Consider the following 72,089-nt stretch of genomic DNA (forward strand, 5'->3'; position numbering starts at 1 on the left):
CATATTTTCTAGTATAAATAGGGACCTTCGTTCCACATATTTCTCATGCGAGTGTCCGCCCTTCTCTTCTCCCTTTGCATTCTAAGACCGTGCTCTAAGCTTTCGACGCCTACGTGCTTGATCAATCGACCACGTAAGCGTAGATCATTCTGAGTACCAGTCACGTTGCATGACCGACCAATTTGACCAACTACACCTCAATTAATCAATCAGTTTAATCTAAATCCTCTTACGAGGGCATTTTCTTCATACATTCGAGTCTAGCAATCACTAAAACATTAACTTAGTTAATCTCGTTTCGTCAAACATGTAAGTCTGAGGGTGTAAATCCCATCTTTTATTATAGTATTTTATTTTCGTACCAATTAATGTAAGATTTACGTCAAAAGTATGCTTAAAACCGATTCCTAAAACCCTTTTATTAGACTGTTTTTACCGATTAACAGTTAGCAGACGTCGAGAAGAAACGTAGCAACTGCTGCGCCTCTTCGAAGAGTCGTGGCATCTGCTGCGCCTCTTCCAGAGGCTGCCGCAGTTCCTACTTTTCTTCTTCTTCCTCGCCTCTCTGTTAATTCGTTCCCTTTTCCTTTGTTTTCTTATTTTCTTCCCTTTTCTTCGTACATATTACCTTTAATACGTATTCATAATAAATATTACATTTTAATTCCGACCTAAATCCCTTATAATCAATATTTGCGGGTTTTCGTCATTAAATCAAACCTGGATTTTGGAGATTCGATTTGTTCATATAAAGTCTCTGGAATTAGACTTTTATATATGCTTCGATCAGTTTATCACGTCTTTCAATTCGTTTCTGTCTTAATAGTTTAACCTAATTAATTAGTTCTAACTCGTTTGTAATTAGTTTTAATCCGTATTAATTCGTTCTAATTCGTTTTTATTCGTTTTATCGCCTTCATGACAAATTCATATGTAAATAATACGCTAAATCACTTTCATCCGAGTCAAATATCCATAATCAATCATTAAATACACCAACGAGCATTAACGAATAGTAGTTCTGACTTCACAGCCAGAACTCACCTCAGGAACAAACGCAGTGACCACTGCGCCTCTTCCAAGGGACGCAGCATTGCTGCGCCTATTCCGGGTTGATTTCTGTCTCTGAACTTCCGTTCTTGCTTTGACCTAATTCTTTAATTACGTATTAATCGACTATTAGCCGTAGTATCACCATTAATTTGTCCATATTTTATAACCTAGTTTATTTTCCCTTATTTTTCTCAAATTATCCGTCTTAAATATATTTTTGACGTAAATCATTAAACCATTGTAATTGTTGTAATTTTAATTATCGCATTTTATTTTATATGATTTATTCACTTGTTTTCACATGTAATTAATTCTAAACCCTACTTGGACATAATTGAATGCTAAATTACATGTTCACCGACAGAGTCTATTTCACATGCTAGGATTAATCTTTGGATGTTGCATTGCATGCATATAATCGACAGCATATCGAGTACAAACAATTTCCCTAATAATTAGTAGAGGCCACTATCGAGGCGGGCGGGATTAGGTGTTCAGTAAAAGGACTTCCTAATACGTACCCTCACCCTTACTCCAGATCTCTGTGAACATCCGTGTTCATTGGCATCCACGAGAGTCATTCTAGATATAGAATGGTAAGAGTAACGAGTTCTTAGTGTTCATGTCACTACTTTGTGTCTTGACATGACGCGAGGCATTCGAACGGTTTCCAATTTTCCACAATAAATTGGTGGTGACTCCACAAATGCAAACGCTTGTTTTCCAAGCACCCCCGTGTCCACACCAATCTGTGGACATAGGCCACCTACCGGTGTGTGGACACGGGCCACCTACCAGTCTGTAGACATGGGCCACCTGTACGCCTAGCCAATCTCTGGACATGCAGCGGTCGGAAAGCCATGTTTGGAGGCGTAGAAAATGCCTTCGATCAGATCGCTTTAGATCGGACGGTTTCGTCTCGGCAAAGGTCTCGAAACGATGCAGAGATGTTCGGAGTCACCACCAAGCAATTATGGGATGCTTGGAAACGGTTCGAATCCACTTTATACCTCGGTCAATCAAGGCAAAACGGGGCTTGACATAGGTACTAAAGATAAGGACTCGTCCCCCTTTAGCATCATATCGCTAGAATGACTCTCTTACGCCCTGGATAAGGCCATCCACTATCCAAAGGTTCTGAGTAAGGAGTGAGGGTACGTATTGGGAAGCACTTTAATCGGACACCTAGTCCTGCCCGCTTTAGCGGCCTCTACTGATCGATCGTGGTTGCTAGTGTAAACGTTCATAAAACGGTTAAATGCATGAATGTGCATCCATTAGTTTAACCTAACATGTGAGAGTTTGCTAAGTCGGTTGTTTATCCAAATATCAGGAAAATGATGTCAAGTTGGAATTAATAGTCGATTTGCATGCAAAATGAAAATTTAACATCCATTTACCAAATTCGGATTATGATGCTTAACATGATCTAATTGTTTGAAAAACGGTGTCAAATGACAAAGTGTAAAAACGTAAACTTGTCAATCTGATCCGTCATTTTACGGGTTAACCGTAATTGGGATCGACTTAGACAAGTGTTGAAAATATTGAATCAAATTAGTGCCAGGCAGCCCATTAGGGCGCGAGCCATACGGCGAAGCAACAAGGCTTGTTCAGATTTGAAATACAGGAAATAGGAGATTCCTTAGGGCGCGAGCCATAGGGAAGTCCAAGGGACCTCTCCTGATTCATTAAATGGTTATGAAAAACCGCTTTAAAAGGTCGTTAAAAAACGCCTTTGTTGAATGGTCATCAAGACCGCTTTTGTGTTTAATGATTTGAAAGCTTGAAAAGTATAGTTTACAAATAAAAAGGTAAAAGGTGTATGCTTAACCGTTTCGTCATCGTACTCGAATTAAATCGACATGGCATATATATTAGCCAAGGATGACATACGATATGGTCAAGACAAAGATGAAAATAAAATGAAATAAAGGTGAAAGGAAAATGTTTGATCTGAACTAAATATGTTAAGTTCATTTATTTATAATTAGTCAAGTTTGTCATCGTACTCGGATTAAACCGACATGGTATAAGGAACCAAGGATGACTATGAATTATGACTAATATGTTTGCAAGTGTAAATAAATGAGAAAAAAGGTAAATAAAAGAAAAGAGTGTTAGAATACCCTTTAAAATGTAATTAACCAATAATATCACCAAGTCACGGATTAAACCGTCATGGTATAAGGAACCAAGGGTGATTACAATTTATGGTTAAAACGTTTGTCCTAAAAATGAACTGAAATATTTGAAATGGTAAAAACCGATTGTAAATAAGAAATGAAACAAAGAGGAAAGACGAGAACAAACACGTTTGGATTCTAACCAGAGTCCCCATAAGAGGGGCGAGGTTGGTAGTTGTGACTACCAGCCTCTGTCTCCAGTCAAAATCCGGTTTTGGCACATCTAACCTATATTTGAATCGTGTTATGCATTGTACATGCTTATAAACTCATAAAAATAGTAATGACATGAAATAAGTGAGTTGTTTACACCCTCAAACTTACATGTTATGATGTTTGCGAGGTAGACGACTTTAGAGACGGTTTTCTCATTATGCGACTACTCAGAATCAAAGAAGTTTAAAAGAGTGCCTTAAAAAAGTATTGTTTTGAAAATGTGTTGAAAATATGTTGTTGAAAAACATGTTGATTAATGTGTTGAGTTGGTCGAATGGGTCGATCGAACTCACGGCGACGCTACCAAACAAATGTTTAAGGCTTGTGTTTTCAATCAGTAGGTCGAAAACACGTGTTGATTTGTGACTTAGGAAATCGAGGTCTAGAAGTTTACGGGAGATGTGAGGGGACGGATTCTCGCGTATAGATTATGTTGTGTGAAGGTGGGTTTTTATAGAGAAATGTGGGATGGTAGGTCGGTTGAGTTTGCTTGGAGGTTAAGGAGGGGGCCTAAAGAGGCGCGAGCCACCTAGTGATACAACGGGGTGTCTTGTCCTTTTCAATTTGGACGTGGCCTTTGTTATAACCAATGTTTTGATGGTTTTGATTTGTGGTTTTATCTGATTTCTTAGCCATGTGAGCTTACTCTTAGGTGTTATTTGGGGTAGGTATTTTGTGTGCTTGACTCGGGTTTGACCCGTATTGAGTCAGAATTTGAATTTTGAGTCGGTTTTTGGCTCGGTGTCGGTTTTGAATCTAATTAGTGTCATTTTAATGCAAATGGCATGATAACGCCATTCATGGTATTATTTTCGACATTTGAGACTCGGGTTGACTCACATTGACTCGGGTTGTGGGTTTCTGAGTCAGTTTTGGGTCCGAAGATGGTTTTAACTCTAAATAGTGTTGTTTTAATGCAAATGAAGTTAGAAAACCAATTTTGAAATCTCATATCCGAGTAATGCATTAAGCCGTCTCATGAATAGCCAATCCACGCACGCATGTCAAGATCATGTTGTAGTCCGATCATCATCGGGTGTTTTTTGGAAGATGCAGATACTGGGTATCTACACATTGTTGTTGCTCTTACTCCCTGGTTGTTCCATGACCCAGCTGGCCTATTACTCGTTAAACTATGGCTCTGAGTTTGCGAATAGTTCCCTTGATAAGATCGTGGGAAGCCTTTTTCTCCTCCAGCACTCTTACACTCAAACCGTTTGTGGCCTACCCCACCACAGTTAAAGCATTGCAAGGTAGAGTTGTCGCTCATACTCCGACCACCTCTTCCCCATACACGAGATCCCCCAGTAAAGTTAGACCCTCCCCAATAAGCTCTAGCCTGGTTGTGGTTACCATGCTTGTAGCTCGATTGATTGCCACTCTCACTCTCAGTTATCCTCTTCTCGCTTCCCTTTTTGTTGGCCTCCTTGGCCATGTCAACCAACCTCACTGCATGCCTGCTCTCTTAAAGACTTCTTTTAGGTCCGAAATCACCCCAACTGGTAGCTTCTCCATAATCTTCAGTGACATCCCTCTCTCAAAACGGAGAGCCAGACTCCGTTGACGCAACTGCATGTCCTCCGCATAGCGCGACAGTTCATTGAACCTGTGATAGTATTCAGTCACGGACATGCTATCAGTCATAGCAAAAGTATCAAACTCGGCCCTTAACTTCCTACGGATACGCTCTGGAACGAAGTGGTCCCTCATCGCCCTCTTCAACTCTGCCCAAGGAATTGCAGGTTTGCCCAAATTCCAATAATATCCTCGTGCAGCCTCCCTCTCACCATGCCACTATACCCCGGTCTCATCTCTCAATAGAACGCGGCTTGTTCCACCTTCATATCCGCTGGACAGTGAAAAAATTCCAACACACTCTCCATCTCCCGGTGCCAGGTGTCGAGAAGTTTAGGCTCGCATGTGCCCTCATAGGTGGTAAGGTTAAAGCGGAAAATAGTGGTGCTCAATCGGGATGCATCCACCGTTGTCTCCTTCCCTTTCCCCAAATTCTTAAGAGCCTTAGTGAGCGCCTCTTACTGCTCGATCATCCTAGCTATTTCATCGAGGCTCGTCTCAGAAGCCTTGATATAATATAACAATCCGACCCACCACCGTCGTAACACAACCCCAATAAGATAAGATGTGTACCTTTAGGCCCATTATTTGTCCTCACTTAAGCCCGAAAGCGCAAGGCCTTGTTACTAGGTGGTGGGTGGAATCCCTTATAAACATATCACAAACTCCCCAATTTCTCGATCTGGGACAACTTTACTCTCAAACTCTTGGGGTGTTACATATAAGTAGCAGAACTCTTTGGCGGATTTTTTTAGCTTCAATAACCAAGACAAACATAAGCACATAGCCTACGGCTCAAAACAAATATCACATCTGCCAAAGAGTTACTCGATCGAGTACACGGAGGTACTCAGTCAAGTATACTGACTACTCGGCCGAGTGCTCCGACTCCAGTAGCTGATCTAAAATGCACATAATGCATACCCGGTCGACTACCCCATGTACTCGGTTGAGTACTACCTCTACTCGACCCAATGGTCATATTCCAATAGTTACTGCCAAGTTCACAAATACCCTCACTCGGTCGAGTACCCGCTAAACTCGACCGAATAATGCTAAAACGACTCCCAACATATTACAAACAAGATTATAAGTACGCAACCAATAGCCTATTCACATATTCCTATAACCAAATACGATAAGAATGTAAACAATCAAAAAACGCAACATGCCTTGCCATCTCACATCAATTATTCTACTTCATGTTCATCCAATTCATGCCATACAATCTCCAACCACAACATCACATCCACTCTTTTCACACATATATAAACAAAAACATGTATCGTTTCCCCGAAGACATACCTTGTAGTGACCGACTCTAAATTACAAGGGCCTTATTGCGGTTTTAAGACGTCTCCCAAACTTTTGCGGTAGCTCCGAACAACTCCTACACGGGTTCATTTTATTTAGACACCCTATGTTCATTCTGTTCATTAGTTTTAGGTTCCAAAATCGTCGCTCTGATACCACTTTGTAACACCCCCATCTGCCAAAGTGCCTTACCAAGGCCTACCTTAGAGAACAGGAGTGTTACCATCTCGGTTGCCCGAGGTAGTACATATAAAAGATACCATAATAAAACGTTTATGAATATAAAATAAAGTTTAACAAGGTTACAAGTTTCAAAACCAAAATAAAGTACAACCCAACTAAACAAGTGAAAGTCTATACAACAGCTCCTACACGGGTTCATTTTGTTTAGACACCCTATGTTCATTTTGTTCATTAGTTTTAGGTTCCAAAATCGTCGCTCTAATACCACTTTGTAACACCCTCATCTGCCAAAGTGTCTTATCAAGGCCTACCTTAGCAAACGGGGGTGCTACCATCTCGGTTGCCCGAAGTAGTACATATCAAAGATACCATAATGAAACGTTTATGAATATAAAGTAAAGTTTAACAAGGTTACAAGTTCCAAAACCAAAAATAAAGTACAACCCAACTAAAACAAGTGAAAGTCTAAACAACAGCGGAAGCTAAAATGTGATAGTCTCGCAGATGTCCCGTCCAATCCTGCAACAAGCTCAAACATCAATACCTGCTAGATGTCTGCTCACCATCCCCAATGGATCATCGCAGGTTTTACAACAACAGAAATAGGATCAGTCAATTGTACAACAACACATGCTCAAACAACAACAAATACCAACAATCTCAATCCTGTAACAGTACAACTCCAACCTCAAAGTATCATTATTTGAGCCGTAGCCCATATCTCCCAGATAACCAATCACAACAGGTTATCCACACCACTAGTGGGAGACCACTGCCTTGCTACCTAAGCTCCGTTCATCGCAACGAGCGATCCCAGATCATTAATGTGCACATTCCCCATATAACGGGAGCGACAAACGGCGAACATGGGGGTGAAGACCATGTCCCGACAATGGCTTCACAATCATTACCACAAAACCAATAACCAATCTCCACAATAATATAAAAACAACAATCAATCACACAATACATGAAATCAACCGTACAAAGACTGAGTAGAGAAACCCTACCTTATTCGCAATTCCGCAATCAATCACACAACAAGGCTAGAATTGTTCTTCTACAAAATATCTACCTAACGATAATAAGCAAGCAATTACTAACTATAATCATCATTACTAATCATTCTCAATAATTACCCAATTAGGGTTTATTACCAAAAGACTTAACGCAAAAGAGTAGAAATCTAGGACTTACAAACTGGTAGGCACGCGAACTACGAAAATCCGAACACCGAATGATAGATCCTCGCTTGGTAGTTGATTAGGGTGATTAAGAAGTGAATTGGGTTGTAAAAATGATTATGAAATGTTAATGGCGACGAAAATGATAAATATATACTCCTTAATCATTCTAATCAAAACCGCGGAAATGAACTCGTTAGATCAGGTACTCGGGTACTCGGCCGAGTACACCCTACTCGACCGAGTTCCTCACTACTCAGCCGAGTGCACCCAAAACAGTAACATGTCTAAAAGCACTCGACGACTTACTGGATGAGTACCGCCTACTCGACCGAGTGTACAATGACCAGAATTATGTGGTGAAGAGTCTATCACACCCGAAATACTCGAGAGGGGGGGGGGGTGAATTGAGTATTTAAAAATTATGCCTACTTTTTATTTTATATCAAGGTAATTAATTACTTAAAGTTTATTGATTAAACTTTAACTAATTAATTAATTGATTATGAACGTAATGAAATGACTGAAACGAAAGATGCAAAGACACACGATATTTGAAGTGGTTCAGCTTCACACGTCGAAGCCTACGTCCACTATTCTCGATTAATAATTTTAGTACCTTACTCCGGATTACAAAATTATCAACCCAACTCGTATAGTTAACTCTAACTATAACTCAATTTGAATATCACTAGATATTTGATTTGACTATCTTAAGTTACTAAGAAAGCACTTGATTGTTCTTCTAAGTGTTCACACAATTGAACGAGTAAGAAACAATATGAAGTACTATTATCTTATGACGTAACCTTTAAGAAAGATAAGCAATTTGAAGAGCACGACTTTTCGTAAATATTTTCTAAAACAAAACAATAAAACAATTAAGAATTAAACTCGAATATGTTTTGCAAAGTTTGTTGTATTTCGAAAAGCTTGGATAAATGAAGAATGATCAATTGTATTTATAGTAGAAGTGGGTACTAGGGTTTGCACGAAACCCTAGGATGCCGTGAGATAGGCGGCAAGGGTATAAGAGATAAATTTTTATCTCTTTCCTAATTTTAATCCAAGATATTATAGTTTAAGTAAATAAGATAAAAGTAAATCTTATTTAACAAGTAAAACTATATCTTTAAGATGTTAGGATAAGTAAACAAATCAAATCATATATTATAAAGATAGGGAAATATCTTATATAAATATAAGCTAGATTTGATTAGATAGATTACTCAAACACAACCACCTCACACGCCCCAATGGTTTGCAGCTCACGGCAGAAACCCTAGGCCCGTGTCCAATCTTGGATAAAACCTATCTCCTTGGATTAGGGTTAGATTAGATAGACTAGCAAACCCTAGGTAGCATGACGACCCACAAGTCGTTTTACTAACCAATAGGAACATGCAAGTTACCAATTATAATAACCCATAATTCAACTCTACTATATACACAAAAGATTTCGAAATATGTTTAAAAGAATTTTATCCTTTGAAAAATGATTTTAAAACGATTAAAATCGTACCTTTAAAATGCTACCTAAAGTTATAGTAGAAACAACTATAACTTTAAGTTTGGTTAGTAAAGTTATAGGTGAAATAGCTATAACTTTACTTCCCAATACTCTTATCTTAAGATACCGTCATTAGATGAAGACCTATACTAACTAATCTTCCTGGAGATCTTCACTAAAGGATCTTCTCTTTATCTTGACCAAAAGCTCTTCATCTTGAGCTTTGTTAAAGACTTGATCTAGCCTTTTGCTTGAATGATCATCATACTTGAAACTTGTTACAATTGCTTATGATGCCTTAAGAACTTCCAATGTTATAGCTCAAGCTGCTATAACATGACTTGAATGACGTTTCACAAATCTTCAATGTTATAGCTAAGAGAGCTATAACATTACTTGCTAAACTTGTAAACCTAAGTTAATCTAACAAAGACTAAACAAACAATTACAAGCAAGAGTATATAAAATAAAGCACACACTTGTCATTATCAAAACTTAATCATATATCTATATGGTCCAACAAATTCCCCCTTTTTGATGATGACAAGTCTCTTAAGATTTGTGACTAAGTGTAAGTTCCCCCTCAACATAATACTATAAAAAGTCATAGACAGTTGAACGCAAGAACAATCACTTATATACAAAGTATAGCATCTAAGGACCTTAAGAGATTAAAGATTCCGACTAGGAGCAAGCTTAGGCAAATACTTAAGTCACGAAGATTTCTTCCCCCTCTTGACATCATCGAAAAGACGAGAAAAGACATAAAACAACTAGAATAATATTAGTCGAGACACAATTTAAGCATGCAACGAGATATTAGAAAACGAGAAAGTAATCTACATTATCATGCCAAAATAGAAAATAAGCATACTACAAACCAAATTAGTCTAATTGCCAATCAATAAATGAGAACAAGAGTTTTAAGCTAAATGGGCCGAATGAGAAGTAAGCCAAAATGGGCCGAATTAGACAATTATTCAAAATAGAAAGTCTAACAAAAGAAAAGGTAAAGAAAAGAGGAGGACGGGTTTAAGGAATGTCACGTTTCACGACATTGGGGTTGACATAACCGGGACGGGTCCTAAACTCAAGAGAGTCGAGACGATCAAAGCATGAACGGACATGATTAGCTTGTGCCATGAGACACCGCTCAAAATTAAGCACCTTCATTGACAAGGCTTGAGTAGCCTCGTACACAACCCGCATATCCTCATGCATAGCCTTCCCTTCCTTCCACAAAGCCCCACCTTGACTAGCCAAATTAGCTAACGAACTAGAATGACGAACACACTCCTTTGCCGCCCTAGCCGCATCCTTAGCCATAGCATCCACTCGTGCTTCAAGCCCATGTAAATAAGACAAGACTTCACCATGATCCGAACCCTTCGAACCCGAAGCCTCACCCTTGTCTTTTCCCAAACCCGAGACCAACTCCACAACCATCTTATTTTGTGCATCAAATTTCTCACAAATACTTGCCATAAACACTTCCACTTTTTGTTCAATAACCGAGACCACATCAAACGATTTCTCCACCACATTCCCTTTTGACAAAAACACCAAGTCGGGTCCAATAGCACCGACTTTCATCAATTTAAGATGAGTGTCAAACATCTCATCTTTCACCTTTACACCATAACTAGAAATCCCAATCACCCCTTTTTGTTCCAAAAGCCGAGAGACCCACATGCCATAAGGCAAATCCAAAGTTGTATAAAATTTTTCCTCAGTGATACAAACACTAGTTTGAATGATTTTATGAAACACAAGACGAGGAAGACTAACTTTGGTTCCCTCGAGCCACCTAGACAACAACAACATCTCATAGCTAGACAACTTATCACGACCACCCCTTCTCGGAACAACCGTGTTCCAAATGAAATTAAGAAAGAATTTCAATTTTGGGGTAAACGGCCCAGCAAGCATGTTACTTGACCCCGTAGCATCAACATCAAACGACTTCTTAATTTTAAGCTTCTCTTCCTCCGTCACATCTCCCCATTCCGCACTTTCGGTTTATTTCGATCCCATCATCAGGGACCGAAAACAGAGTACAAAAATCGGCAAGGGAGATTTTGACTTCGGTATCATTCACCACCGCATGCAACACATTATTTTTGACAGAGACGGAAGAATAAAATTGGATTACCTCTATAGGATAAACCGGACCAACAAAGGAACAAATTTTCTTCCATTCTTGAAAATTCAAGAAATCCTTAAAGAATTGCAAAGCTTCGATTTTTCCATACCACTTTTCGGAATAGAGACGACCACCATGAATACCGTACCTCATAACATTGTTGACACGGGTTCTTTCATCCGCGGTGAGTCGAAGCTTATCAAGCCCCATTGATGTTGCATTCGGCATATATTCCCGAAACATTGTCCTTTGGGGACCTTCTTGAGTAGCTACAACCTCAGTCTCTTCCACCGAATCTTCAAACCCCACGGCCTTCTTTTTCCCTTTATTCAACTTCCGTCTTTTCCCTTCTAAGTTAGGATCAACCCGGTTATGATCGGGGTTAGTTGGTTTTTGGTTTGATGAAGGTGAGGGAGTTTTGATAGGGACATAGGTTTTAGTGCATGAAGGTTTGGAGGACCCGGTCCGAGTTGTGGACCGAGTAGAGGGCGAGTGAAAACGGGTTGAAGGAGGAGTCATGATGATGAAAGGATTTTGGAGGTTGAGTGTGTAGAAAAGTCTAAAAAGAGATCTTTGGGTTTTGTGTTTGTGATGGTGATGGTGACGGTAGGAGGGAGTATTTATGGGAGTTGGAATCTTATTATGGTAAAGAGATTTAAGGGAAGTAGGATAGTGGAGGTGGCGTGAGGAGATGTGTTCGGTAAATTTTGATTTTTTTTTTTTTTTTTTTTTTATAAAAAGATTTACCAAAAGATAGACAAGTGGTTAGGTTAAAAGATATGGTAAGATATATAAGGATAAAGTAAGATATGGTAAGAGATAGACTTATGGAAATTTCGGTTTTGGCAGGAAATATGAGCAGTTGGTTACGACTTTTGGCTCATAATAAACTTAAAATATATATGACTAGAAAATGGAATATTCTCATAATATAATATAAAGTTGACATAAATAAAAGTGCAACTAAAAATACGGACACAGTCATACAATCTCGTCAAATCTAGTCAGTCATATAGAAAATAAATTTTTTGTGACAAGTTTAGTTGCCACCAATTAAACCAATTTCCAATCATAAAATCTCAAAACGTTCTCTAGCCAATGCTTTGGTAAAAATGTCAGCCCATTGTTTTTCTGTACTACAAAATTCCAGTCTTATGTTGCCCTTATCTACATGATCCCGTAGAAAATGGTGTCTAATGTCTATATGCTTAGTTCGTGAGTGCTGTGCAGGATTTTTAGATATAATTATAGCACTTGTGTTGTCACATAAAATAGGTATACACCCTACATTAACACCGTAATCACATAGTTGTTGCTTAAGCCATAAGAGTTGAGAACATACCAGTCCAGCAGCAATGTATTCGGCTTCAGCAGTAGATAATGCAACGGAATTTTGCTTCTTGGATCCCCACGTGATGATACATGGTCCAACAAATGTGGCTATGCCGGAAGTACTTTTTCTGTCAAGTGAACATCCTGCATAATCTGCGTCTGAATACCCTATTAGATCGAAATTACACTCAAGAGGATACCACAGATATAATTTAGATGTACCAATCAAATACTTCAAGATTCTCTTAACTGCAATCATATGCGATTCTTTAGGGCACGATTGAAATCGAGCACAAACGCATACACTAAACATAATATCCGGCCGACTAGCAGTTAAATAAAGGAGTGAGCCAATCATACCTCGATAAGTTGTCTCATCGACAGACTTACCGTTTTCATCCAAGGTCAACTTCTTCTCAGTGCCCATAGGAGTTGCTTTGGAGTTAGAATTTTCCATACCGAATTTCTTGATTAGCTCCTTGATGTATTTTTGTTGGTGTATCATAATCCCTTCAGGAGTTTGTTGGATTTGGAGTCCAAGGAAGAATTTGAGTTCTCCCATCATGCTCATCTCGAATTCTGAGGTCATTAAATCTGAAAAATACTTGCATAGACGATTATTAGTTGAACCAAAAATAATATCGTCAACGTATATTTGTACGACTAATAAATCGGAAACCTCGCCAGAATAGGGTTTTGTCGACAGATCCTCTTTTGAAACCACTTTCTAGAAGATATTTTGACAATCTGTCGTACCACGATCTCGGAGCTTGTTTCAAACCATACAAAGCTTTATCTAATTTGAAAACGTGGTTTTGAAACTTGCTATCGAGAAATCCAGGGGGTTGTTCAACAAAAACCTCCTCATTCAAATAGCCGTTAAGAAAAGCTGTTTTAACGTCCATTTGAAAAAGTTTTATTCGTTTATGAGCAGCAAATGCTATTAACAATCTAATAGCCTCAAGTCTGGCTACAGGAGCGAAGGTCTCATCGTAGTCAATTCCTTCTTGTTGATTATACCCTTGTACAACCAATCTAGCTTTGTTTCGAACAATAACTCTTGTATCGTCCAGCTTGTTTCTAAATACCCATCTTGTACCGATGACCGTTCGATCTTTAGGTCTTGGAACCAAATGCCACACTTTGTTTCGTTCAAACTGTTGAAGCTCTTCTTGCATTGCAACGATCCAATCTGGTTCGGCAAGTGCTTCTTTGATATTTGTTGGCTCAATGGTTGACAAAAAGGAGTAGAAAGAGCAAAAGTTAAGTCTTTTCCGAGTTCGAACGCCTTCATTCAAACTTCCTAGGATGGTTTCCATTGGATGGGAATCCTTATATTTCCATTTCTTAGAAATACGAGGCACATCTTCATCTGAACTTGTCTCGCCTTCTTCGAATGATTGGGGTTCAAGCCTTGTTCCCCCTGAATCCAAGTCTGGGGTTATAACAGAATCAGTTATAACTTTGGACTTAGTTTGTTGATTAGAAGTTGAAGTTATAGCTTCATCAGTTATAACTTTATCCTCTAATTGCTTGGATTGAGAGGAGGTTTTAGTATCATCAACTAAACTCTCAGTTCTCTTTCTTTTATCATTCGAAGGAGTTCCTTGTTCATCATTTGTGCCCTCAATTTCTTTATCTTCCTCATCCAATTCTGGAAGTTCATCCCTGGATAACCGGAAATCAGGTTCGTTCAAATCTTCTTCCTCATCCTGTTCAGCTTTGTCAAACATATTATTCTCACCAAAAACAACATGAACACTTTCTTCGATGCATAAGGTTCTTTTATTAAAAACCTTATATGCTTTACTATGATTAGAATAACCGACAAATACCGCTTCGTCACTTCTAGGATCGAATTTGCTTAATCTATTTTTGCCATTATTATGGACGAAACATTTACTCCCGAAGCAACGTAGATGTGATATGTTAGGTTTACGTCCCCTAAGAAGCTCATAAGGAGTCTTCTTGAGAATAGGTCTAATCAAAGCTCGATTATGAACATAGCATGCAGTACTAATAGCTTCAGCCCAAAAATTTCGAGGTAGGCCACTACACAATAACATCGTGTGTGCCATATCCTCCAATGTTCTATTCATACGTTCCACAACACCGTTTTGCTGTGGGGTTCGTGGTGCTGAGAAGTTATGCCCAACACCATTCTCCCTACAATATTGTATGAAAGCTTGATTATCAAATTCGGTGCCATGATCCGTACGAATGGAAATTAATTTTGATTTATACTTATTTTGGGCAAGTTTCATTAGAACTGCAAACTCCTCGAAAGTCTCATCTTTTGAGTTTAGAAAGATTGGCCAAACAAATCTAGAATAGTCATCAACTAGAACGAAGACATACCTGGATCCACCTCTACTTCTTACCTTCATTGGGCCACAAAGATCCATGTGCACGAGTTCTAGTGGTTCTTTGGTACTTACTATTCTCTTTGGTTTGAACGATGATCTAACGTGCTTGCAATGGGCACAAGAATCACATAGTGTTTCTTGATCGAATTTGATTGATGGAAGTCCTTCAACCAGATCCCATTTCTTTAGCTTATTCAAGGTTGTTGAATTTATGTGAGCAAATCTTTTGTGCCAAAGGCACGGATCATCTGTCGTAACTTTCATGCATGTGAATGAATTAGTAGGAATGTTATTTAAGTCAATCATATAGACATTCCTTCTACGGTGTCCTTCAAGCACAACACTACTCGTTCCTTCAATTATTATTCGACAGGAATCTGAATGAAAAACAACTTTATTTCCTTCGTCGCATAATTGAGAGATACTGAGCAAGTTGTGTTTGAGACCACTAACAAGATAAACATCACTAATTGCATGAGAAGAGGATATTCCAACTTTACCTACACCGATGATCTTACCCTTCTTGTTGTCACCAAATGTGACCTTACCTCCATCGAAGGGTTCAAGTGAAAGAAATAAGTTTATATCTCCAGTCATGTGCCTTGAGCATCCACTGTCAAGGTACCATAGATTATTTTCTTTCACCACAACCTGCAAAATGATTAGATACAGTTTTTAGGTACCCAAGCTAAGTTGGGTCCTTTGACGTTAGTCACTCTAAAAACTAGGTCTTTTCTAACCCAAACCCTTTTTATGACTTTACGTTTTGGAGGCGAATGGGTTTGTTTAGGAACCATCTTGGGTTGAGTTATGGGTTCCTTATGTCGTGGTCTTTCAGGTTGTCTGGGGGGAGCTTTGGTTTTGAAGGGCTCAGGTGTTTGTTTTGATTTGGTAGCCTTCTTGAAATCGAAGCTCATATCGTAAAACCAACGATGATCATTGTTGCGTTTTTCACTGGTACTTGGTTCAGATGGGGTATTGACGCTTTCCTCGAAGATAGTATCAGATGCTTTGACAAAGTTAATCCCTTTACTTAAATCCTGAGCATATTTGACACAATTTTCTTGGATATGTCCAGTATGACCACAGTAATTGCAAATCAAGTATTCAGGTAAATTTGTATATTTTCTCCTTCTGAAGTCTCGTTCGGAAGGGGTTGATTTGCATTTAGAGTGATCTCTACGACCGTAGCACTCATGTCCTAATCCCATTTTCATGTTATTATCTGATTGCTCAGTTAGGAAATTTAGAACACGTGTGCTACCTTCCCATTTCTCATGAACCTTTCTAGCATGCAAGAGTAATTCTTTTAGGGACTCTATTTCTTTGTTGCATTTGGAATGGTCTGACTCTATGACTTTGGGAGGATGAGTCTCTTCATAGTTGTTATGAAAGTTCTGGAATCTATCATTAAGAACTCGAACCATCTCGGTATGCGTTCTTTTAGTATTTGAGAGAACAGTCTTAGATTCCCTTAATTGTTGAGTTAGAGATTCAATCTCCTTCTTTTGATCTGTGATCACGGCTTCTCTAGCCGTAGCCTTGGTCTCAAGAAGCTCTTTGACTTTCCTCAATTCCAATGTTATAGCTTCACTAGCTATAACTTTGGCTTGAAGATGCTTAATGTTGAGTTTTAGGTCTGAGGTTATGGCTTCATTAGCTATAACTTTAGACTCAAGAACCTTCTTCTCAGCATTTGTCGAATCTGAAGTTGTAGCTATATTAGCTGTAACTTTAGATTTGAGCTTTTTGGCCTTTGCCTTAAGGAGTTGATTCTCTTCAGCAATATCGAGAATTTGTTCTTTCAAATCTTTCAATTCCATCTCTTGTTCGTGACACTTATCAAGAGATTGCTCTAAATATTCTATTAAAGCATTCTTAGAAAGTTTCTTGACACTCTTCTTAAGTTCGAGATAGCTTACCTCTTCTTCTTCTTCTGAATCGGAATCTCCTAGGAAGCGGCAGTAGGAGTCCACACTATCTTTGTCATTATCTGAGAAGAGGTCAAGACTGACGTTGCTTAAGCATAGGTTAGCAACTTCTTCTTCTTCTTCTGATGCTTCGTCATCCTCAGGGTCTAGATCTCCCCAGCAAGATGCTATCATCACTTGCTTGAATTCCATTTTAGTCTTCTCACGTTTTGCTTTGTCCTTAATTTTCTCCCATGTGGGACAATCCTTAATCATATGACCGGATTCTCCACACTTGAAGCATCCTCTATTAGCAAACGTATTCTTTGACTCTGAAACTTTCTTATTAGAGGACTTATTATTATTGTTATTGAACGATTTTGCTTGCTTATTTCTGAAAATGCGTTTGTTGAATCGTTTAGCAAACAAGACCGTTTCGTCCTCTATTTCTACATCTTCTTCTTCCTTAGCAGAAGCTTGTAGAGCCATGCTCTTCTTATTACTGGACTCGGCCTCATCGTCATCCAGGACGAGTTCATGAGCCATAAGAGCACCAATGAGTTCTGCATAAGGGAGAGAAGTGAGGTCTCTGACTTCTTCCATAACCGTGACCTTGGGACGCCATTTCTTGGTTAAACTCCTAAGTACTTTTCTAGCAATATCCTCGGAGTTGAAAGTTTTACCAAGATTTTTGAGCTCATTGACTATAGTAGAAAATCGTGCTGACATGCTATCAAGTGATTCATTATTTTCCATTCTAAAGAGTTCGTATTTTTGAATCAGCAGGTCAATACGATATTTCCTTACAGCCGACGTTCCTTCATAGGCCAATTCAAGACCATCCCATATTTCCTTGGCCGAAGTACAAGAAGAAAAACGATCGAATTCAGTTGATGTCATGCCGTTTTGTAACAGGCTTATCGCTTTCGAGTTTTTCTCAGCCTTCTTGTAATCAGCCTCCACATAGTCATCTTCTTTTTTCTCATAGGTAGTGCCTTCCGAAGATGCGACCAAGATTTTATGTGGTCCGTTCTTTATAATCGTCCAGCACTCCCAATCATGTCCTTTTATGTAGTGTGTCATCATGTTTTTCCAAAGTCCATAATTCTTCCCATCAAAGACGGGACACTTAAGATACTTGGAATCCATTTCACACGTGTAAGGCAGCGGAAAAGGATAAAATAAAAAGATAAAAAGATAGACGGATCTAGCCTCTTTGCGGTTAGGCAATCAAGAGCACGAGGCTCTGATACCAATTGAAGAGTCTATCACACCCGAAATACTCGAGAGGGGGGGGGGGGTGAATTGAGTATTTAAAAATTATGCCTACTTTTTATTTTATATCAAGGTAATTAATTACTTAAAGTTTATTGATTAAACTTTAACTAATTAATTAATTGATTATGAACGTAATGAAATGACTGAAACGAAAGATGCAAAGACACACGATATTTGAAGTGGTTCAGCTTCACACGTCGAAGCCTACGTCCACTATTCTCGATTAATAATTTTAGTACCTTACTCCGGATTACAAAATTATCAACCCAACTCGTATAGTTAACTCTAACTATAACTCAATTTGAATATCACTAGATATTTGATTTGACTATCTTAAGTTACTAAGAAAGCACTTGATTGTTCTTCTAAGTGTTCACACAATTGAACGAGTAAGAAACAATATGAAGTACTATTATCTTATGACGTAACCTTTAAGAAAGATAAGCAATTTGAAGAGCACGACTTTTCGTAAATATTTTCTAAAACAAAACAATAAAACAATTAAGAATTAAACTCGAATATGTTTTGCAAAGTTTGTTGTATTTCGAAAAGCTTGGATAAATGATGAATGATCAATTGTATTTATAGTAGAAGTGGGTACTAGGGTTTGCACGAAACCCTAGGATGCCGTGAGATAGGCGGCAAGGGTATAAGAGATAAATTTTTATCTCTTTCCTAATTTTAATCCAAGATATTATAGTTTAAGTAAATAAGATAAAAGTAAATCTTATTTAACAAGTAAAACTATATCTTTAAGATGTTAGGATAAGTAAACAAATCAAATCATATATTATAAAGATAGGGAAATAGCTTATATAAATATAAGCTAGATTTGATTAGATAGATTACTCAAACACAACCACCTCACACGCCCCAATGGTTTGCAGCTCACGGCTGAAACCCTAGGCCCGTGTCCAATCTTGGATAAAACCTATCTCCTTGGATTAGGGTTAGATTAGATAGACTAGCAAACCCTAGGTAGCATGACGACCCACAAGTCGTTTTACTAACCAATAGGAACATGCAAGTTACCAATTATAATAACCCATAATTCAACTCTACTATATACACAAAAGATTTCGAAATATGTTTAAAAGAATTTTATCCTTTGAAAAATGATTTTAAAACTATTAAAATCGTGCCTTTAAAATGCTACCTAAAGTTATAGTAGAAACAGTTATAACTTTAAGTTTGGTTAGTAAAGTTATAAGTGAAATAGCTATAACTTTACTTCCCAATACTCTTATCTTAAGATACCGTCATTAGATGAATACCTATACTAACTAATCTTCCTGGAGATCTTCACTAAAGGATCTTCTCTTTATCTTGACCAAAAGCTCTTCATCTTGAGCTTTGTTAAAGACTTGATCTAGCCTTTTGCTTGAATGATCATCATACTTGAAACTTGTTACAATTGCTTATGATGCCTTAAGAACTTCCAATGTTATAGCTCAAGCTGCTATAACATGACTTGAATGACGCTTCACAAATCTTCAATGTTATAGCTAAGAGAGCTATAACATTACTTGCTAAACTTGTAAACCTAAGTTAATCTAACAAAGACTAAACAAACGATTACAAGCAAGAGTATATAAAATAAAGCACACACTTGTCATTATCAAAACTTAATCATATATCTATATGGTCCAACATGTGGTATTACAATAAACCCGCAACCTAATGAGATGATTTCTTCTTCTTGCGAAATAAACTCGTATAATAGCTTAATGTTGTGTCACATTTGTAATCGTGCTTGCCTATCGTGGTTTGTTCTCTATCCCATTCGCTCTCCTCTTCCTCATCTTCTTCATCTCCCTCCTCATCTCCCTCCTCGTCTCCCTCCTCCTCTTCCTCCTCTTCTCGGTCCCCCTCATTCTTATCACCATTGTCATCATCATACCATTGACAATTTTCCTCATCGCCGCTCCGGACGTTTCTGCTCCACTCCCTTCTCCTTGGAAGGCGTTACCAAAAAATCTTCCACTAGAGTAAGAAGGTCCAGCCCAAGGACCAAGCAAGTTCCTCTCACCATGGGGAATTCTAGTACCCCAATCCAACGGTGCCATGCCATAGGCTTTGAAAATACCCGAATCATCCCCTATTTCGGTCCAATAACTAGGGTTGTGGGGTGGGTTCACTCCTTATAGAATTGTCGCTTCATGAGCACTCTTTAGCACCAAATTGGTGTTCATGCATCGGGTGAGCTCCGCCGTGTAGTAATTATCATCGTATGAGGGTGGGGGTTGGGCATACCCGCTCGAATAGGGTGGAGGTGGTATAGGCCTAGAGAAGGAAGATGGGGTATGAGGTGGCAGGGAATCAGGTTGTTCTTGATCGTTCAAGACACTAAGCGAGAAGGTGAACGCATGAGGGATAGTGTAGTATTTGGCCGGAGGGCAGGGTGTCTTCTGTTAGGTGTGCGGTCTCGGGCAACCTCCCTATCCCGGGGACCCTTATGTACCAATTTCCATCTACTCCCAACGCATAACCCTAGCCCCTCAACTCTGCGAGCCAACCAAGACCCTTTTGCATGTAGGCTATATCAAAAAGTGGTTCCTCAGTAGTTAATGGTCTATCCACATCCTCCGGCTCATAATTTTACAACCTCTTGGCTAAGCGCGTCACAATGGCGCCACAATCCAACGAACACTTATCTGAAGTAGCCATCCTCGCAAGGGCAAAACACACCATTAACACAACCCTGAAGTAAAAATGCTCCTCACGGTAAGGGTTTAAATAAGAACTTAAAAGTAAAACCTCCTTCGAATTCAACCTACTAACGTCCCTTCTCCCGTAAAGAAGGTGGGTCATAAGGCGTAAAACGATACTCAAAACAGGGTGCTCGACGTCGTTTGCCTTCATGTCACTCACTAAGGTGTTCTCGTTTCCCGTGTACAAGTCAAAGAATTTAGTGGCACTCATCCACTTCTCCACCTTGTCATTCTCATACCCGGTCCTCTTGTCCACTCCTAAACAAGTCGCAAAGTCATCCCTTGACAACTCAAAGGTGGTGTTCTTAACTCTAAACCTCACCGAATGATCCCTCTTATTGTAAACAAACAAGCTTAAAACTCCAAGGTAAGGTTGCGATAAGTGTGCTTCATGATTTATATACTTGTTGCTTGTAAATCGTTTGTTTCGTCATGTTAGATTAAGCATAGGTTACAACTTGGCAGCAAAGTTATAGGTGGTTTAGCTATAACTTTGGATATTTGTGATTCAATTGAGCTCATGGTCAAATTCAAGTCCAAGTAATGAATGAACCTTAAAAGTAAGCTCGTGATGAAGAGCTTATGATCAAGATAAAGTGATGAATTCTACATTGAAGATCTCCAAGAAGATTAGATAATGTAGGATCATTGTCTTCTAATGGTATTTAAAGAAGTAATCTTGGTAAGTAAAGTTATAGGTGTTTTAGCTATAACTTTACTTAACCAGACTTAAAGTTATAGGTGTTTGGACTATAAATTTGAGTTGCAGTATAAATATAGCACGACTTTAGAATTTCAAATGAGTTTTAAAATAGTTTTTTAAAACCTTATTTGGAATCTTTAAATGGAAAACTTATTTATTGTAGATTGAGATGTGGACTTAATTGGGTTGTGAATAAATGATTATCCTTGAAGATTAGCCAACGTTTGTAGCAACTTATGAGTTGTTATTAGTTGTGCTATCTAGGGTTTCCAATTACTCACACTTAAACCCTAGTCTAATATTGTTTCTAGGGCTTAGAGATTAAGGAGTTAAGGCTTATTAGCCGTTGTCTCCTTGGTCGAAACTACCTGCTCAAGTAAGGTATTAGGTTAAAACTAGAATAAGTAGTTACTAGAGATATTTTATCTCATTATGCTTATTTAGTTTTATCCTCAATAACTTAAAATATATTATTAGATTAAAATAATAGAGAATTGGATTCATTTCTTGCGTGAGAGTCCACAGTTCTTGCTATGGTTTTCGATGAAACCTAGATCTCATTCTCTACTATAAATACAACTCTACCTCATTCATTTAAAACTACTTTTTGCATCATAAAATTTCCTTGCAAACAAATCGAGTAAACCCTTGTTATTAATCGAGTGATATTTTGTTTTGCATTTGAAAGTAATTTTGAAACGCCGTGCTCTTTATATTACAGTTATTCTTGAAATATCGTTATAAGATAATATTGCTTAGATTTATTTCTTATATATTTAATTGTGTGAACATCGAAAGAATAATCAAAGACTTTCTTATTAACGTAAGATAGTCAAGTATTTCACGATACTCAAAATGATTACAACTAGAGTTAGTTGTACAAGTGGGTTAGTTATTTTGTAATCCGTAGAAAGGTACTAAAATAATTAATCGAGAATAGTGGACGTATGTCTCGACTTGTGAAACTTAACCACTTCAAAACCCCTCGTGTCATTCGCATTTTCCTTTCGTTCCATTTCAATTCTTTACGTTTTACATTTATTAATTGGTTAGTTAGAGTTTAATCGATAAACTTTGAATAATCGGTTAATATACCACGACATATACGGACAATCAAAAAAGTGGGCATATTTTTTTATACTCAATTCTACCCCCCCCCCCCCCCCCCCCTCCCTTTTCAATTAGCGATAACTTGAAATAAAATTTGGCATGGTTTCCTTTGTATTTCAATCAACCAATATTGATTCAAGACACGCGTTCTCCAGAAAAGTAAGAAGTTTGTAAAATTGCGCAACAATTTAAACCCAATCTAAGCATCATAAAATAAATTTAGTTGTTTTCAAACTTTTGGCACAATCAAATCAAGAATGAAATATATACATCAAAATTTCCGGGATACTATCTTATATCTCGTAAATTGGAGGATTTGGAGATAAAATGTCTAATCTTAAGACAATACATTACATTATTATCAATAGTTGGGTGTCAAGAGATAATTAAAATAAGGATTAAGCATAGAAAAATCGAAATCCAGGTATGCACACTACCCATTTTTGAAACATTGAAGAAAAATTTTAAGACACTTTCTCTACTTTAAGATCATACATGGCAATACTAACCAAGGTTGAATCATTATGAAGAAATTAAACCATGTTTTAAATGTAAAAATCAAAGTGTAGGCATACATGCCATGAATGTCGAAATTTTGACAACATTTGGGGTAAAATTTTCGATTTTGGTTAAAATAACATGGTTAGTAGTCTCACAAAGCAATTAAACCAAGTTTTACACATGAAAAATCAAAGTTTGGGCATGAACACCCCAAATTTTCGAGATTTTAAGACAAAACTTTTTAAGACGAAATTTCAAATGTAAGACAAGATGTAACATTAACAACAAAGGCTAAGCCATTGTTGAACAATTAATCCAAGTAACAAACACAAAAATCAAATTTTTGGCCTTAAGAACCCTAATCTCGAAAGTCATCATATTTGACATCAACAGTTGTATAAAAAGTTGACTACTACCATAAACTAGAGTAAAACATGCAATTAATTGATAAAATTTGAGGAAATTAAAGTAGATCTAAACAAAATCAAATTGAGGAAAAATAAGAGGAAAGAGAAAATCATTTACTTTGCTTAATTAGTTAGGAATAAGGAAGAATAATAGAGTAGTAAACTTAAATGCTTTCAAGAATGGGTAACAATGCAGTTTTAGAGTGATTTTTAGAGAGTTTTTGGTGGTTGAAGTTATGAAGAATGAAGAAGATTGAAGCAGATAAGAATAAGGCATATACACGAGTGACTCGAAATTTTCTCAGCTAGAATTCGCACTCAGTCACGTGCGAATGCACTCGGTCGAGTATCCGAGTTCACTCGGTCGATTGCCCAGTTTCCAGAAATTTTCCAGATTTCTTGAAATTGGTCCACTCGGTCGAGTATCCGAACCACTCGGTTGAGTGCCTAGTACTCGGCCTAGTGTAGACTCGTACTCATTTGAGTGTTTCCCCTATGGCTCGTAATTTATGACTAAGATTGAAAGGTATCGTCCCTGCAACAAAAGAGAAGGTTTGGGAGTTCACCGACTGTCGGTGACTCATCCCTTGTTAGTTCGCGTGTTAACATACTTACCGTCTCCAAGGTACTACTCTTATACTAGTAAATACGCTATTAGAAACTACTACTAATCATATTCTATCGATAACACTAACAATTACAATCACACACGCGGTATCAAGATGCTAGAGAACGGGACTACTCATGTTAAGATACTCATTACCCCCAAGGCATGTTATACACCTCAATCGTTTCATATAACTTTTAAATATCGGCATGCACTATACCATGGATAACCACACGATGCACGAAATTCATCAACTTGCCATAGCAAACATGTAAGCACATCATGTTTCACATTACGTTCACCCATATCCATAACTACCTCCGTAGTTTACCGGTTAAGACGATAGGATCTAGTTTTGAAATGAGGGCGCCTATACATCCAAAACCGACCTCCTATCGTACACGTACCAGGTTCATTTCATTAGACACGTCTAGGTTCATTTTGGTTCATTGGTTTAGGTTCCGAAATCGTCGCTCTGATACCACTTTGTAACATCCCCATCTACCCGGCTAGGGTATTAGGGAGTATTACCATCACGGTTTCCTGAGGCAGTGAATCAGAACTCCAATTAAGTAACTCTTTATATAATTAACATGTTTAATGAATTAAAAATGAATAAATGAATAATACAAGTGAGTTCTATACATGACTACTACCACATATATGCCGACTATCGTACAACTAAACGACGCGACTCCAACTCCGTGTCTCGGCCCATGATCTCGCGCGCTACCAAATACAAACCTGTAATAAAATACTCCCCATATGATCTGAAATATCATTTGGATCAACATAGGCCACCACGGAAATAGGTGATGATTTACACATAACCACACGCGTCAGTTTTAATAATATAAATACTTAAACCTGATATAATGTAAGAATATGCAATATGACGTAAAATGCATGAGACACAATGCGGTATGTAAATATGCAACATGTCAACCGAAAGTACAAAACATAACTATGCAACTACCACATTGGTACCGGGACACACCCAGGCGTACCAATAACACTGTGACGGCACCACAGTACCGCCCACCTAACAGCTGGACCGCAGTTCGTAATAAGGTACCCAGGACACACCCGTGGTACCGGACCCGGGCGCTAACCGGATCTCTGCCAGACGTCGTGCCTCAACCACACGCGTTCCTCCATAACTCAAGTCATTAATGTGCACATCCCTCTTAGAGTGGAAAGCTCCAAGAGACGACCTAAGCGTAAGACAGTCTCCCAACCGCCTTACGTCTCCTCAACAACAACCACATCCTCAAACGTATACGACAATCACAATATTGTAAGCAACCCAATATATCAAAAGACGACTCATTGTGAGATCAGATACACTTCCCGAACATGCCATGAACATCAATTCCTCGAGTATTCTGACTCCTTGAATCACCACAATCCAATCCATACTCATGCATTTCCGACAACAAAATGTGACTCACAACAATTCCAATACCACAATATGATGCAAACCGACTTATACTATGAAGACATGAACAATGCATACACAACACGTATTCACATTATCAAAACCGAGTAGGATAAACATACCTTTTAGCAATCTCCATAAGCTATTCAAATCCAACACGATTCCGTCCCATGAACCCGTCTCATCCTACATAAATCATGTAATAGCTATCACCACACATTCTACATTCTTATACAATACATAACCCCTTACCCTTTAATTACCCATATTACTCATGTTAATCACTAATTAAATTATCCCCAACAAAACCCCCAAAAGTTAGGGTTTATAAGAAAAGGAAAAAGGGTAGATCTTTACTTACAAGGTGAATGGAAGAAGGATAAGGTGTGCAATTTTCTAATCGAAACTTAGCATCCATGGAGAGGTGTTTAAGAGGGTTTTAGAGAGAAGGGAGAGGATCTGGAGTGGAAGACAGAGAAGGAGAAATGAATTAGGGTTAGATGAAATCTTATCTCGTATTAAGTTATATCGCCTTCTGATAGGCTGCACTCGGTCGAGTGTCGAGTCCACTCGGCCGAGTGTTGCTTACTAAGTCGAGTATTACCGTATTCGGCCGAGTGTATAAGGGTCCTCTCACGCATCCCAAGGTTCCTTTATCGGTCTCTAGATATTCGGGTATTACAATCAGATCTTGGGTCGGGTCATTATTTTATCGCATTACTTCAATTTTTAACCATTAAGATTAGTTTTTCGACCATTATTTGGTTTAGTTCCTTCATTATTGAGTAAAACATATCAAACTAAAAACTAAAGTGCTTTTATTTTGATCAATATTAAGCTTAATAATTGTCGGGTCATCAATTTAATAAGGTTAATACTGGGTCGAGTTCGGGTCGCTGATTACCGGGTAGTGTAGGGTTCTAGGTCCTTATCGGGTCACGTCGGATCGCTTTCAGTTTGCAATATTCCCGGGTGTTGTTAGGTCGGGTTTCCTCGGATTCAAGCTCGGGTCACTCAGTGGCCCCACATGCCATCTTTAGGGTAGCCCACTAGCCCCTCCCGCAAACAAAAGCAGGGTAGTTGAAATAAATAAAAGAAAATGATTTTTTGTAGAAATTGAGGAATCCTTGGATTAGGTGAGAAATAGAAATACATAGAGAACAAGGAGGGGTTTTAGCAGCAACAACAACAATAAAAAGAAGAAGAAGAAGAAAATGCCAACTCTAACGAAACTGGTTAGTATGCAAGAAGCTGCTGAGCACAACTCTAAGGATGATTGTTGGGTTGTCATTCATGGCAAAGTATTCTCTCTTCTTTCTTTTTTATTTTTATTTTTATTTTTATTTAATACCGCATCTGCAATATGCAATTAACTCGTGTTTTTTTTTTGGTCAGATTCATCTGCTCTTCATATTCTTCGCTAACATTACTGGCTTATTATTATTATTATTATTATTATTATTATTATTATTATTATTATTATTATTATTATTATTATTATTATTACGGTGGATATAAATTTGCAAATGCATCCCTATTCCCAATTTCATAGTCTCAAATCCCAGACCGTCACAAGCTTATGACCTTCCACTTGCTCTTTGTGAGAGGTCACAAGCTTGTGACGGAATAATGCCGTCACAAATGAGAATTTGTGGTCTCAAGTAGAAGCGTGTTTTCTTATTTGATTTTAAAACAAATTCTGCTGCTGGATGTTGATTGACTTTACTATCGTGCTCAGTAGCCTCAACTTGTTCAGCTCAATTGGTCTCTCTTTCATGTCTCGACGGTTCGATATGTTCCTTCTTCGTGTCTGCTCCTTTGATTCCTTTTTGGCCTGTCCATCTTCTGCATTTGACTTATCGACTTATGCTAGGTTCTATGAATTTGAGGCACTTGTTTTCCTCTTTTATTTTGCCACATATTCTGGATTCTACTTTTGGAGTTCCACTGAATTGCACTAGTATTTTCTGAATCACATCAATTTGTTTGATTCTTAACTGCCATGTGACTTAGGGTCCGTTTGGATTGAAGGAATTGGAGAGAAGGGGAGGGGAGGGAAAGGGAGGGATTTAATTTCCTTTATTTGGATAAAAAATATGGGAGAAAGGAAATGGAAGGGGAGAGAAATGAGAGGACTTATTTTCCCTCCTATAAACAAATTATAATCTTTCCAAGGGTGTGAGATTTGGAAAAAAACATTATTTGACTTTCTAATTATACCACCAAAGATCCTTCAATCCTCCATCCATTCTTCATCTCCCTCCTTCCTCCCCTTTCATTTCCCTTCATAATTTTTGTTATCCAAACACTCAAATCCCATTTGCCCTCCCCTTCTCTCCCCTCCCTTCACCTCCCCTCACTCCCCCTCCCCTCCCTTTCCCTCCTAAAATTGTATCCAAACGGACCCTTAAAGATACCATTCAGAGCTCACTCAGCAGTCTTTTTTTCCCTCAGGTGTATGATGTGACTTCTTATATAGACGAGCACCCCGGTGGAGATGATGTCTTCCTTGATGCAAAAGGTATATCCCCCCCAGTTGCTGCTTAAATTGGTATGCTTTTCTAGTTGATTTTAGAATATTGGCATTTCAAGTGAAGAGCTTATTAGATTTAGTGTTGGTATTCATAATCAAGGTAAAGATGCAAAAGAAGAATTTGACGATGCTGGGCATAGCCAAGATGCAAGGGACCTTATGGAGAAATTTTGTGTAGGAGAGCTAGACCCATCTGCTACAACTATCCCAGAACCTCAAATTCCTTCCAACAAGGCCGATGTTGTTCAGAAGATCAAGGACCTGCCTACGCAATACTGGGCAGTTCCGGGTGCTGTTGTTTGTATCGCTGTCATAGTAGGCTTCCTCTACTTGCGCAAATAGGAAACTCTTTTTTTGTGAGGGGCACAAATACTTTTATGACTTATTTTACCTGCCAATCTCATTAACCATATAGTTAAATGAGTAATGCATACTAATTTGGGTTGATCTCACATGTGAGACCATCTCATACAAGTCTTGTTGTTTGGGGCGATCAATTTTGACAAGAAGTTGACGCTTTTTTATTTATTGGATGAACTATTTGTCAATGTAATTTTGGCAGCATTTTTCAGTTGTATGAGGTGGAGACAGATTTGGTTTATTCGTGAATTTTGTGCTTTCATATAACAGTGAACCTTACTTATGTGTCCTTTAGGTGGCTCAAAGCCATTGCTTCTGTGCTCTTTATTCTACGGCTTGAATGCAGATCTTAATGCAGATCTTAATGTCAGCTTTCTGGGTGTTTTGGATTGCAAAAATCTGATGTTCTTAATGTTGACTGGTAGGGACAAAACTAGGTGTCGTAAAATACTAGAATTAAGCTACCAAATTAACAATTTATAAGCCAAACTATACTCTAGACTACTCTAAATGATAAAGTAATATAGTGCAAGGGTCGGTCCCAAGAGAAGGTATTTTAAGCTAAATACTTGAATTGTAAACTATTGACTACTAAAGACAAGATTATAAACAAACAATGGTTATTCACAATGGCAAACAATAGAGAGACATGAAAAGGGGGGTTTTTGAGTTAATTGGTGACATGAAACTAAGTAAAATTTGCAATCTTAGTCTAACAAGCAATATAACAAACACTTGGTGAGTAAGATGATTCAATAATTAAGAGAACTTGGTGTAATTCTTCCTTTGTAACCAACAATGGTAAAGTTTAACTTTTTAATAATTCTCCTCCTAATTTCTACCCAATACTTTCAAGTCAAGATAATAACATGCACAAATTAAACCATCTATGCATGTCCTCCAAGTTTAATCAACAATTCATTAAACCATGAGTGCAAATAAAACATGAGCATTAAGAGTTGTGCCAAGACAAGAAGCTAAGATCAATTCTCACAAGATTAAACCATACAAATGAGAAAAGACATGAAATTTCCTACTTATTGCATGAATCCTTTAAACCAAATCAACATACAACAAGCTTGCTCCAAACAATCCTAGATAGATTAAACCATTTCTCTAGAATTTGCAATAGTTGAACAAATAAGAAGCATGGATGGCCAACCCAAACATAAACTCATTCAACATGAAGATTAAGCATAAGGAAAGATCATTAGATAAATAAGAGGAGATTAAAAGAGTCTTACAATAACAAAGTTGGAGACTTTGGATGAATTAAACCAAGGGAAGGATTTAGCCTTCCATAGTCTTCATAAACCCAACAATAAAGAAAGATTACAACTTTGAATGGAAATAGTCTCTAAATTATTACAAGATTAGAACCCTAAAAATGAGATTAGATGAGATGAAAGGATGGTAGGTGAATCTCTTAGGTCTTCAAACTCTCGGGTATTTATAGGGCTTCACGAAAACCTAGAAAGATTTCCACTTAAGAAGCCCAAAAAGAAGATTAGAAAACCCGCATAGATAGCAGAGAGGCCATGCAGTCGCGCAAGCACCTTTGTTCTTACTGCGCAAGACTGCAAGCACTGCGCCCTGTTTCGCAGGCCGCGCACACTCGCATTTTTGGACTTCTATTTTCCACGAGCTAGACCTCTTCAATTGCCTTCATTTCTTCTAGTCTTCATTCCTACTTCTCCCAACTGGTTTTCGGGTTACAAGTGATCCTCTTGTGCCTTGACTTGACCTTTGAAAGGTGCTCTATTGCCGCTCGGGTTCCATGCATTAAGGATTGAGTGCCCAACCGAGTTAAAGTGCACAAGTTACCACCACATAACCAATTGCCAAATGTTAGGAAAAGTGTACCAAAAGACCCATATTAAAAGACACGAGGGTGATAAAATCACCCTCTTAGACCGACACAATACATTACTATCAAACTCCGCCACACTTAGACTTTTGCTAGTCCCGAGCAAAACCCGAAATAAGCAAACATGAAGTCTATAAGAGAGTGTAGGAGTGAATGATCACTCTCCCCTTTCCTCTTCCTTCTTATATCTCCCTCAAAACACAACCACCGATTAAAAAGAAAATAACTTGACTCAAATTTGACACAACTCTTCACTCACTCCCCCGCCTTATTTCTCCCTCAAACACGGACACGACACACCACCAACGCCGACTCATCACGCAACTCCACCCTTCTTATATCACCAAAGTAGAAGTGGTCACTCTTGCCTTATCCCAAGGCAATAGCAAAGTGACCTAAACAATCCTCCAACTCATTCATCTTCCCCTTATATCACCCCCTTATCACTCCAAGCAATGCAAGTCATGCTACTAAGTTGGCCAAACACCAACAAAGATCAACAACCTAGTAGCCAACATGAAAAACCACCAATTTGAAACAACTTTCTTTGACTCAAAAAGAAATTAAATCCTAAATCTAACCTCCTTCCAAGACCCTCCTTATTGCTCCCTTCTTATCCCTCAATCTTTTTGGTGTTGCATTTTTCAATTTTTCGATTTTTTTTGTTTGAAAATCCCTCATTTTGCCTAAGGTGCCCTTTCGGGTTTTCACCTTAGCTTTTTCCTTTCCTCTCATCGGTGGCTCGCAACTCGATTCTTCATTTTGCCCGGAATGCCCTTTCGGGTTTTCATTCCGTCCTCGGCCACCTTTTCCAATCTTGCCTAGGTGCCCACCCTTGTGGGTTTTCACCTAGCCGGAATTTTCAATTTTTTTTTTTTTTTTTTTTTTTTTTTTTTTTTTTTGCATTTGCATTGATTTGAAAGACACTTTACATATGTTACAATTTCTCACTCCCCCACACTTAAATTTCACATTGTCCTCAATGTGGAGGAGTGTCAACTTCTTCAAAACTTTAGTTGGAGGGGCCCGAGCCTTCTCCTTGCTCATATGCCCCCCGGTTCATTATTCTTCTTTCTCTTCTTTCTTTTTCTTGTTGGGCCCTTATGTAGGCCGCATGGACTTGAGTTTCATCAATGGAGGGTCGGTAGTCGGGTTCATTTTGGTGAAGAGTCATTCCGAAAAGGCCTTGAATAAGGCCAAAGGAGTCTTCATGGGCTTGAGCGTCGTAGTAAGAATCATCAAGGTATTGGTGGTGCCTTTCGTTTTGCACCCCAAATTGTTGGCTTACTTGTTCACGCCACTTGTTTTGCTCTTGCCACATTGCTTGATTCTCCGCCCAAGCCTTGGCGCTTTGTTGTTGCCATTGGTAACACTCCTCTTGCCTCTTTGCAATCCCCTCAAGCATTTTTCTTTGGGCCAATTCGGCCTCATCTCCCAACCTTTTATGTTCTTCAAAAGATTTCCGAAATTGATCAAAACTCTCCAATCTTGGCGCTTGTTGTTGTTGCCAAGAATGGGAGCTCTCAACCCTCCCACTAATTGCTTCCAATGTCCCCCGGGTCTCCTCAAAGTACTTGAACATTTGGTGTTGCCATGGTGCTAAAGGTGGACTTGAGGAACCCCCGGCCTCAAACATAGGAGTGTCTTGAGGCGGTTGGTAGGACAAAGGAATGTGTGGAGTCTCATGGAATTCCCCCTCAATTATCTCAACCTCTCTCTCTTCCTCTTGTTGTGGGCCTTGGGAAGACTCAACCGCTCTTCTCTTCCTCATTCTTTGTGGGGGTGGGTTGGGGAGGTTGCCCTCGGCGGGGCAAAAGAAATCCCGGGCTCTTGGCCCACTTGGAAGGGGGCCATTCAAAGGTAGCTTCATATATTGGGTACCCCCTTCCCCCAACCAATGACAACTCCATAGAACCGTGTCCAAAGGTTGAATCATATGGGTCTCCACTAACCCCGCTTCATTATAAAGGTGATTCCCCCACACTCGAGGTTGTTCATCCGGAATATCCCCAACCAAGCTAGCCACAAAAAGAGTGACCAAACCTCCACAATTAATGCTCCCTTTCTTTTCTTTGTGCTTTGATGCACCAACCACAAAAAGCCTTGCCCAATCCGGCACCCCCTCCCCCTCGGGCAACATTGCCCAAATGCACTCACGGACCCCCTCATTGAGTTTGGTAGGTTCCCCCATCGTAAAGAAGAAGCACGAAATCATACGTGTAAGAATCCGGATGGGGGGGGGTTTGTGATTGAGGAGATCTTGTCATTGTTTGTCTGGTGTGTTTTCCCCGTGAGTGCACACCAAGTATCGTCCAAGGCCGTACCCAGTAGGTTTATGGGGGAAGGTGGTTTGGTGATCCTCAAAATCTCCCTTACCCTCTCAAAGGTTAGCGTGTGCCATGTCTTGTTTAACCTAAAAATCACCCTTTCATTCCCTCTTTCCCCCGTGATTACTATGGTAGAAAGGAACTCCAAGGTATAGGCGGAGTATGTATGAGGTTGGAGGTTCATGTACCTCTCTAATCCCACCTTGGTGAGGAAGGCAAGGGTTTGGTCAAAGATCCCCATGTTCCTCAAGGTCCCCGGGTGAAGGAATTTTGAAATCGGTAAGGGCTTACTCTCAAGGAACTTAAAGTAAGTCTTGGTGTTGTTTGGTAACCCTTCATCCCCTTTAAAAGGTTTGGGTGGGGCATTGGGTGGAGGTTGGTTTGATGACTCACCCTTCTTCTTAGACTTTCCCTTGCCAATACCAAAAACCATCTTGTTCTCTTTTAAAAATTTCAAAAACAACCACTTAAAACAACCAAAAATCTGAAAAATTTTCTAAGGGCAATTCAACAAACACCTTGTGTGCACTAGCACAATCTTGTGTAGCTAAGGTAATTTTGTTAAATATTTGCCTTCATTAACAGAAAATGATTGCCAACAATCCCCAAATAACAATTACAAGCAAGAATCCAACTCAACTACACAAAGTAAAGTGAATTAAATCAATGGAAACAAAGAGAGTGGAGAAATTTGTTATACCTTCCCGAATATTCCCAAAACTTGCTTGAATGAAGAGGAAAGTTGCATAAAAATTCCTTGGTAACCCAGAAATCCACTTGAAAAAGCTTCAAATCAACCCGGAAAAATTATAGGGTTTGGGAAATTGGGGGATTTTTGTCAGAAAATAGGAGGTTTGATGGTGTTTTTGATTCCAAGGACGAATTTGGTGAAGAAATTGGTGATGAGAAGGAGGTTTGTTGATGATAAAAGGTGATTTGGTTTGATTTGGAGTGAATGAGATGGGGTTTTGGGGAAGTTGGTCGAAAAAGCTTTGGTAAATAATGATGACTGAAAACGGGATAAGAAAAGATAAAGAACCGAGATTACAGACCTGCGCAGGCTGCGCAAAATTTAGTCTTGCCTGCGCAATCGTGCGCACCTGCGCAAGGCCTATGCGCAGGCTGCGCCTAGCTTCGCATTTGTGCTCTTGGTTCTTTTAATTGCAATTTCGTTCCTTAGCCCAAGTTTTTGCTCTTTTTTCCCTTGTTCCTTCTTCAACACTTCTTCCAATGATCTTGTCTATTAAACCCGACTCTCATCTCCTCTTGGGCACGCCTTCCAAGAGGGTTCTTGCAAATCACTATATCATTAAACAAACCTCAAGTGCCTTTTTACATGTCAATGCAAATGAAATTAATTTAACGAAAATTAACATGCGAAAAAAAAGAAATAAATTGCGGAAATAAATTGCGGAATTAAATTGCGGAAATAAACTATGCTAAGAAAGCAATTAAATTGGGATAGAATATTTACAAATTTGTGCCGTATTTTTAACGTCGATGGCTCGACAAAGTGCTTCTCATGCTCAAGCTTGGTAAATGGGGTCTTCCAAAGTGACTTGTTCAACAATTTGTGCTTCCATGCCTTCATGATACTCTTTAAGCCGTTGCCCATTCACCTTAATTGTCTTTCCCGTGCTCGGGTTCTCAACTTCGACCGCTCCATGAGGATGGACTTTTCTCACAATGAATGGTCCAACCCATATTGATCTTAGCTTCCCGGAGAACAACTTTAACCGATTTTGGAAAACAAGAACCTTGGTGCCTTCTTTGAAAACCCGCCGACTTATCATTCGATCATGCCATATTCTAGCTTTCTCTTTGTATATGGCGGCATTATCATAAGAGTCAAGACGGATTTCATCAATTTCTTGAAGTTGAAGCTTCCGATGGAGCCCCGCATCATCTATGCTTTGGTTGAAGGATTTGATGGCCCAATAGGCTCTATGCTCCACTTCCAAAGGAAGATGACATGCCTTCCCATAAATGAGTCGATATGGGGACATACCAATGGATGTCTTGTAAGCGGTGCGGTATGCCCAAAGAGCGTCATTCAACCTTTGACTCCAATCTTTCCTATCGGGGTTCACTGTTTTTTGTAAGATATTCTTGATCTCCCGATTGGAAACTTCCGCTTGCCCATTGGTTTGTGGGTGATAGGCGGTGGAGACTTTGTGCACGACCCTGTACCTCTTTAACAATCCCTCCAAAATCCTATTGCAAAAATGAGTCCCCCGGTCACTTATCAACGCCCTAGGATAGCCGAACCTTGAGAAGATATTGTTGTGAACAAAGCTAGAGACCGTCCTTGCGTCATCATTCCGAGTTGGTATAGCCTCGACCCATTTTGAAACATAGTCCACCGCCAATAGGATATAGAGATACCCATCCGACTTGGGGAATGGACCCATGAAGTCTATCCCCCACACATCAAAAACCTCCAAATAGAGCATTGGTTGTTGGGGCATTTCGTTTCGTCGTGAGATGTTGCCAACCCGTTGGCATTTGTCACAAGTATTGACGAAAACATGAGCATCTTTAAACAACTTGGGCCAATAGAACCCGCACTCAAGGATTTTACGTGCCGTTCTATGAGGCCCAAAGTGACCCCCACAAGCGTACTCATGGCAATGTTTTAGGATGGATGGGATTTCTACATCCGGTACACAACGTCGGATGACTTGGTCTTGACACATTTTCCATAGATATGGGTCATCCCATATATATAATCGAGAATCGGACTTGATCTTATTTCGTTGACTTGATGAGAGTGAGGTGGGAAAGTTCTTGGTTACCATGTAATTGACAGGGTTGTCATACCAAGGCTCAACGGCCTTCATGGAATATAGAGATTCATGTGGTAAGCTACCGTCAACTACTCCCATGGTCTTCACGAGATCCTCATTGATGTGAAGCCTACTCAAATGGTCGGCTACCACATTAGCACTCCCTTGCTTGTCCTTGATCTCTATGTCAGACTCGCTCAACAAAAGCACCCATCTCATGAGCCTTGCCTTGGTGTCTTTCTTTCTACAAGTTGCCTTATAGACTTGTGATCGCTATAGATGATGACCTTTGCACCCAAGAGATAAGCCCAGAATTTTTCAATGGCATACACCACCGCTAAAAATTCCTTTTCCGTGACGGTGTAGTTCCGTTGAGCATCATTCAAGAGTGAAGAAGCATATTGTATCACATGGGCAATCTTCCCGTCCCTTTGGCCTAAAACCGCGCCAAGGACATAATCACTAGCATCGGTCATGATCTCAAACGGGAGGTCCCATTTTGGAGCTTGAATTATCGGAGCCGTGACAAGCTTTTCCTTCAATTTATCGAATGCCAACCTACAAGCATCATCAAAAACAAACTCCACATCCTTGTGCAAAAGCTTGCACAAGGGGTAAGCAATCTTGGAAAAGTCCTTAATAAATCGACGGTAGAAGCCCGCGTGTCCTAGGAACGACCTTATCTCCCGAGTATTAGTAGGATATGGCAAGGTTTTTATCACTTCAACCTTAGCCACATCCACCTCAATCCCTCTTTTTGAGACTATGTGACCTAACACGATGCCGCTTTTAACCATAAAGTGACATTTTCGGAATTCAACACAAGGTGTGATTCCGTGCATCGTGATAGGACCATAGTTAGGTGGTCTAAGCAAGCTTCAAAACTATCTCCATGGACGGTGAAGTCATCCATGAAGACCTCTAAGACTCTTTCAACAAGATCCGAGAAAAGACTCACCATGCAACGTTGAAATGTACCCGGAGCATTACACAAACCGAAGGGCATCCTTCGGTATGCATATGTTCTGAAAGGGCATGTGAATGTTGTCTTGGATTGATCTTCCGGACGTATGGGAATTTGAAAGTATCCGGAATATCCGTCCAAGAAACAATAAAATTCCTTTCCCCCTAGCCTCTCTAGCATTTGGTCTAGAAAGGGTAGAGGAAAATGATCTTTGAAAGTCACGGCATTTAGGCGGCGATAATCGATGCAAACTCTCCACCCGGTTTGAATCCGGGTGGGAATTAAAGCTCCTTCTTTGCCCTCGATTACCGTCACACCACCCTTTTTAGGTACACATTGAGTGGGACTTACCCATTGAGAATCACTAATGGGGTAGATGATTCCCATTTGGAGTAGCTTGATGATCTCTTCCTTCACCACCTCCATCATTGGTGGGTTTAATCTTCTTTGTGGTTGCCGAACCGGCTTTGCTTCCCCTTACAAACGGATCTTGTGCATGCAAACGCTTGGACTTATCCCTTTTAGATCTGCAATGCTCCACCCGAAAGCTTCCTTGTACTTGTGCAAAACATCCACCAATCTCCTTTCTTGATCACTCTCAAGTTGGTTTGAAATTATGAGGGGTAGAGTGTTGTTTGCCTCAAGAAAGACGTATTTCAAGTGGTCGGGGAGTGGTTTTAGATTGGGGGTGGGCGGCTTAATGATGGATGGAAGTGGTCTTTCAAGGGAGGCCTCTAGGGGAAGAAATTTGGATGGGTTGTCATAAGAATAGGAAGAAAAACATGATTCGGATGAGCTGGGAATTGCGCAGGCTGCGCAGGCTACGCATGGGGAGTGCGCAGGCTGCGCATGTGCTCGACATTTCCTCTTCAATTTCTTTCACTTCTTTTTCTTCCTTTGATTCTTCTAGTGGTTCTTCCTTTTCCAATGCCTCTACATTTTCCTGCACATCATGAGACAACAAAAACCGCAACCCTTCCTTCTCGACATTGTTAGTGAGGGCCACCTCAAGTGGGTCCCTTTGACTAAATTGGTAAACTCGATTTGCCAAATGTTCAATTTTATCAAGAAAGTAGCAACAACTCAAATCATCGGTCTTTTTCATCGTCTCATACACATTATATTTCAAAACTTTCCCTTCAAATTCCATGGTCAAAGTTCCATCATACATGTCAAGCTTGATTTTGGAGGTTCTCATAAATGGCCTCCCTAGTAAGAGGGGTGTAGCCTTAGAGTCCGGTTCCATGTCCAAAACATAAAAATCGGTCGGAAATATGAAATTATCAACCTCTACCAACACATCTTATACAAGACCTTTAGGGTGAATTGTGGAACGATCCGCCAATTGGATCACAACATTGGTCCTAGACAAGGGAGGCAATTCTAAGGTCTCATAAATGGAATAAGGCATGACATTAATAGAGGACCCCGAGTCTAGCATAGCTCTAGCAAAAGCTTTGCCCCCAATTGAGCACGGTATAGTTAGCATGCCCGAATCATCGCACTTTTTGGGAAGATTTTGTTTGAAAATGGCCGAGACATGCCTACTAACCGTGACTCTTTCAACTCCTTTCCTTGGCTTCCGTTTAGGGGTGCAAAGTTCTTTGAGGAACTTTGCATACCTAGGAATGGTGTTAATGATAGTAAAAAGAGGGATGTTGACCTCACATTTTCTAAAAGTCTCATAAAGATCGGTATCTTTATCAAACTTCTTGGGACTTGTGAGGGTACTAGTACCTCCGGTTCATACTCTTGTTCAATCTCTTTGAGTTGATCCTTTGTGTTGGTGCTTCCTTCCTTTCCTTTGTCAATGCTCCAAGGACTCTTTTTTTTTCCCCATTAGCTTTTGAAGATGATCCTTTCTCTTGTTCGACCACAAGCTCTTCTTCAATTTGCTCTTCAATGTCAATAACCCTTTCTTGTGACTTGCCCCTTCTCTTCTTCTTGGGAGGGGATTCTAAAGTTCTCCCCTTCCTCAATGTCATAGCACTAGCATTCTCTCTATGAGGAAATGTAGTGGAGGGAATAGAAGTTGAGGTCCTTTGATTTTTCTTGGCAAGTTCTTGGGCAATTTGGCCAAGTTGGACTTCAAGGTTGGCAAACTTGGCATCACTAACATTCTTGTCGGCATCAATCTTGTCAAGCCTCTTGTTCGTTTTGACTTGCTCTTGCAAAATGTTCTTAAGCAAGTATTGAACACTTGGTTCTTTTTGAGAATTGTTGTTGTTACCTTGATTGCCAAATTGGGATGATTGACCTTGGTTTTGATTTCTACCTTGGTTGTTGAAATTCCCATGCCTATTTCCTTCTTGATTGAAATTCCCATTCCTATTTCCTTGAGAATTTGAACCTTGACCTTGTCGGGAATTTTGGTCCCTCAAGTGGTTGAATTGACCATTCACAAAGCTCTTTGAGGTGTCACCACCCCAACCAAGTCTAGGATTGTCTCTACTCCCAACATTGTAATTGTTGCCACTAGGGTCATAATTGTAGTATCCTCCCCCTTGAGGATTCCTAGCATTGTAATTCCCATACCCCATTGCACTTACATTCTCTACTCCAATTCCTTCTTCAATCATGATGGGGCAATTTTCCTCCAAGTGAGAACCTTGACAATAGTTGCATTCCACTTGATTTCCCCTTCCCCCATCCTTGTTTGGATTGTTCACTATCATATTCTTCACTAAGTGAGTCAAATCATTCACACTTTGCTCAAGGTTTTGAGTAGATGAGGAAGAGGTTCCCATTGAAGAAGTATTCCTTGTTCCCGTTTGAGTTCTTCCATTATTCCTCGTAGTAGAGGCAAGTCTCTCAATGATTTCCTTGGCATCCACTATGGAAAAATTTTCCAACCCTCCTCCGGTAGCGGAATTGACCATTCTTTGATCATCTTGGCCTAGCCCTTCATAGAAGTTCACAAGAAGATCATCATCGCTCAATCCGTGGTATGGGCATTGAGCTACCAACTTTTTAAACCTCTCCCAATACTCATACATGGTTTCACCATTGAGGTCTTGTTCTATGGTAGTAATGGCCTTCTTAGCACGGTTATGACGGGCATCGGGGTAGTACTTCTCAATAAAAGCCGCCTTCATTTCCTTCCAAGTTCTTATAGATCCCAGATCAAGATAAAAGAGCCAATCTTTGGCCGAATCCAACAAAGAAAATGGGAAAGCCCGTAGTTTGAATTGATCCTCCGTCACCCCATTCGGAATAGCACCTCCACACATCATGTGAAATTCCGAAAGGTGACGGTTTGGGTCATTCCCCGCATGGCCATGGAACTTAGGCAAGTTATGGATAAAGAAGCCTTTTAGTTCGAAATTTGCATTGGCTCCTAGAGGGGGGTAGGTGATACACAAGGGTTGCTCAACATAATTCCTTGCTCGTATCTCCCGGATGGTTCTCGTGTCATTCGCCATAGTGGGATACTCTACTTCAATCGGATTTACTTCAATAGGTTCTTCTAAAGGTGCTTCTAAAGGTGCTTCTTCTACTCTATGTTCTCTTTGTGCTCTTTGGTACCAAGGATTAGTAAATAACCACGAATATGCTCCAAAAGCGTCCTCTTCCACGGGGGTTGATTCACCGTGTTGTGGAGAGCTAAACATAAACCTTCGCACTACACACACAAGTTAGAACTTCCACTTACTTATCCAAAACAAATAGAAGAGAAATAACTAACATGCAATTTAACAATCAAGCCTTTAGCTATGTTGCCCTTCCCCGGCAACGGCGCCAAAATTTGGTAGGGACAAAACTAGGTGTCATAAAATACTAGAATTAAGCTACCAAATTAACAATTTATAAGCCAAACTATACTCTAGACAACTCTAAATGATTAAGTAATATAGTGCAAGTAAGGGTCGGTCCCAAGAGAAGGTCTTTTAAGCTAAATACTTGAATTGTAAACTATTGACTACTAAAGACAAGATTATAAACAAACAATGGTTATTCACAATGGCAAACAATAGAGAGACATGAAAAGGAGGGTTTTTGAGTTAATTGGTGACATGAAACAAAGTAAAATTTGCAATCTTAGTCTAACAAGCAATATAACAAACACTTGGTGAGTAAGATGATTCAATAATTAAGAGAACTTGGTGCAATTCTTTCTTTGTAACCAACAATGGTAAAGTTTAACTCTTTAATAATTCTCCTCCTAATTTCTACCCAATACTTTCAAGTCAAGATAATAACATGCACAAATTAAACCATCTATGCATGTCCTCCAAGTTTAATCAACAATTCATTAAACCATGAGTGCAAATAAAACATGAGCATTAAGAGTTGTGCCAAGACAAGAAGCTAAGATCAATTCTCACAAGATTAAACCATACAAATGAGAAAAGACATGAAATTTCCTACTTATTGCATGCATCCTTTAAACCAAATCAACATACAACAAGCTTACTCCAAACAATCCTAGATAGATTAAACCATTTCTCTAGAATTTGCAATAGTTGAACAAATAAGAAGCATGGATGGCCAACCCAAACATAAACTCATTCAACATGAAGATTAAGCATAAGGAAAGATCATTAGATAAATAAGAGGAGATTAAAAGAGTCTTACAATACCAAAGTTGGAGACTTTGGATGAATTACACCAAGAAGGGAAGGATTTAGCCTTCCATAGTCTTCATAAACCCAACAATAAAGAAAGATTACAACTTTGAATGGAAATAGTCTCTAAATTATTACAAGATTAGAACCCTAAAAATGAGATTAGATGAGATGAAAGGATGGTAGGTGAATCTCTTAGGTCTTCAAACTCTCGGGTATTTATAGGGCTTCACGAAAACCTAGAAAGATTTCCACTTAAGAAGCCCAAAAAGAAGATTAGAAAACCCGCATAGCAGAGCTGCGCAGGCTGCGCAAGCACTGTTCTTGCCTGCGCAATAGTGCGCACCTGCGCACCCTGTTTGCGCAGGCTGTACACAGGCTCGCATTTTTGGACTTCTATTTTCCACGAGCTAGACCTCTTCAATTGCCTTCATTTCTTCTAGTCTTCATTCCTACTTCTCCCAACTGGTTTTCGGGTTACAAGTGATCCTCTTGTGCCTTGTCTTGACCTTTGAAAGGTGCTCTATTGCCGCTCGGGTTCCATGCATTAAGGATTGAGTGCCCAACCGAGTTAAAGTGCACAAGTTACCACCACATAACCAATTGCCAAATGTTAGGAAAAGTGTACCAAAAGACCCATATTAAAAGACACGAGGGTGATAAAATCACCCTCTTAGACCGACACAATACATTACTATCATTGACACCAACACCTTCCCGGCCAAGAAGGCCTCCAGGATCCTCTTCCTCCGTCTTGGCTTCTATGCCACAAGGGAAGCTGTTGGGACACTCTTGTGATCATTCATTGATCTCGTTTCTTCTTCTTTTTCTTCCGGTCCTCTTTATCCTTCGGTACGTCTCAACTCGGTACTTACAAAAATAAAGCACAAATCAATACCAAGTTTTGACTAACTTTATTTGAAATTATTATAATAAAGGTACTAATTAGTAATATATATATATATAGTAATATATATATATATATATATATATATATATATATATACATATATATATATATACATATATATATATACATATATATATATATACATATATATATATACATATATATATATATATATATATATACATATATATATATATATAGGGGCGGGTTCAGATACGAACTACCTTACGTACGAACTAGCTTAAAACCAGTTTTTATTTTTATTTTTTTTTTTTTTCGGATACACTTTATATCCTTGCCAGATACACCTCTTATTCAGATACATTTTATAATACAAGTAGATACACTTTTTTTTCACGCTAAATTATAAATGCACTTTTACACTTTTTTAACACTAATTTTTACGGGTACACATGTCATTAAAGTCAGATACACATCTTATCAAACCTAGATACACATTGTATTACTATGGATACACATGGTTCAGATACACAAGTTCATACTTCCAGATACACATGTTCGTACTTCCGGATACACAAAATCCACAACATTTGTGTATCTAGGGCCATACTACTAGATACACATGGTATTAATATGGGATACGTACGTATGTATCCCGTAGTAATTATGTGTATCTATGGTTGTATTTTGTGTATCCACTGCCCCAACAACCACCACTACAACCACCACTGCCCCCTCCCCCACCCCCTCCCCCCCACTACTAACACTAAGATGTAAGACCACCACCACTGCTGCCGTTAGCACCACCGTTGATGCTGTATTACCACAACCATCACCACCGTCCCTCCCCACGACCATCACCATAGACTCCACATCACCGCCACTCTCCACGACCGCCACCGACCCCGCCATCCGACGACAATAGACCCAACCTGATTACCTGACTAGCTGAAATTTGACCCAGAATCACCCGACGGCTCACCTAGCTCCGTCGTCGACCTCGCCAATCAACTCACCATTCGACCATCCCACCTCCACTTTCACACAACGGCCACCTTAGATCCGCAACACCACGACTCACCCCACCACAATGTTGGAAATCTATATCTCATTATACAACATATTCATATATGTTTCAATTTAATTTAGTCATAAAATTAAATACAAATCTTATGCATGCAAACATAAATTAAAAGAGAAGAAATCATCAACCCTTACTATGATAATTTCGGTCTTATGGGCACCAACAAGATCTCCTTCTTATTAGTTCTTGAGCTTTCCAATAATGGATGAATATTCATGACTTCAAAATAGAAGCCCTCCAATTAGTAGCACCCAAGACTATCCCACAAACTAACATGTACTAGATATTTGTAATGTGGTTTACCTTAAAATTGATTACTAATACTCATATACTACTACTAGTATTAATAGTGATAGACTTTTACAAATTAAATTCATAAAAATGAATTTTATGAAGAACAAGAGAGAGAAGTTGTGTTTTTATCATAAAAACCTAAAAGAATCAATAATAGAGAAAAAAACACTCTATTTTTCTCCTCTCAAAACCGGTGGGCATAAGAGGTTTATGAACCTTTTTCTTTTTCCTTTTTGTCTTCACAAGACAAAATGTGTAAGCCTTTGTCCATAGTCATGTCACTATCAAGCATATTAGACAAATGAATAAGACAAATGGAAAAAGATAAAACTTCTCACAAGCCCACCAATATTTCGGTTTATATGTAGTAATATGGAGTCCATTTTATTTTTGTCAATTGTACAATTGTATGTCATGTGACATGTAACATGTCTTATGTCATGTTTTAATTTAAAATGCATATTGTGACACCCGCAATAACGCGGAAAATATAACTTATAAATTCGAGCGGAAATTAGGAAATTTGTGAATCTTTTAATGTTTAAAGCGCGGGTTCATAAAAATCTAAAACCCAAATAAAGAAGGCGGAAATAAAGATTAAATTATACAAACGTGATAGTCAAAAGTGAGGGAAAATATATCCCTCGAATGACAATACAACACAAGGTGAGTCTAAGCAATCCTAATAAAACGACTACTAGTCCAAGGTGCTCGCTAGCTCACACGGCTAAACCCCACAAATGCCTCTTCACAAACCTGTCATTCATGTAAACATGAAAGTCACAGTCAGTGGGGAGTAACTCAAGGTTCTCTCAGCCACAAAATGTCAAGACGAAAATAACAAAGCACATAAACATATAATCAGGTTAAGATAAGATACGAATAAATGGAATTATACCTAAACATATGATCTTACATATTTAAGAATAAAAGTATAAGAAAAAGAATGAGATAGGCTAGTAGGCAAGACATAAGCAATGCTAAATAATAGAGAAGGAAATAAATGGATTAATATGAAGACCACTTAACCATGAGTATGTAATTCAAGGAGATATTACCAATGTGACCATCCAGAATGCAAACATTTACTACTCTTAGACTATAATTTCCCCGGGTAGGACTACGATAATGATACGGTCCTAGTCTAAATCTGCAGATTCTCGGGTGTACATCCCGATTCGACATGCGCCAGCACAACACGCACCCAAGACTCGACTACTAATGGAGACCGAGTACCCCAATCTCCAGAACAGCACGAAAGTGGCGGAAAGACTAAGATAAGACTCACTTGCAAGCACAGCACAAGTGGCCAAAAACCATACTTGCCAGAACAGCACAAGTAGGCCAAACCCATACTTGCCAGAACAGCACAAGTAGGGCGTAAATGTGAATCAAGCATATAAGATAGTATTATGGCATATCTACAAGAATACGACTCAACCAAATGAATATTACAAAATGATATGATTCAAATTGGAATGAGACTAATACATATAATGAGCGAATGATAATTCAAGTAGGACAATCCAAGTCGAGTTATATTTGTAAACAAGGATTAGTGACTCATTTCTTAAATACTTGTCACTTGAATAAAAATGTAAATAAACGGAAATGAACCATTTATAATAAGCAAAGCAAGAATTTAATTATAAATGACTCAAATGTAAGATAGACCATTTACTACTTACAAAGCGTAAATAATCGAATTGGATGCGTATTACAAGGAAAGCACGTCATTTTATATATAAATGGGACAATCAAATAATGAATTCCACAAATATAAACCATGTGAGAAAAAGGTATATAAATAAACGATAAATAATGAATTGTGTTATATGAAACACAAGACGGAAGTTTAAATAATCCATATAAACCAAACTTGGCGTCAAAGCACCATGACCACGACTCAAAGTATATGATATACAATGACACGGATACTCTACGCAACCATCCCTCTCCAACCCAATTAATTTCACCACACATATCAATCATCCCTTACTACCCGAAACCAGCCCGAATCAGTCCATAAACGGCCTGTAAAAAAAACACACACGTACACGTTCCCGGCTGCCAAACGGTCAGCCCAAGCATGGTCCCAGCCAGTCATCTTAAAGCGAGAAAGTTCGGGTATACAGGTGACGACATTGGAGTGTAAAAAGTAAGAATAAAACCAGTTCCTAGCAGTCTGTTTCAGACCCATCTCAGGACTGACCTTGAAGGTGGTATTAGGACGAAAATTAGCACGACTAAAAACAGTCTCGAATGCCCTGCAATAACGCCTCAAGGACAACCCAAAAACAGTCCCGACAACTTACACAAGGCTATTCCTCACAGCTGCCCAAGAACAGGACGTATTGCACCTAAGGACACTACAAAATCCGTCTTACAGCAGGCACATAATAGCACCCAAATAGCTTACTCCATCGCGTTAAAACAGTCCCAAAACTCCGAGTAAAGCATCCCAAAACAGCCCAAGAACAACCATGAACGACCTGCACTAAGTGACTCAAGAACAATCCACTTTCCGACTAAAAACGGCCCCGAAATACACATCAAAACTGTCCCAACTAAAACAGTCCTAAAACAGTCTGCTCAACACATTTTAACAGTCCCAAAAATGTCCCAAAGTACCTGCAAGCGGACTCAAAAACAGTCCAATTTACTGCACAATACCGTTCTAAGACTACTCAATTTCAGCACTCGAAAGACACAAACATCGTTCCAAACTAGTCTAAATGAAGAGCGCATAAAAACAACCTAGTTCAAACATTATTTTGAGACGAAAATTATCAGACAAATGAGAAAAACATAAATGATCAAACTTTATCAACAAGAGCACATAAATCGACCTATAAGATGAAATTTCGACATTTTGTCGAGTAACCTATCACCGTTACCTTTTTGCCCTTCAATAGACACGATTTCGCCGCAAAACTGCTATGGGTTGTCCAATCTTGCATCTACACACGCAAAACGAGGATATTTAGTGAAACCCGAACCCTAAGGAGGGTCGACAGTCACGAAATTGGAGGAAGGTGGGGACATTTCTTACCTAGAAAGATGGAGAACATAATGAGGAAGCTAATGGCGTAAAGATTAGCGAAAATAGTTGAGAAACGAGGTCCATATCTGAGGTTGAAGACGGGGTGAAAAAGGAGCTTTGTGTCTGTTTGTTTATGTTTGATTTCTGTTTCTTGCAGCCTTGCAGGTGAGCTTTCGAAGAAAAGGAGGGGTATACAAGGGGGTGGGGACGAGTACGACATAATAATAATAATAATAATAATAATAATAATAATAATAATAATAATAATAATAATAATAATAATAATAATAATAATAATAATAATAATAATAATAATAATAATAATAATAATAATAATAATAATAATAATAATAATAATAATAATAATAATAATAATAATAATAATAATATGTAAATGTAGACTGTAAGGTGAGTGTGAGAATGTGTAGTAGGAATCGGATTAGTTCGAATAAATTAGCCTCAAAATGAACATGTGACGGTCTTATGCTAGACGGGAATACGTCTAAAACCTATTATAATTTAAGACGAAACTTACTATTATTAATATTATCAATATTATTCTACTCGACTAACAAAAATGTATATTTATATAAACAGGCTTATAAAAATATAGTTTTTAAAAAAAATCGTGTTTAAAATAAAATTAATTAAGTTAAATAATTTAAAATATAAATAAAACATTGAAATGGTCAATTTTAACTATAAATGGCAAAAATGGGAAATTCACGGGTGTTACAATCACCCCACCTTTTAAAAAGTTTCGCCCTCGAAACTTGAAATTAGAAATGAAAGGTTATAAAAGTAAAACTGGACTTTTTTTTTGAAACCGGCAACCAAAACATTAAAAGGTTACTCTTCGTGAGAATTAAAATCCTTTCAAAAGTTTCAAGTAGAATTTTCCGACCGAACCAGATTCTCATCAAAGGGACGGAAGTGTTCTCGTTACGTATTCAAGAACATCACATTCCAAATCAAAGATAAGGTCAAAAGGCAAATCATCTGTATAAATCAAAAATCAAAATGCTTTCAAAAACATTTATGAAGAGTTTTCAAAAGTATAAGTCTCATTCGAGGAACGAAATTGCTCTTGTCGTGCACACAAGAACGATAACTTTCCAAGTCAAAGACAAATTTAAGACAAAAATCACTTGCCGACAAGCGTAGAACAAGTTATTAAACGTCTCTAATAACGATTTCTAACATCCTATCAACGTTAAAATCCAAAGAAAAGTAATCCACTCAAATTTTCTTTTGCCAAAGTAAACGTCTCTAATAACGATTTCTAACATCCTATCAACGTTAAAATCCAAAGAAAAGTAATCCACTCAAATTTTCTTTTGCCAAAGCCAAATAGTGATAAATGTTTCACTTTTAAATTAAAAAGGGAGTCAATTTCCTGAAAATATAACATTATACTTTGACAAAGAAATCATAAATAGATCAAAGTTGATAGAAATTGGTTGAAATTAAAAGAAATCTCAGGTTTGGCAATTCAAGAATATGATAAAGAAGTCTATAACAAATAGGGAACTAAATCAAAATTTCATTTTCAAACCTTTTTAAAATAGGTAAGGTTTTGCAGAAGTATCATAGACTTTTAACAACGAATCAAAATTGGTAGCTTGAAAAGTTTAGAAGTTGTACACAAAGGAAGGTAACTTAGACATCACAAAAACAAGTACGCTAAAAGGATTCAAATTTAGCTAATCAAAGGAGCTATGATGAATTTCCTAGGGTAAGAATTGAAGTCAAATCTACAAGGATGTCAAAGATAGAGTTTCATAGGTTACCAACATTAAATTTTAAGGAGGAGCATGATGAAGCGAGGAAAGGAGGTATGAACGGTAACGCTTATGGTCAAAGAAGAAAGGGAATTAGACAACAAGGAAACGCCAGGTACTCAAACCTCAAACAACATCATCTTAAACGGTTCCGAAAACTTCCTAACGACGAAACTTATAATCACAACACTCCCAAGGATTTCCTCAAAACACTCATGTTACTTCATCCTAATCTATTCCCTGAAACAAGGTACTCCAGTATAAGTGTGATCTCATCACTCCGAATCCTCGAACATCCAGAATCAACTTCCACAAGATCAAGGTCAAGGTTTCCAACAAAGCTATACTCGTATCCAACTAGTGTCAACCATGGGTTTCTCAAAGTGGTAAAATCCTCAATTAAGGATCCCCATTCCAAGCTCTAAATTCCCATAAAAGATTTCTCGAATATTCTACAAGGTTAACAAAGACTTCTTAATACTAAGTCTAAATATTCCCAGAAGTGCAAAGTTCAAGTGATGATAAAGATGGTGAAGCCTCCGGGTCCATAGAGGTAGATGATGATGATGAGGAAGTTGATGAGGAAGATGATGATAGTGATGAATATGTCGCCATGAGTGGCAATTGAGGATTGACAAGCCTTTTCGGAGGATGCCACAATCCATTGTGAGTTTCCTACACCTCCTCTAACTTTGTTTATTTCTCTTGTTTTCAAAAAATTTATCTTGATCAATATTTTTGAGTCCTAGCAACACTTAGAGGACTCCCACCTCGGTTCTATTGAGGTGTCTCATATTGTTCCCACTTTTGAAAATCCAAAATGACAACTAGTTTCATGCATTGCGTACTTGTGCATGAACTCCCCTATTTTTACACTAGAAATAGTGTCTCACTTGGTTTGGGGAAGTTCAAGCAGTAGCATTGGGAGTTAATCTAAATCAACTTTTCTTAGGGTCTTAATAGTCATTTAAGCTCTTAGTAATATAAATACCCATTTGTACTACCTAGATTAGCATCACCTCTTAATCATATCTTAATCCATCCTTAATCTTCTCTTAATTACTCTCAAATTAGTTGTAATATAATTTATCAATATTATTATATCTTAATCTTTCCTTAATTTCTCTATTGTTCTTCATTTATTTTGGGTAATTAGAAGATTATTTGGGTTTATTTGGGATATTGACAACCTTCCATCAATCATCAAGTACTTCTTTTATTCTTTGCATTATTATTTGGAATCATCTTCATAGGTATAATTCTCTTTACCCTTGTTTAATTATTGTTAATTACTTTTATTTATTCATCATGTTTTGCTTTGTTAGTATGATTGACAACCTTGCTAGCATGCTAAACTCGATAATGAGTGAGTAGTTTCCTTAGATAGGGTTAATGGGGAATTAGGGGAAACCAACATGGGGAATGATTCATGCTTAATCTAATATGTTTTCATAATTAAATTGCTTGCTTGTTGTGATTTCAACTTATGCACATGTTATGTTTGATGAAATGCGAGCCTATGAATCCTTGTATTTTTTACCCATCACCTATCTTTTCAATGAGGCTTGTAAGCTTATACACCAACTCGAGCCTCATTAGACCATGCATATAGTTGAATAGGAAGGATTAAGTCGACTTGTAGGTGTTGTACAATCTAATCGATTCGGCTCCGGGACCCAAACCTTCTTAGGGATTATAAGCTTATACACCAACTCGATCCCATCACAACAATAAGTGCTTGCTTTATAATTGAGAACCTGTTTGTATGTTCAACTCCCATTAATCCCCTATAAACCCATGACACCCTAGTGCTTTTAATCAATTGTTTACAACCCCTTTAATTGCTTTACTTTGTTTTTATTCATATTGTTAATTAGTTTAGACCAATTTCATCTCAACCCAAATTGTGACACCCTAAGACACGACCATTTGCAATTGAAAATCCTACATCAATACCCGTCCCTTGGGATCCGACCTTTACTTGCCTCTTTGCTAAGAGTAGTTTGTGAAGTTATAAATATTGTTTTGGTTGGTAGCTTTTGACGACGAGTCTAGTCCGGACTACCTAGACAAGGCTACCCTTGGTATTGATTCATGGAAGAAGTTAGCACTTGCCTTCTACAAGAAATTCTATCCTCCGGAGAAGACTAATATGTTAAGAGCCCAAATCACCGGGTTCCAACAAAGGGATGAGGAGTCATTATATGAAGCATGGGAGAGATTTATGGACACTTGTCGTTCTTGCCCACACCATAGGCTTAGTGAGTGGTTCCTTATGCAACAATTTTGGAACGACTTATATGAAGATTTCCGCAATATTCTCAATATGGGATCCAATGGGATGTTTACCGAAGTTGATGACAATCAAACATGGGCCAAAATCGAAGAGATGGCAGTTCATAATTCCCAAAATATTAGGCCTCGAAAGGCCACAAGAGGAGGAAAACATGAGGTAGATTCCATCACTCAATTGGGTGCTCAACTAAGTCCTTATATAGACACCATCAATTTGAAGTTTGAGAAGGCCATGGCTAAGCTTGATGAAGCTTCCAAATCACCTAAACAACATGTTAATGCTATGGTGGCATCATCCTCAATTCCAAGTGGAGTATGTGAAAGTTGTGGAACCTTGGGACATGATCAAAGTGAATGTAGGGGAATAAGTGAACAAGTCAATGCTTTCCAAGCATACAAGAGTGGCACCCCTTATTCCAACTACTATAATGAGAACACCAAATTCCATCCAAATCTTTCATATATACAAGAGCCAAAATGTCCAAAACCCCTAACAGACATACACCCAACCTCCAATGAGAAACCAAGCTCAAAGACCCTTTTTCAACTAAAGCCAATGTTACCAAAATCAACCTTCCTACAACCAATCAAATGACAAAAGCTAAGCTTTGATGTTCAAAAAGTGGTCCTCCAACAAAATTTTTTCACCCAAATGCAAAAAGATAGCCAAGCTAAAGAGACACCATCAACAACATTCTTGCCCACACCAAAATGTTAGAAACGCAAATGACTCAATTAGCATCTTCTACCTCTCAAAGACAAAAGGGGCAATTACCGCCTCAAGGTAATCCCCCAAGACATGAGACGGTTAGTGCCATCCATTTGAGGAGTGGTACAAGATATGAGGGGCCGAAGAGGCCAATTGATGAAGATATTGTGGATGCTAGTGACAAGCAAAAAGTTGTGGAGGACTCTAAGGAGGTAGATCCTACCACCAATGAAATTTCAAAGAAAAAGAATGAACATAAAGCTAAGGAAAAAGAGCCTATTGTGATTAGACTTCCATTCCCAAGTCGCCAAGCTAACCAAAGCTTGATGACCAACTTAGAAAGTTCATGGAAATTGTGAAGAACTTAGAAGTCTCAACCCATTCACGGAATTGATCAATCATGTTCCGGCTTATGCAAAGTACATGAATGATATTCTTACCAAGAAGAAATCCATCTGAAAGTTGGAGACTATTGCCTTTACCAAAGTGAGTAGTGCTATTCTTCAAGGGAGTTACCCTCCAAAGCTCAAAGATCCGGGAAGTTTTTCTATTCCATGTACCATTGGCGACACTACAATCAACAAAGCATTATGTGATCTTGGAGCAAGTGTAAGTGTCATGCCATACTCGGTATGTAAGAGGCTAGGAATGAGAGAGCTCAAATGCACCAACATCACTCTTCAAATGGCAGATCGATCAACAAAGGTACCTTTAGGGGTATAAGAGGATGTGCCCGTGAGAATTGGCAAATTTTTCATCCCGGTAGACTTTGTCATTGTAGACATGGAAGAGGGCTCCAACATTCCTATCATTTTAGGAAGACCTTTCTTGCATACCGCCGGAGCGGTAATCGATGTGAAACATGGAGAGCTCACACATGAGGTAGGGGACGAGATAATCACTTTCAATCTTGACAAAACAATGAGAGGTCCCCGACTATATGAGCCATGTTTCATGGTCGATCATTATAGTCGAGAAAGTGATAGGAAAAAGCTAGAATCTCTATTCAAAGATCAAGCCATGGGTAAAGAAACACCACCCATATGGAAGAAGAAAGTGGATGACCTTCAAGTAGCTCTATTCAGAGAGCAAGGAATTTTCAACAACAATGAGAGCTTGAATAGCTCACCCATCTTGATAAGCAATGAAGAAGGCCTCATTGGCCAAGATAACAAGAAAGAGGAGTTGCCCTTATCAACTCACGACATCATTGAGGAACAAGCTAGTGAAGTTTGGGGTCTATGGGACGATGAATTTGAAGGATTGGTCAATCCATATATTTGAAATGCTATGACCTTAGACCAAGGCTTTGTGGATCTTTGTCATCACTTTGACTTGGATGACTACAACATTGAAAAAAATAATGTGCAAAGGTCTACTCTAGACCTCTATCATGAAAATGAGCAAGCCTTCGATTACTTCTACAAGGTGTTGAGCAACATCAACAACACCTTGGCTTTGCCCCCTTGACATCTCATCCAAGAATGAGAGTTTGGTGGAGTCCACCCTAAACCACCATTTGTAAATATTCTAACCCCTTAAGTCGCATTTTATTTCCTTTATTACATTTTTGTCATTTTTGGATTTGCATTTTTGTGCTTTGATCAAGATTTTTGACATGAGAGCAAGTGAGGGAGATATTTTAACAAGTTTTGATGTGTAGTGTTTGATCAAGTGTGGGGATAGAAAATGCCTAGGCTAACCAAGCCTTTGCAGTGCACCCACAACATTTAACAAAGGAGAAGAAGAAAGAACGACATGAGAAAAAGAATCCCCACGAGCGGACCTGAGCTCGTGGGCGGTGGAGAGGATCCGAGCGTCCCCAGCTTGCATCCGAGCGTCTTGACCTTAGGACGCGGGTCCTGGGAAAGTTTGAATTGAAGAAAACACCCTGTAAGAAAATATGAGCAGATCATCCTCAAGATGCTCATCCCCATCCTTAGGACGCTCGTCTTGGCATGAATCCGCGCATCCTGGGAAGACTCCCAGTCCATGAAATTATGCTGTAAGGAAATCTGCATATTCCCAGTTGAATCCGAGCGTCCCCTAAGAAATCCGCTCGAGCTGAAACTGGTCCGCGCGTCCTGGCACTGGTTTGAAATTTCAGGATATCCTGTAAGGCGATCTGCGCGTCCCGTGAAGGATCTGAGCGTCCCTAGCTGTTACTTAAGCAAAACACGGGACTCCCTTCCTTATTCCCAATGCATTTCTATCTTCCACAAACACAAACAAACACCTTTTCTCCCACTTAAACCTTCAATCCCCTCATTCAAAAACACTAATTTCTCAACAAAATTCACCACCATTCAAACAAAACTTGCTCAAAACAAGATTAAATCACTTCTTTATCAACAAAAGACCATCTAAACATCAAATTCCTCACAAATTGATTCAATTTTCTAGGCTTTGGGCAAAAATTCGAAAATCCTAAATTGATTGAGGAATTGATTGAAGGTTGAGGAAGCAAGGAACATTCAAGCAAAATCTTGGTTTGTTGATACCAATTTGAGAAGGAGAACACAATGGCAAGGACCAAAGGCGGAACCAAGGCACTAAAGACTCCAAATTTATCAAAGAGACCACAAGCTCTTCTTGCATCTAAGGCTTTGGTAGTGACACAACCAAGGGTGGAAATCCAAGAAATCACAACTCCTATTGAGGAAGCTACCACAGCTACTCCGGTTATAGAACAATTGCCAAATTTTCCGGAGGTAACTTTCTTAACCGATGCTCATAGGAATGCATTTTTATCCCTTACTAGAAAGACTATTGTGGCTACCAAGTTTATATGTCAAGACACTTTGGAAAAATTGGGTGTGCTTCATCGAACTAGAACATTTTTCGAGTCCATGAAGTTGTTATCCCTCTTTGAAATAGAAGAATTGACCTACCCTTCATTAACCATGGAGTTCATAAGCTCCTTAAAGGTGTCTAAGATAGAGACTCGACATTATGTTGAATTCCGTCTTGAGAACAAGAGTAGAAACATGACTTTGAGTGAGTTTGGTAATGTGTTTGGTTTTTTACAATATCATCATTATGAGAAGAAGCTTTAAAATATGATGCCGCACCCCTTTGGAAAGCCATTACCGGTCGAAAATTTGACTCTTTCCGGGAGTCTCATGCTTTATATGTTCATTATACGTGCATAAGAGTATGGCACAAGTTTGTGGGCAATACCTGGATTGCTAGAAAAGGCACCAATCACTTCACTGAACTTGATTTTGTCTACCTTGAGTCCTACATGAATATCAATGGAAAGTTCACCAAAAATTACAACATTCTTCAACTATTTCTTGATCGGTGTCTCGAGATTGATAATGGGAAAGACGGAGCGGCCTTCATTGAAAACGACGGTTTAGTAACGAGGCTAGCTAAGCACTTTAACCCAAATTTCAACAAAGACAACACATACAAACCGGTTAAAGGGAGCAACCTTCTTGATATGAGAACTATGATCAACAAATTCCATTGGGTCAAGAATGACAATCATGGCAACAAATACGAGTGGCTCATCAAAGAAGCTATGTCCTTTGTCTTGCCTATAAAGATTTGTCGTCTCTCCGTCCGTACACTAAACTACCTATTGCCCGTCTCCAAGGAAGCCGAAGTGATAATTAAGCAATATAGGGAACCAATTGCAAAGCCCTCCTCCTCCACCATTGTGACTCCACCATACCCCTTTGCCTACCATGAATTCAAACCGAGTGGCTCAAATGTCGTGGTCGGCAACGACTATTTGACCCAATTATTGCAACAAATGCATAAAGAAGCTCATGATGATCGGGTGAATGCCTACTGTGCCTAATATCCACCCCTTCTACATCTAGCTAGGCAAGGACTTCTTGATCCTTCATGTCCTTTGTCTAGTTGGGCGGATAGGGAGGTATTCTTCCCTAATGCTTCTCAAGATGCCGAAATGGATAGTCGGGTGTCACATGGAAAGGAGGTTGTTGTTTTTGAAGACGGGGAAGGTAGTGATTCATGCCAAGAAGAAGAAGAGCAAGGTTCAAGTTCCAAAGTTGATGATGGAAATGGTGAATCCTCAGAGTCAATGGAGGTAGATGATGAAGAACATAATGAGGAAATTGATGATGCAAGTGATGATGATGATGACGGCAATGATGCCGGTGATTAAGATGTCGCAATGAGCGACAATTGAGGGTTTACAAGGCTATTTGGAGGATACCACACATGCGGGGTTGATTACTTGACTTCAACCTATTCCATTATGAGTTTCCTACACCTCCTTTAGCTTTGTCTCTATATCATGTTTTTAATCTTTATCTTGAGTACTTGTCTTGAGTCCTAGAAATATTTAAAGGACTCTCACCTCGGTTCCATTGAGGTGTCTCATTTTGTTCCCGCTTTGAAAATCCAAAATGACAATTAGGATTCATGCATTGCATCCTTTCCTTGTGCATGAACTCCCCCTATTTTTACACTAGAAATAGTGTCTTACTTGGTTTGGGGAAGTTCAAACATAAGGGATGCAAGTAAATTCAAATTAGCTCTCCGAACAATAGAAAGCATGTATCATATAGAATAGATTAGAATGTATCACTTATGTATATATGTCATATAGTTTGCATATTAGTGTAGAAATCATGCATATTCATTTAGCTTGCATTGCATAATTTCCTATCGTATTGACCATTGAGGGCAATGCCCATTCTAGTGTGGGGATGGGAAATTCTAACTTAACTTTTAAAATCAAAAATGATAAAAATTGAAATTTTTTGAAAAAAATAAAAAAATATGTTCTTTTATTTCATAAAAACAAAAACCATAAAAATTTGAAAAATTTAAAAATCCAAAAACATGTCCTTTCCTTTGTAGTGTAGAATTGTATATTGTGTATATACTTGTGTTTGTTTGTCCTCTTATCACATTCGATCGACTACGCTGTAGGGAAATATCCGTAAAATTCCCTAAAAATTAAGGATTATAACGCAAATTTAACATGTGAATAATTGTCATAAACGAAAAACAAGAGAAAACGATAAGAGAATAAATTCAACCTCGGGTCCTTTGTGAATTCGGCCTAAGAACAGAAATCAATATAGATTTCCTCCTAATCGTTGCACCCAAGACCGTCTGAGACTATGCCACTTGTGCTAGAAATTACTCTCTAATTGCCTTGCAATATTGAGAGAGTTTTTGTGAGTTTTTCTGATGTGAGATCTAGGTTTTCAGAGAGAAATGCTCCAAAAACCTAATTTTTGTGCAAATGAAATGAATTAGGTCAAAAGGAGAGAAAGCCTCTCCTTTTGTTTCACTCGTCCAAACCGAGACATAGGGAGGGAGTGGGCTTTCCACTTTCTCCTTATTTTGACTCGTGGTCCGACTCGTTTTGCTAAAATGTATATGACGGGTTTTAATTATAAATCGTCATCCGTTATCGGATATTAAAATATCAACTAGTATCATGACTCAGTCGATATATTAATACTTGTCCGACAATGACAATATTGTATAATTAATTAATTCAATATACATTAATTAAATATAATCGTTTATATTCAATTTACGAATTAACTGCTTAATTCACCTTAGCCATTATTATTTAATCCGTATTAAATAAATATCTCAACATCGCGTTTGACTAATTATTAGTCAATAACTCCGACTAATCGCTTAGTCATATTAGGCATCAACATGACCGTATTTTCATACCGTCACATCTCTCAAACGTATCCTATAGGTGTGACTTTTAGGGACCAGTTGATCACCGCCATCCGTATGACAATAACGTCAAACTTATCTAGCAAGCCAACCGTTATTGATAAACGTGGACCAACCGATAATAATACAAAAGTATACCCTTTGATCCTTTTAGAGATTTATATGTCATTGCACTAACTCGTGGAGGACACCACCCCAACAAACTCCCACTTGTCCGTACAAGTGTACGTGCAATAACGTTATCCGCACTAACTGGAGGACACCGGCTCCAACAAACTCCCACTTGTCCGTACAAGTGTATGTGCGATAACCGATTCTCATATCCATTTAAAATTTCTCCCACTCAATGTAAAACAATATGCGATCCGTACCCGCAAAGGTCGTATTTTACAATCGATCCAGATCAAGAGTGGTTTCTCCGACTAGAGAGTAACTTAACTGATAAAACGAATTCGTATTCGAGCATGGCGATGCATTTCGATTCACTCTCCTCGAGTGGCCCCGAGAAATATCGAGTACCTGATAAAGGCTGAATATTTCCTTCAACTCGACTCCCGCCGATCTAAGCACAAAGATGAAATGACCCAGAAACAATCTACTTGGCCCCCTGTTACGGATGACTGTGAGAAAGAAACCAAAGTCACCCAAAATCTACCTTAGTCTTAAGAGACAGTCGATAGTCAAAAGAATCGACTCTTAAGATCACCATGGAGGTCCTATCCACGACCTGGCACCGAATGTTAAAAAACATTTAGGACTCCACGTCGTTGTCACAATTGTGTCCTACGAGATATCCGTATAACTCGCCTCTCGTGATTGGTCACCAACCGTTTGACTTATGGCTCGTTGAACCCACCATCAACCAACGTCACAAAATAATTGCCAGAGTTATCAGCTCACGTGGGCAATTAAGGACCATAATATAATGTTTGTTCAGTTCACTTTGTGGTGTTCAAAAATTGTCGTACAACTCCACATGAAAAACAAAATATATAAATATCAAAACGATGATGTCGTATAGAGTACACAAGAAAATGAATATAATCCATAAAAGAGTACTACAACTCAGGAACACGTTTAATTCCCATGGAATTAACATGCCCTTCATGCTTATCTTGTCGTAATGGTTTAGTGAGAGGATCTGCTATATTATCATCTGTAGCAATCTTTTCTATCACTACCTCCTTTTGCTCCACGTAATCTCGGATTAAATGAGCTTTCCGTTGTACATGTCTAGACTTGTTGCTAGACTTAGGCTCCTTAGCCTGGAAGATGGCACCTCTATTGTCGCAATAGATGGTGATCGGGTCATTCGAACTAGGCACTACAGATAGTCCTTGTAGGAATTGACGCATCCATATCGCTTCCTTTGCAGCTTCAGACGCGGCATAGTACTCGGACTCAGTCGTAAAATCTGTTGTAACACTTTGTTTGGAACTCTTCCAGCTGACTACAGCGCCATTAAGAGTAAAAACGAATCCAGACTGAGATTTCGAGTCATCTCGATCCGTTTGGAAGCTAGCATCTGCGTAACCGGTTGCGCATAGCTTTTGATCGCCTCCATAAGTCAATGCCCAATCTTTAGTCCTCCGTAGGTATTTAAGAATGTTCTTGACAGCCATCCAATGTGATTCACCTGGATGCTGTTGGAATCGACTCGTCATACTCAATGCATATGCCACGTCCGGACGTGTGCATATCATGGCATACATGATTGATCCTATAGCCGAAGCATAAGGAATCCGGGTCATGCGCTCTTTCTCTTCCGGTGTCTCTGGTGCCTGAGACTTGCTCAAATGTACCCCTGGAGCCATAGGAAGAAACCCCTTTTTGGAGTTAGTCATGCTTTGAATCTCTAGTATCTTGTCTATATAAGACTCCTGACTGAGAGATAACATCCGACGTGATCTATCTCGATAGATACGGATGCCCAAAATTCTTTGTGCCTCACCCAGATCTTTCATCTGGAAATGGTTCTTCAACCATACTTTTACCGAAGTTAAGAGAGGTATGTCATTCCCAATCAGGAGTATGTCATCAACATACAATATTAGGAAGACAATCTTGCTCCCACTCGACTTGATATATAGACATGGTTCCTCGACCGATCGAGTAAATCCATTCTCTTTTATCACTTGGTCGAAACGATGATTCCAACTCCGAGAAGCTTGCTTAAGTCCATAAATGGAACGCTTAAGCTTGCACACTTTCTTAGGATGTTCAGGATCGATGAAACCTTCGGGTTGTACCATGTACAACTCTTCCTCCAAAAAACCGTTTAAGAAGGCGGTTTTCACATCCATCTGCCAAATTTCATAGTCATGAAAAGCGGCAATCGCTAAGATAATCCGAATGGAACGCAAAGATGACTACGGGTGCAAAAATTTCATCGTAGTGCAAACCTGGCACTTGGGTGAAACCTTTAGCAACTAGTAGTGCTTTATAGATATGTTGTTGACCTTCCACAGAATGCTTTATCTTGTAAAGCCATTTGCATTGAAGGGGACGAACCTTAGCAGGTAAGTCAACAAGATCCCATACGTTGTTCTCATACATGGAGTCCATCTCGGATTGCATGGCCTCAAGCCATAGCTTTGAGTCGGAACTAGTCATGGCACCTTTATAGGTTGCGGGTTCACTACTCGTTAAGAGCAGAATGTCATCTATGTCATGTTCCTCGACCATACCAATGTATCTGTCCGGAGGAATAGAGACTCTACCCGACCTCCTAGGTTCCTCAGGAATACTAACCGCAGCCGGGATTGAAGGAACTGGTTCCTCCAATGGTTGCTCGGCATTTGGTTCTGGAATCTCCGACAGCTCGAAGGTTCTATTACTCTTCGCGTTCTCGAGAAACTCCTTCTCTAAGAATGTCGCACTAACCGCAACAAATACACGTTGTTCGGTTGGCGAATAGAAGTAATGACCAAATGTTCCTTTAGGATAACCTACAAAGTATGTCTTGACCGATCGCGGGCTGAGCTTATCCTCGTGTCTCCACTTGACATAAGCCTCGCAGCCCCAAACCCGTATAAAGGACAAGTTAGGGACCGTTCCCTTCCATAGTTCATATGGAGTCTTGTCAACAGCTTTAGACGGACTTCGGTTAAGTATTAGAGCGGTGATGAAGAGCATAACCCCACAATGAATCAGGCAATACGGTGTGACTCATCATGGATCGAACCATATCAAGTAGTGTTCGATTTCTCCGTTCGGACACACCATTCAACTGAGGTGTTCCAGGTGGAGTTAACTGTAAGGCAATCCCACAGTCCTTAAGGTGTTGATCAAACTCGTGTGAAAGATACTCGCCACCACGGTCTGATCGTAGTGTTTTAATCTTTCTACCCAGTTGGTTACATACCCGATTCTCGTATTCTTTGAATTTCTCAAAGGACTCACTTTTATGCTTCATTAAGTAGACATAGCCATATCTACTTAAATCGTCCGTGAAAGTGATAAAATACCTATAGCCTTCTCGTGCGGTGATTGACATAGGTCCACACACATCCATATGTATGAGTCCTAATAGGTCAGCAGCGTGCATTCCAACACCTTTGAAGGAAATTCGAGTCATCTTACCAATGAGACATGATTCACACGTGCCAAATGATTGAAAATCAAAGGCCGAGATAGCTCGATTCTGTATGAGCTGTTTAACGCGTTTCTCATTAATGTGTCCCATACGGCAGTGCCATAGATAAGTTTGATCTTTGTCACCAACCTTTAACTTTTTATTCATTACGTGCAATATTTCAGTGGTCTGATCTAAAACATAAATTCCATTCATGGAGACTGCCTTGCCTTAAATCATATCGTGTAATGAGAAAATGCAGTTATTATTCTCTATTACAAATGAAAAACCATGTTTGTCAAGTGCAGAAACTGAAATAATGTTTTTGGATAGACTGGGTACATAATAGCAGTTATATAAAACTAACTCAAATCCGCTAGGAAGCTGGATCACATATGTTCCCCTCGAGACGGCCGCCACTCGCGCTCCATTCCCGACACGCAGGTCCACCTCACCCTTTACGAGGGGTTCGATGTTTCGGAGCCCCTGCACATGATTACACAGATGAGAACCACAACCAGTATCTAGTACCCAAGTTCCGTAACTTGCATGGTTAATCTCAATCATATGAATAAAAGAAGATGAAGAAGACATACCAACAGGAGTAACACGACCTGCTTTTATGTCCTCATGGTATACAGGACATGTACGCCTCCAATGCCCAGTCTTATGGCAATTATGGCATTCCATGTTACCGGTTTTGCTCTTTGCCGCGCCTGATGAGGTGCTCGACTCACCAGGCCCACTCTTACCTGATCCCGACTTCTTAAACTTCGGTTTACCTACTGCTAGGTCTGCCTGAGCTTTGCCCTTACCCTTGCCCTTGTTTGACACAACGAGAACATCCTGTTTCATTCTCCCACTGAACTTCATGTCCTTCTCGGTGCATTTGAGAAGGGAGTGTAGTGCATGAGGACTTTTCTTCAAATCATTCATATAGTAATTGGCTCTAAAGAGCGCAAAACCATCATGGAGTGAATGAAGCATGCAGTCAATCACGATGTTCTCACTGATCTTACAATCAAGTGCCTCCAGTTTCTCAACATTCTCAATCATGCTGAGAATGTGTGGGCTAACCGGTTGGCCCTTCTGGAGTTTCGCCTCAAAGAAGCGACAGGTATGCTCATAGGTCACGATTCTCGGTGCTTTCGAGAATTCCTTAGTGAGCGTGGTGAAAATCTTGTTTGCACCTTGGGCTATGAAGCGTTTCTGCAAATTGGATTCCATTGCAAAAATGAGTACGTTCTTTATCGCACCCGCTTCCATGACGAAATCGCTATACGTGGCGATTTCGTTAGCTCCATCCGTGGGGCCTGGGTTTGGCGGGATGGGCTCTATCAAGTATTTGAGCTTCCGTCGAATGGCAAAAGATTCCGTAATGCCGCCTCCCAGTCAGCGAAGTTTGATCCATCATTCCTCAGTCTAGTAGACTGATTCATCTGATTGATAAAGATCCGAAGCCAGGACTCACGGTCCAATGTGGCACTTGGCATTGGGTCGTTCATACGGCCATCCATTTTGTTATTAGCAGTTTAAATGATCGTGTTCTACACTGAAAAAGAAAGAAAAACAAAACGAAATAAGCAACTCATCGAGGTGATTTAAGTCTACTTAAAATTCATTTTAACGTGTAGACTCATTGCACTTGTATAATCGATCTACCTCAAGAATTATACAAATGATCCCAAGACTCAATTTCCGTAAATTGATAAGCCAACTGTTTAGCTAGTTCTACCGTTAGAACTCTCGGTCGATAGATTTCCGTAAATCCTATCTATAGTCCACCATAATCACAGGATCGTACGAGTGACCATAGTGTTGAAATAAAATAGGTCAATCAGTTCCAACTTACCCGACGTAGAAGGGGTCATATTATGCCTACCGACGAAGAAGGGATTCATTGGAGTTTGACCTATAAAGACTATTCTCAATTTTTGGTTATACGAGGAAGATCCCATCAACTTAGTTTTAATTCATTTTAAGTGAACGAAAATCTAGCATTACGTGAATGAATTAATTTAGGTGATGGCTTATTTAAAAACATGTGATATCTGTATATCAAAGAAAACTAACGCGTAACCTCTATATGAGTCAGTTTTCATGCAATTATTAGGTGGTTTGGTTTTAGGCGGAAAATGATGCAAACTATCGTTACGATGAAAAACATAAAACAAATGTAAAACGTAAATAAAAGTCCTAGTGTGGCCTATCCTAGCAAGATAAACATAATACAACTTTGGAATCCACCGTTGGACCCGAGAAGCTTGTCTTGATGTTCCATCTTGGTCCATGCAGCGGGAGTGAGCATCCGATTCTCCATCTTTGGTCTTCTCAAAAATTACAATTTAAAATTTACAAAATATAAACCTATTTACATTCTAAATTAAAACCGTAATTACAAAGAAAAATCCAAAACGGAGATGCGAGATCTCAAAATACAACCAAGACCGTGTTCCATCATTACGGTAACACGTTCTACTAAGGCCACACTAAGTTACAACCGTTTGTAAAATTAAATACGTAATAAAAACATTCATGGCATTCAAAGGTAACGATAAATAAAAATGCATCAACTAAAACAAAATTTATTCGTGACATAATTCCGTAATTATGTTAAATTTATCCAAACCACCTTTTAACGATTAAAATTATATGACAAAGCCGCTTTAATCAACTTAATTTTAATCCATTACAATCCGTTACTTTAAATCGCTTTAAAATAACTAAATGGTACGTGTGTGAACCGTTTCACAATCAAGCGAGTGCATAAAATCCGTATTGTATGCATTTTATGGCCGAAAAAAAATAAAAGACAAAAAAAAATATTTTTTTTTTCTTCTTTCACGGCTGGACCGTGAGCAATACATCAAAAAATTTTTTTTTTTTCAGCAGCTCAAACCGTGAGCAACAACAATCCAAACAAAATCGATTTGATAAAAAACCAATTGCAATTTAAACCTAATCCGTATAGAATTAAATCTACAATATGCATAAACAAAACGAAAGCAAAATGAGACTATCGTCTGATCAGCCGTGGGATGTAGGGCACGATTTTCAATGCACAAAAAAAAAACAAAACAGCCGTGTATAAAAACAGTTCGGCCGCACGGTTTTCAATGCAAAAAAAATTATCGATTCAAATCGTTTAATGAAAATCACTATGAAAAATTTACGTGGCCTCGCTCTGATACCACTTGTAGGGAAATATCCGTAAAATTCCCTTAAAATTAAGGATTACAACGCAAATTTAACATGTGAATAATTGTCATAAACGAAAAACAAGAGAAAACGATAAGAGAATAAATTCAACCCCGGGTCCTTTGTGAATTCGGCCTAAGAACAGAAATCAATATAGATTTTCTCCTAATCGTTGCACCCAAGACCGTCTGAGACTATGCCGCTTGTGCTAGAAATTACTCTCTAATTGCCTTGCAATATTGAGAGAGTTTTTGTGAGTTTTTCTGATGTGAGATCTAGGTTTTTAGAGAGAAATGCTTCAAAAACCTAATTCTTGTGCAAATGAAATGAATTAGGTCAGAAGGAGAGAAAGCCTCTCCTTTTGTTTCACTCGTCCAAACCGTGACATAGGGAGGGAGTGGGCTTTCCACTTTCTCCTTATTTTGACTCGTGGTCTGACTCGTTTTGCTAAAATGTATATAACGGGTTTTAATTATAAATCGTCATCCGTTATCGGATATTAAAATATCAACTAGTAACATGACTCAGTCGATATATTAATACTTGTCCGACAATGACAATATTGTATAATTAATTAATTCACTATACATTAATTAAATATAATCGTTTTTATTTAATTTACGAATTAACTGCTTAATTCACCTTAGCCATTATTATTTAATCCGTATTAAATAAATATCTCAACATCGCGTTTGACTAATTATTAGTCAATAACTCCGACTAACTGCTTAGTCATATTAGACATCAACATGACTGTATTTTCATACCGTCACATCTCTCAAACGTATCTTATAGGTGTGACTTTTAGGGACCAGTTGATCACCGCCATCTGTATGACAATAACGTCAAACTTATCTAGCAAGCCAACCGTTATTGATAAACGTGGGCCAACTGATAATAATACAAAAGTATACCCTTTGATCCTTTTAGAGATTTATATGTCATTGCACTAACTGTGGAGAACACCAGCCCCAACAAACTTCCACTTGTCCGTACAAGTGTACGTGCAATAACGTTATCCGCACTAACTGGAGGACACCGGCTCTAACATACGCCACATCCGAGGCATGAGGAATATAAAGACCGCAGGGTATGATCTTTCCAATTTCCTTTTTCCTCTCTATGTTAATGACTATGTGGCTTTATTTTGATTGATGCGGTACAAACCAATGTGATCTTAGGAGTTGCATGTAGTTTATATGGCATACTAGTTGATAGAAGCATATGCATTAGGTTATATAAATGTTAGTTGCATCATGGCATGTAGTTGCATTTTAGGAAAATTTTTATGAAAACATCTATTTGGGAAACTTGACAAGTGTATATAAGGCCCTTGTAGATACTTTTTCTGCTTGAGACTTTGCTCACTAGAATACCTCCAAAACACCCTAGAATGTGTCATGCTAGTATCCTTTGACCCATGAACTAAGGCCTTGTCAAGAGTACCTTGTGATGTGATGACTCCTTGGCTACCGTTTATTCCAAGGTGACCCTTGAAACCATGCAACCATCTTCTACTTCTATCATCATTTTTGTCAACAAAAAAGGGGAATTTGCACAAAAATTATCAACTTGAGTTCAAGTACCAAAATGAAAAAAAAAAACAAGAAGTTTGCACAAATTTGCATCAAATAAAAGAGGAGAACAAAAATAAGAACTCCTATGCTTCAAATAAAAGCACCCTCGTTAGAAATTGGGGTGACTTTGAAAATGTTCAAAAAATGTAAAAGTTGAAAATTGTCAAGTATTGAAATGCCAAACTTCAAAGAAAAGGCAAAAGGAAGTTGTTCTCAAAAATGTCAAATGCCACAAGAAATTGGGGGGGGGGGGGATTACAAAACCAAAAGCAAACTCCCATTATGAAACTAAAAATCTATGATCCCTTTTTCCATTGAACCCACTTTTGTGCATGGTAGAGAGGGGACGACCCTTCTTCTTGTCTATGCAAGAGGGGGAATTCCGCGATCCTACAGTGTTTCTAACATCATAGGGAGTCTACTCTTGACGAAATCATTTAGCAATTGAGGACGAAGGTACCCTAGCTTGACACAACTTGTAGTTGATTTATTGGTATCCTTCTAGGCTTAGTAACTTGAACAAACCATATCTATAATGGAGTGTGTACCCTTATAGTGCTTCCCTTCTAGATAATTTCCGCCACTTAGATGAGGAAAGCGGCTATTCTTTTGTAGATGCATCCATTACCTTCTTCTGTATGCTTAATGATTGGATGTATCGCCCTTTTGGCAAGCCCCACCTTGCCTTGCAAGAAGGCATCTTACCTCATGGATGTCTTGTTGTGAGTTGAAGGGGCGGAGTGAGACCCGCTAATTGTCTCATATCGGCTATATTAGTAGTTTAGTTTAAATAAAGGTCATAATTTTAGTCACCTCTTTACTCGGGACGATCAAAGGTTCGGTTTGGGGATGTTTGATGTGACTCATATTTGAGCACATTTAGTCCCCGAATTAACCTCGTTCCCATGCTTTCTAGCATATATTAGGGTCATTTTTTATCTTTAGTTTCCCATTTTGCATATTCTTTGAGGTTTTGTGTCCTTGGTAGGAGAGGATCACTAACCTTTCATTTATGGAGCGAGATGGAGCTAAATGGATTGCATCTAATGACCAAGCATCAAAGAGGAGACCGATACTAGAGGCCTAAGCAAATAAATAGAGTGAAATGGGCAATGATGAAAAGATCCTTGCATCCCCAACACAATCCTCGCGGATTGATAAGGAGCCAACAAGAGAAGAATTATGTCCAACGATCCGAGCGGCCCAAGCTCAGGACGAGCGGATCAGAGTAACAATCCGAGCGTACCAAAGCTCGATCCGAGCGTCCCGACTGCCAGTCCGAGCGGATCTCCTTATAGGACAACCCGTGCTTCAGGTGAGGACGAGCGGATCCTGGTGAGAGTTGCAAGCATGATCCGCGCATGTCCCTCGGGAGTTGTATTTCCTCAAGCTTCTCTTAGGCTCTTAATGGTTATTTAAGCCCTTAGTAACCCTAATCCTTGCACTTAGGTTTAGTATAAATACCCCTTTTGTACTACCTAGATTATCATCCATTCTTAATCAATTCTTAATCAAGTCTTAATCAAGCTTTAATCATCTCTTAATTTAGTTGTGGTACACATTTCAATATTAATCATATCTTAATATTTCCTTAATTCTCTCAATTGTTCTTAGTTTTATTTGGGTAATTAGAAGATTATTTGGGTTTATTGGAAGATTGACAACCTTCCATCAATCATCAAGTACTTCTATTATTCTTTGCTTTATTATTTGGATCATCTCCATAGGTATAATTCCTTTTTACCCTTGTTTAATTATTGTTAATCACATCATTTATTCATCATGTTTTGCTTTGTTAGTATGATTGACAACCTTATTAGCATGCTAAATTTGATCATGATTGAGTAGTTCTTTAGCTAGTGTTAATGGGGAATTAGGGGAAACAAACATGGGAATTAATCTATGCTTAATCTAATATATTTTCATAATTAATTTGCTTGCTTGTTGTGATTTTAACCTATGCACATGTTATGTTTGATGAAATGCGAGCCTATGAATCCTTGCATTTTTTACCCATCTCCTATCTTTTCAATGAGACTTGTAAGACATAAACCAACTCGAGCCTCATTAGACCATGCATAAGAGTTGAATAAGAGGAGACTAAGTCGACTTGTAGGTGTTGTACAGTCTAGACGACTCGGCTTCAGGACCTAAATTCTCCTAGGGATTGTAAGATATACACTAACTCGATCCCATCACAACAATAAGTGCTTGCATCTATTTGAGAACTTGTTTGTATAATCTATTCCCATGAATTCCCTATGAACCCATGACACCCGAGTGCCTTTAATCATTTGTTTACAAACTCCTTTAATTGCTTTACTTAATTTACATTCATCTTATTGATTAGTTTACACCACATCTCATCTCAACCCATAATTTGTGACACCCTAAGACATAGCTACTTGCAATTGAAAATCCTACATCAATACCCGTCCCTTGGGATCCGACCTTTACTTACCTCTTTATTAACAGTAGTTTGTGAAGTTATAAATATTGTTTTGGTTGGTAGCTTTTGACGACGAGTTATAGCCACACCAATTGTGTAACATTTCCGCATTTTATATCTGAAGGACTCTTTTCTTTTAAAAAAATTAGAAAGTTTAATTTTATAAGAATTGTACACTTGCAGGTTTTCTTGGTTTTGGCCATGAGGCGTATAAGCTGGATGCGGTGTATGAGTATCAGATGTCCAAGGTATAAGTATGATTATTGCGATTACATTTTTAAAAGTTTCTTTGAACACAGAATTAGGGTATTCATGAACAACCAAAACCTTAATGGACATGCCTATTCTATGATCCTTTAATGGACATGCAGGTTATCTCGGCCCCTCTAAGCCTCTCTTCTGTCCACTCTCCGTTCACACGGGCGCATGACCATCAGCCTCCTGCAAAATAGAGGTCAACTACCACGATCCTGTATTTGTTATGACAAATCTTTCACCTTGCAATTTGTGGTGACTGTGTGTGGCCATTTTAGTCTCCAACTGAACCTGCTAAACTATAGGTGGACTTGCTTAGGTGGATGCATCAAGGCTGCTTGTACACGAGGTGGGTCAATGAGGTTGGTCCTTATCACAGGTACTAAAATAACAATAAAATCACAAACTACATGTTTATGGCCACTAATTAAAATCACATGTTTGAGCTTGATGAATAAGAGTAACAAAAATTTCATATAATCACCTAAGGTCGATAAGAGTACACTTTGACCTAAGTAAGAGCAATACTATTTATTTTTGCCCTTACGAAAGTTATGGATATACTGATATACACATTATGGTGCCAAATCACAAATATTACCCAGTCAAGGTCTGTGCTCTTTTTTTTTACCCAGTTTATAGTATGTGCATTAAATTCTGAAATTTGCATATAGATTTGTAGTAAATGTTCAATTTTGAACGGAGACGTGCTAAAAGTTAGTTATAGAACTAAAACTTTTTTTTTTGTTAGAATTAAAGTTGGTTTGTTAAGGCCATGTTTGAGTAGAAGATTGGGAGGAAAAATGAGGGAAGGAGAAAGATACAAGGAAATGGGAGGAAAGACGAGGGGGAGGAGATGATTTTCTATCCAAACATTTTCTTTGTTGGAGGGGAAATAATTTGTTGTGGTGTATCTGTTATTGATTCTTGCTTATATGGAACAAAATGCATACTTATTACATCATCAACAAATGGCCAATGGTTATGAAATGGACAAAATGCTATGGTAATTACATCCTATAGAATATGGTAAAAAAAATTGCTTGATTTTTTGTCAGTTGAACTGTGTTGTTGTGACTTCTTTTCTCTCATGTTCCTGTGTATGACACTCAACAATTGGACATGGGTAAAACACTTTGACGCTTTATTTTAAACCACGAGTATGACATGTGTTAGATACTTTTATTAAAGATTCCAAGTCTATTTAACACAAGATTGAAGAGTTTATAGTGACACACTACTGAGTTGCTGTGAAAAACGGCACACAATTTTAACTTTTGTGGATTAACGACGATTAATAATGGCTAGATTAGATTTCAATAATCGTGGGTCCATTTTACAAATGGCACAACTTAGAAAAATAATCAAGGTAGAATTGTTTTCTTACCACAAAAAACAAAACAAATTAGGATGTAAAATTCATTAGTTGAGGCGTACCGACAAAAAAATCTGTAACCTAACGAATGAAACAAAGAGTAGAAGATACTCTGGCTCAGAAGTAATTGGACTTTCGTTTTAAGAATTACGGAGTATTTGGTCTGTGATTCAATGTTCGATAACTACTTGTAGGATATGCCTTTGGGGACCGAAACCCGAGAAGATTTATTTTTGCAGGAAAAGTGCATCTACAGCCGGGAACAAACAAATTTACGCTGCTGAGCATAGCAGTCGATTTGGCAGTAAGCATTCCCTGGCTATCTGCATTTGTACCTAATATATTTTTTTTTATATCATTCTCACAATATTTAAAAATTTTAATTCCTGAAGAATGTGGGAGGATATCTTGATACATGGAACATAGGAATTTTAGGTCCAGTGGTGCTAAAAGTCTTGGTAAAGGCAAACTATAATTGTCTTGGGAGAGATAGACTAATCAGGTGAGCATATATTTTACCAGTTATTACATTCTACTATTTGTTTTCTTTAACAAAAGGAATTTGCAGATAATGTGAGCTCTTTTTTTATGGGTTGGTTTGAAAGGCGATTCGATTGATCTTTTGCTTTCTGGTTCTGAAGGGCGAGACATGCTGAGATTGGCTCCTATGCTGATCTTTTGCTTTTTGGTTAGTTATCTTACCCTCTCAGTTATCTTTAATACTTCAATATCTTCAGAAGTTTAAATCATGTTTATTCATGCATTTGTATTTACTTGGTAGATATGAAATATTTGCCAAGGGGAGGGGGAGCGGAAGCGGGAGGGGGGAGAGGAAGGATAAGGAGGAGTAGGAGGAGGAGGAGGAGGGAAAATACAGTAGGATAAGGAAGGTGAGGGTACGTGTAAGGAGAAGAAGGGAGAATGAGGAGGAAAGTTCCTAGTTGGATATGGCAAGCCTTCTCAGAAAGAAATGAGCCACTAAGTGACATGCACAACATTTTTTTGAAGGGAAATAACATTGATGAGAGTGTCGTTGGGGCTCTCAATCAAACACATTTATATTCTCAACAAAAAACTAGTTAGTGGTTAAGTCGAGGTCGATCCATGAGACGGTGGGTACACAAATTGTTCAATCTAATTATGGTTGTGCTAGGGGTTGTCACAATTGTAATGGGCTGAAGATTCTAGTCTAATGAAAGCAATGGAGTAAAACAAGCAATTAAAGGAAGGATGTAAAGAAATGACTAAAAATGCTAGGATATCATGGGTTCAGAAGGAAATCATGGCAGTTGATCATACAACCATGTTCTCAATTATAAGCTTGCAATTATTGTTGTGATGGGATCGAGTTAGTGTATATCTTACAATCCCTAAGAAGGTTTGGGTCCCGGAGCCGAATCGATTAGATTGTACAACACCTACAAGTCGACTTAGTCCTTCCTATTCAACTATATGCATGGTCTAATGAGACTTGAGTTGGTTTATGTCTTACAAGTCTCATTGAAAAGGTAAGTGATGGGTAAAAAATGCAAGGATTCATAGGCTCGCATTTCATCAAACGTAACATGTGCATAAGTTGAAATCATAACAAGCAAGCAAATTAATTATGTGAACATATTAGATTAAGCATGAATCAATCCCCATGTTGGTTTCCTCTAATTACCCATTAATCCTAGCTAAGAGACTACTCACTCATAATCAAGTTTAACATGTTAACAAGGTTGTCAATCATATTAACAAGGCAAAACATGATGAACAAGTAAGAAAGATTAACAATAATTAAAACAAGGATTAAGAGAATTATACCTATGGAGATTCCAAAATAATAATCAAAGAATAATAGAAGTACTTGATGATTGATGGAAGGTTGTCAATCTCCCAATAAACACAAATGATCTTCTAATTACCCAATAATAAACTTGAATTACTCAATAATAAACTTGAACAATAATAAGGAAAGATTAATGTGTAATTTTGTGGAAAGATTAAAGGATAATCTATTCTAATCTAATCTAAGGAAAGTTGATTTAATCTAAGAAAGCTTGATCCTTTGATTATTACAAATGGAGTATATATAGTGGTACATCATTTAGTTAAGTAAGGGTAGATTAGTAATAACATTGCTAAGTGTTGAGTAGGGAAATGCTCCTCTCGAAGGAGATGCGCATATCCTAAGACTGGGATGCTCATCCTGAGCTCGGGATGCGCATATCGACAAATAGACTATTCTGAAAATGGCGCTACAGCTTGGGACGAGCGGATTGGTCTTGGGACGCGCGGATCCCGGGACAGCTTGTCTATTTGAGCTCGGATTGTAAAACGGACGTCAATTTCTCATCCGGACTCCTATTGGAGTGATTCAAAAGCCTAGACCACTTTATTTTTCGACGCCGTTTCATATAGCATACTTTCAGAGCCAAGAAATCAACTCTTGGTTTGGGTTCCGAGCAATTTCTTCTTGCAATGGCTTCCTTGTCGTCGTCCTTGCTTTTAAGCCTATGACCCTTCTATATACTCTTTATTCCTACATCATTAGTCATCATTCTTGCCTCATCTTCATATTAGTCCAATCCAATATCATAAAAAAGCTTCCAAATATGCACGGGAGAGGGGGAATTCCGCCTCATTATCTTCTTTCCTACAAAACATATACAATGTAATAGGAAAACCAAATAGGAAGGATTTGACGGATAAAAATGCCATGAAATGCTATATTAGTATGCAAAATAGGTTCAATTAGGGTACTAAATGTGCGCAATTATGAGTCACA

General features: G+C 38.7%; 1 protein-coding gene and 1 non-coding gene across 2 annotated transcripts; one reads left to right on the forward strand and one right to left on the reverse strand.

The window, feature by feature from the left end:
* The first annotated feature begins 26,798 nt into the window (after nt 1-26,798).
* On the forward strand, nt 26,799-28,896 carry LOC141623787 (cytochrome b5). Its single transcript, XM_074439936.1, has 3 exons — nt 26,799-27,028; nt 28,182-28,248; nt 28,361-28,896. The coding sequence occupies exons 1-3, from the start codon at nt 26,942-26,944 to the stop codon at nt 28,600-28,602; spliced, it is 396 nt and encodes a 131-aa protein (XP_074296037.1). The 5' UTR covers nt 26,799-26,941; the 3' UTR covers nt 28,603-28,896.
* A 21,458-nt stretch (nt 28,897-50,354) lies between these two features.
* LOC141625362 (small nucleolar RNA R71) lies at nt 50,355-50,461 on the reverse strand. Its single transcript, XR_012535148.1, has one exon. It is a non-coding gene; the product is annotated as a small nucleolar RNA R71 (small nucleolar RNA).
* Nucleotides 50,462-72,089: the final 21,628 nt, after the last annotated feature.

The sequence above is a fragment of the Silene latifolia genome, chromosome X, assembly GCF_048544455.1.
Source record: "Silene latifolia isolate original U9 population chromosome X, ASM4854445v1, whole genome shotgun sequence".
Classification (NCBI taxonomy): Eukaryota; Viridiplantae; Streptophyta; class Magnoliopsida; order Caryophyllales; family Caryophyllaceae; genus Silene; species Silene latifolia.

Coding starts and splice junctions, on each gene's coding strand:
- LOC141623787 (XM_074439936.1), top strand. CDS start 26,942: ATGCCAACTCTAACGAAACTGGTTAGTATGCAAGAAGCTGCTGAGCAC. Junction 27,029..28,181: donor GGGTTGTCATTCATGGCAAA/GTATTCTCTCTT, acceptor TTTTTCCCTCAG/GTGTATGATGTGACTTCTTA. Junction 28,249..28,360: donor TGTCTTCCTTGATGCAAAAG/GTATATCCCCCC, acceptor TTCATAATCAAG/GTAAAGATGCAAAAGAAGAA.